Below are 72,089 nucleotides of genomic sequence, written 5' to 3'. Positions count from 1 at the left end.
CTAATCATGTCATCATCAAAATCATGGGAGTGGGCCAGACACGTCTCTAGAGGGTCAGAGGATAAGGTCAGAGGTGTCGTATCTTCCACGAAAGAGTCAAGCATGTTAATGTCATGGAAATCGTCACCATCATCTAAGTTCATGCCGTTATTGAAAAAGATGTTTGACTCCAATGTCATATTCCTAAAAGACATAGTCATGACACCATTCCTGCAATTGATAATTGTGTTTGAAGTGGCAAGGAATGGGCGACCAAGAATGATAGAAATTTGAGTGTTCATGTTATTAATGGGTTTGGTGTCCAGGATGATAAAATCTACGGGGTAGTAAAATCTATCAACTTGGACCAACACATCCTCAATTATCCCTCTTGGTACACGAACAAAGCGATCAGCAAGTTGTAGCATGGTTAGAGTGGGTTTTAATTCACCCAAACCTAACTGTTTGTATACCGAGTAGGGAATCAGATTGACGCTTGCTCCTAAGTCAAGAAGTGCGTGATTAATTCGATGGTCCCCGATTACACATGATATGGTTGGGCTACCGGGATCTTTGAATTTCTGTGGCACATCTTGCTTTAGGATGGCACTCACTTTCTCGGTCAAGAAGATCTTCTTTTGAATACTCTGCCGTCGTTTGGTCGTGCATAAGTCTTTCAGGAATTTGGCATATGAAGGTATCTGTTTTACGACATCAAGTAGAGAAATATTAACTTTCACTTGTTTCAACACCTCTAGGATATCCTGAGAGTTAGAGAGAGGTTTTGGTGTGACCAACCATTGGAGAAATGGAGCAACTGGCTTTTCTAGAAGTTACGGTTCTAATTTTTGTGGGGCGTCACTGGATCCATCATCGTTGTCCTCTTCTGGTTCTTGAGGCTTTTCGGGCCTAACCGGAGGGGTTTTATCAATGATCTTCCCACTCCTAAGAGTGGTGATGGATTTAGCGTGCTCCATTTGATTTGAAGAGCTGGGATTACTTATCTCGTATTGCTGTTTAGGATTAGGGAGCGATTGTGCAGGAAGCATCCCCTTTTCTATAACCGTCATACGTGAATTCATCTTTTGCATAAAATCTCGCATTGCCTGGGTCAGCTCTTGCATGGAATTTTGAACCGGTTCTTCTTAAGGTTTCCCCTGATTTGGATTTTGATTGAAGAAACTTTGAGGAGTAGCAGTTTGTCCATTTCTCCAACTAAAGTTTGGATGATTTTTCCAACCAGGATTGTACGTATTAGAGGTCGGTCCATTGAAAGGTCTTTGATAATTATTTACGGCATTGGATTGTTCATTCAACACTTCTCGAAAGGCGGGTATCGTAAGATAATTTTCAGTTGTATGAATGTTACAATCACAGATGCCGTAAACACTTTCCTTAGCCTTATCCTTCTTTCCTTCCATGGCCTCAACTTTTCTTATGAGCGTAATCACTTTATACTTGAGATCATCCTCTTCTTTCAAGAAATATAATCCACCTTTCTCCTTAGATTGAGTCGGCCTAGACATGGTATTCGATTTTGGGTAATAATCCCATGATTGTGTTTTTTCAGCAAGACTATCGAGGTAATCCTATACCTCGTCGACATTTTTATTAATGAATTCTCCATTACACATTATCTCGACCATTTAGCACATGGAAGATGTCAGTCTATCGTAGAAAAAATTTGTGATGCGCCACGTTTCAAAGCCGTGTTGTGGGCATGAACTGACCAAATCCTTGAACCTTTCCCAACATTGGTAAAATGTTTCATCCTCCTTTTGGGTGAAGTTCATGATTGCTTTTCTAAGGGTAATCGTTTTATGATGTGGAAAAAATTTCTTTATAAATTCCCTTTGCATATCATTCCATGTGCCAATGGATCTAGGACGCAGTGAATGTAACCACGTCTTAGCCTTCTCCTTTAAGGAAAAAGGAAAGAGTCTCAGCCTGAGTGTGTCCTCAGACACATTTTGAAAATATAAAGTGGCTATGATCTCATCAAACTCTTTCAAATGTAGATATGGTTCTTCAAATTCAAGCCCATGGAACTTAGGAAGGAGTTGGATAACCCCTGGCTTGATGTCCATATATCCTGTATTTTCAGGAAAAACCATGCATGAGGGTGTACTCACCCCCACTGGTGGTAAATAATCTCGTAAAGTACGAGGCGGGGGTGCTTGATGCACCTCATTCTCATCTTGAATGTCTTCCACCCTAGGTTGGGGTAGAAGAGGTTGGTTTTCAGCCATCACTTCAATTAACTTAGGAGATTTTGAGTGGTGTCTAGTCCTGCAATGAATAGTTAACCCCTCAACCAATCCTCCTTCAGTCAGGAGACGTCAAGTGTTGTCACGAGCCCACTTGGGCATGAAACACTCGTAGCCCTCAATCAAATTCGAAACCTAATCCTAAGAAAGGAAAAGAAAATCTAAAAAGAAAGAGAGGGTTGGAAAGAAGTTACCAAATTGGAGTCCCTAAGTTAAAAACCAAATGAGAAGCCCCTATGTGAAGATCCTGCAAAAGAAAACAAAAGAAATTAGTTTCTAAAATAGAAAGTCTAAAGTTAGAAGGTTCCTACAATTGAAATAGAAAGTTAGTTTCTAAAAAGAAGGCCTAGAATTAGAAAGTTTCTAAAATAGAAAATCTATACCTAAAATTAAAAAGTTTCTAAAAATAAACTAATTCTTAAAAAGGAAACTTTCTAAAAATAAAATAAAGGAAAGATGAGTTAGTTTCTAAAGTTAGAAAGAATTTCTACAAGGGAAATAACTAACCTAGTTTCTAAAAACAAAAGAGGAAAGTTTCTAAAAATAAACTATTTCCTAAAAATAGAAAAATACTAGAATTAGAAAATTTCTAAAACTCAAACCTAATTCTAAAATTAGAAAAAGTAGAGGAATTAAAAAGGGATTACCAATTTAGAAGTTTATGTCAGGATCCTACAAAACAGGAAAACAAGTTAGTTTCTAGAAATCAGAAAAATCTAAACCTAATTTTAAACTAATCCTAAAATTAGTTAATTTCAGAAAAACGTAACCGTCAATCCCCGGCAACGGCGCCAAAAACTTGTTCACTCCCCAAGTATAGGGTTGTGATGTAGTAATAAACTCGGTGAGACCGAGGTCGAATCCCAAGGGACTGAAACCTGTACGTAATCTGAAACTAAATAAAACTAGAATTAGACTAAGATGAAATCTAAATCGAATGAATTTGAGAGAATAATAGTGAAATATTAATCTTAAAACTTAAAGAATTCAGAGGTAGGAAACTACGGATTCAGAGGATCCACTTGTAGAGATCAGGGAGATCTACGGTCGATTCATGAACTCAACTGGACTTCGAGTCCCATCTTCATCCAGTTGGAAGATATAACCTGAAAATCAATTCTTAACTTTATTTAATTTAGTTTTCAAGAGATCATACGGGTGTAAATTAGAATGGATTCCATCACAAAACCATGCCCATGAGACAAAGCAAACAACAGAATTAAACCAATTCATGGCCAATCTGAGTAATATATGAATGTCAGGAAGAGTTCCGTCATTCCACCATGTCCAAGGGGCGATAGTGAACAACATGGCATCCTGACTTCATAATCACAAGAAAGGAAAAGGAAATACTCAAGCCATCGCAGATCTACTATAATGTAAGTCACAATAAACCATTAAAAACTAAAGCATTCTTTTATCTAACTAGAATTAAATATAGTTCATCACATGCATCCAAGCCGTAGGATCAACCCCATCACGCCACAAGCTTCACCTCTCAGCCCTGGCTAAGAGGTTTACCCTACCATGATTAGGCTATCCTCAAATTAAAAAGATAAAAAATAAAAACAGAAAATATAAACTAAGAAAAAGAAAACTCTCTCAATCCTGGGATTTTGCTTCACGTCCAGCCTCCTTCCTAGCCACTCTCCCTCTCACGTTCTCTCTCCCTCTGTTTTATAGCTGCCAAGGGCAGTAGAGAGGTTGGTCTGCAAGCTTCCTTTCCGCCGCTGGAGTCGGTGCGGAAATCTTACGTAGTTGCAACGTCCGCCGCATCTATCGCAGGAAAAACAACGCAACAGATCTCGTCTGAAGTGCATTTTCAGCTCCAAGTGCATGATCTAAGCCATCCGGGCTGCATGGCTCTGGTCAGTCCGACTTTGGGATGATTTTGGATGGTCCGGATCGTCGGACCGATCCTATCTGTGGATGCACAACGGCCCGCAGCGTCCGGGTCTCGGACGCGCTGTAAACAGGGCCTGCACGTTTCGTGCGCTGATGATAGGTGAAGCCCATAATCAGAATTTCCAGCGAAATCCACACCGTCCATCAGTTTCTCCTTGAAAATCTGGTAAAAAATGGTCGGTTTTGGAATTTCGTTGACGCGGCCCACCTGCTTGATCTTGCAACGAGGATTCTGCCATCTAGCACATTTGCAACCTCTTTTTAGCATTCTTCAGACCAAGAACTACCATATCTTGATCAGGACCTTCGTATGATTCGAATGGACGGCTCAAATTGAGCTAATGGGTCCATATGGTGGCCCACTGAGATCACCCACAACTCCCTGTTACGAACAGAGAAAATGGAGATTTTCATTTTTAGAAATAAGGTTGGTCAAAACCGACTTTGACCCCTTTGGTTGGTCCGGTGCACAGCGGGTGTACACTCGCTGTGTACACCCGCCACGTGAAGTGGGGTCTACCTTGATGTTTGTGGGAAATCTGATCCGCTCGTCCCTTTTCTCATCTCATTTAATGGATAGAGCCCAAGTTTGAAGCATATCTGAATATCAGGTGGGCCTTAGATCGGTAATTCATGGGCTGATCTGACCATTAGACCACTTCCATAGGGATCCAACTACTGAAATTTGACGTGTACGGTTTATTTAGGGTCTTCAGGCCATGTATGAAGTTTTGAGTCGATCAAATGGTGGGAACATTGTGATCTTGCATTCTGGACGTTTTTCAGGCCTGTTTGAAGTGAGTGGCTGGAATTTCTCTGATCTCTGGTGTGTAAATCGTAAATCTTGGTCCCATGGAGTCCCATCCAATGCCTCAGTGATGTCAGAGCGTCAAATCCATACCTTTAGCATCCTTTTCAATCCATGCTCATCAATTCTCCTTGCATCACAAACACGATTAAAATAGCCCATTAAAACAGTATCATGTTCATAATTCAGGTAATAACTGGGGTCTAATATGCCATATTTGACCCTCAACATGAGACCAGAGATTGGATCTCGGTTCACTGCATTGTTGACGTGCTGCGCAACAACTGGTATCAGAGCTATGTTGGTTTTGTTCTATTAGGAGCGATGATGAAAGAAGGGAAGACTAAAATTGAGAAGTTTGATGGTTCAAACTTTGCCTTCTGGAAGATGTAGATGGAGGATTATCTGTATCAGAAGGATCTCTATATTCCTCTAGGAGGAAGAGAGAAGAAATCAGAAAGGATGACAGATGATAAATGGTTTTTATTGGATTGGAAGGCTTTAGGAACGATCCAACTCTCTTTGTCTAAGAGCATCGCCTTCCATATATCTAAAATGAAAACTACAAAAGAATTAATAGAAACCCTAGCCACCATGTATGAAAAGCACTCAGCGTCCAACAAGGTTCATCTTATGAAACAGATATTCAACGTGAAGATGTCAAATGGTGGGAGCGTGGTTGAACATCTAAACGAGTTTAATACATTCATGAGCTAGTTGGAATCCATTGGCATTATTTTTGAGGATGAGGTTAGGGCATTATTGATCTTATCCAGTCTAACAGATAGTTAGGATGGTTTAGTGATTGCTGTGAGCAATTCTTCAGGGTCGACAAAACTGAAATTTGATGATGTGGCTGGTCTAATTCTCAGCGAAGAATCTAGAAGAAAGGCATCAAGAGTTTCAGGGGATTTAGGGAATGCTCTAAACGTTGAAGGAAGAGGAAGATCCTTAAACAAAGGAAGCAATAAACACGGACGTTCTAAGTCGAGGAAGAAGTCCAAGGGACCGAAAGACAAAGACGGATGTTGGCATTATGGGAAGAAGGGGCACATGAAATGCGATTGCAGGGCGCTCAAGAAACAAGAAAGAAGATCTTAAGGCGGAAAGGATTCGGTGAATCTATCTGAGGAGAGTGACATAGAGGCGTTGATCTTGTCTCTTTATGCGATGAATGAGTCTTGGGTTATAGACTCGGGTGCTTCGTTTCATGTCACTTCATGTAAGGAATTTCTACGTAATTATGTATCAGGTGACTTTGGGAGAGTCTACCTAGGTGATGATGAGTCGTGCAGTATTGTTGGAAAGGGAGACGTTCATATTAATCAGAAAGATGGAATGACTTTGAAATTGAAGGATGTCAGACATGTACCGAGTTTAAAACGGAACTTGATCTCAGTGGGGTAGTGGCCGATACCGGTTATGTGATGACATTCACCAGTGATTCCTGAAATATCACAAAAGGTGCCTTGGTGATATTTTGAGGTAAGAAGAAAGGTACTTTGTATGTGACTTCAGGATCGTATAGTTCACTCGCAGTCGCATCAACTAGAGTGAATGGGCAGTTATGGCATTAGAGGTTGGGATATGAGTGAGAAAGGGATGAAAGTACTATTGTCAAAAGGGAAGCTACCAGGGCTGAAGTCTATTGACTAAGAATTCTGCAAGGATTGCGTGTATGGCAACCAGAAGAGGGTAGGTTTCAAGTCAACAGGATACGCTCCAAATACGCATCTGTTAGAACTTGTACACACTGATGTGTGGGAACCGACACAGGTATTATGTCTTGATGGCTCGCATTATTTATTTTCTTTTATTGATGATGCTAGTAGAAAACTATGGGTCTATTTTCTAAAGCATAAATCTGATGTATTTGATGTATTTAAGAAGTGGAAAGTTATGGTAGAAAATGAGACAGGTAAAACAGTAAAATGTCTCAGATCAGATAATGGGGGAGAGTACTGTAATAAGAAATTTGAGGAGTATTATGCGGCAAATGAAATCAAACATCAGAAAATGATTCCAGGGACACCACAGTAGAATGGTGTGGCTAAGCGTATTAACATTACCATCCTTAAGCACGCTAGGAGCATGAGGGTACATGCAGCGTTGCCTAAGACCTTTTGGGCAGATGCTTTGAATACTGCCGCATATCTCATCAATAGAAGTCCCTCAGCACCATTGGATGGTGGGCTACCAGAAGAAACATGGACTGGAAAAGAAGTGAACCCTGCACATCTCAGAGTGTTCAGTTGCACTTCATATGTTCACATTGATGCAGAGCACAGAAACAAGCTGGATGCGAAGTCCTGGAGGTGCACGTTTATAGGCTACGGGCAGCATGATTTTAGCTACAGGTTTTGGGATGCAGAAAATAGAAAAATCATCAGAAGCAAGGACATAGTCTTTAATGAAAAAGTGATGCATAAGGACAGTGTGCAGGAAAATAAGGCCGAGGAGAAAGAATTCGTAGAGTTGGAAGAGTTACCGGACACGGGTATTACAGTGCCATAGGATGATCATGTACAGGAGCATTATAAGGCAGAGCCACAAACACCGGTTGTGAGGAAGTCCACTTGAGAGAGGAGACCCACGGTCCGATACTCACCCTCCTTACATTATCTACTGTTGACAGATAATGGTGAACCAGAGTGTTTTGAAGAGGCATTACAGCCGGATACACAGGTTAAGTAGGAGCAAGCCATAGATGATGAGATGGATTCTCTTGAGTCTAATCGTACATGGGAACTAGTCACTCTACATAAGGATAAGAAACCTCTCCATAACAAGTGGGTTTACAGACTGAAGGAGAAGCATGATGGTTCGAAATGGTACAAAACTAGACTAGTTGTGAAAGGGTTTTAACAAAAGGCTGGTATCAATTTCACTGAAATATTTTCACCAGTAGTGAAAATGTCTACGATTCGCATGGTCTTGAGTATAGTGGTTACAGAGGACTTACATTTAGAGCAGCTAGATGTTAAGACACCCTTTCTTCATGGGGGCCTTGAAGAAGAGATATATATGCATCAGCCGACAGGATAAGTGGCACCAGGAAAGGAGAACAAAGTCTGCAGACTGAAGAAAAGTCTATATGGCTTGAAGCAGGCCCCGAGGCAGTGGTACAAGAAGTTCAACAGTTTCATGTTGGGAAATGGTTTTAGGAGATGTCATGCAGACCACTATTGTTATTTGAAGAAGTTTGATACATTATACATCATCCTTCTTCTGTATGTTGATGATATGCTTGTGGCCGGTTCAAGCATAAAGGACATCTCAGATCTCAAAAGACAACTATATAGAGAATTTGTCATGAAGAATTTAGGAGCTACAAAATAAATCCTAAGCATGAGGATAAAGTGTGACAGGAAAAACAAGAAACCAGTTTTATCATAGGAATAGTACATAGCCAAGGTACTTGATCGATTTAATATTGGAGGTGCTGAGCCAGTTAACACACCATTAGCCAACCGCTTCAAGCTATCTAAGAAGCAAGGTGCAAAGACGCAGGAGGAATGGTGTCACGCCCCAAACCCAAAAATCGGATTCACAGGAATTTCGATCACTGAATCCGGTGCTGAAAGCCTCCGTAGTACTCCATTCTCGGCTCTCGGCGTCCATATGTTAGCACACCATTAGCCAACCACTTCAAGCTATCTAAGGAGCAAGGTGCAAAGACGTAGGAGGAACGGTGTCACGCCCCAAACCCGAAAATAGGATTCACAAGAATTTCGATCGCTGAATCCAGTACCGAAAGCCTCCGTAGTACCCCATTCTCGGCTCCCGATGTCCATATGCCAGATTTTGATCCTGGGATCCTACGAGGAGGATTTTTTTTTAACGTACATCTAACTTGTAATAAGGATAACCACAAGTTTACCCAAATCACAAGGCAACATCATCATCACATATCTACTAATATAATCATTTGAGTACAATGCTGAAAGGGAAATACATGAATCGAAAATCAAGTTCCAGAAGACTGCTGCACGCTCCAAGCTCAACACTGCTGCAACCTAACATCACCTGCACACATTTATCGTGCATAAGCTTATAGAAAGCTTAGAGGGTGGTATAAGTGTGTACAAGGTAAGTATCAAGTATTCAACATAATGACATCATCATACAATACTGAAAATACTAGTAATTCATAAATCATATAATATCGGAATAAGCAGAACTATCGATAAGATAATGAATTACCAGAGTAAGCAGAAATATTGACAAGATCATATGATAACAGGGTAAGCGAAAATATGGACAAGTCAATGAGTCAATCAATGTCAGAATACGCAATATAGAACAACTATACAAATGAGGAATCATAGATAGCCAAATATCAGATGCAGAGGATGCAATATAATATACATTCCTGATGAGTAATACAAATAGCGTCAGCCGTACCTAGGCCATATAAATGTAGAGATACAATAACCCAAAATGCCATATGCCGCGAATGTTATGCAATATGCGGTGTGAATGGAATGACTATACTGTAGTGTGAAGTCGGGATGATAGTACGTAGTATTACAGACTATGGGATCCATCATAAGGGACTTCTATCCAAACCAGTCCCATACCTACATTTGGATAGTCAAACTCAATGTGGTAAACTCCTGATCTCAGGTTAGTCGCGCGCTCCAACCGAAATCCTGGCCATTACGAAGGCACACGTAATAAATAGTTATGCACCACTAACCCGAGTGGATAGTGAATGAATGAATGCATGAATGAGTATGCAACTCCTGCTCACTAAATCCACATATTAGTACAGTTCATCTCTGGGATCATCACCAAGGTTTAGTACACTCCAAATGGCACTGCCGCTGTCTCAGCCCCACAGTCTAAGTGAGCGTAAGAAACCTCACTATCTGTCTAGCCAATAGTCTGCCAATACCTATCCGGCACGTCGATAGCGGACCCATTCATGAGCTGGTCAAACTCAGCCTAATTTGCCCCCTACTCTCGGGCGGGTAAGGCCACACCCCCTCCCAACCGACCATGACACAGTGGGAGACATGGCCTTCTGGTATTCAGCACTCGGGCGCTCATGTATCCACTCGATCTCGATGTTGGGGCGTCCTCTAGTACCAAGAGAGTGTAGAGATTTTCACTCAGGGACATCTATGGCGCCCGTATGCTAGAACCAACATTTTCGATGTCCCATCTGGCCATCCACGATATGCCTGTGGAGGCTACGACCCTGATGTCGCTAGGACACACAATGCAAGATGCATGAGTCATACAATCTAGTCATGCATCAATCCTGCACATACCGTGCGCTCATGTGAGATAACCTCCACCTATCAAGGAGTCTCATAACAACCTGTCCAATGGCATATGCAATGGTCAACCACATCTTATAACAAACATGCAAATGATGCATATGTGCATGATCATGATGCTATGCAGTCACATACTCATAATCAGTATCAATATCCGGCATCGACAATCAATCACAATAATGTGGATATTTAACCAACATTGTCCCCCAAGGAATGGTGGACCATGGCCTCACACAAGGGCTAAATATACAACACCATGGGTCCCACTCAATAACGTAATACACACCATGATGGGCCTTTCACATGGGCCTAACATACATCATAATGGGCTCCTTCGCCTAGCTCCCAAATACATCACAATGGGCCTCATCACCTAGGCCTCAATATACATCACATTGGCCTTAGACACGGGCTGAATAGTCATCATGTTGGGCCTTAAATATGGATCGCATATACATCACATTGGGCCCCGACAATCGGAATCGGCAATTGGCCATGACAAATCAGAATCGATAATCGGCCTCGATCGATAATCGGCAATCGGCTACGACAAATCAAAATTGGTAATCGGCCTTGATCGATAATCGACAATCGGCCACGACAAATAAGAATCGATAATCAGCCTCGATCGATATTCGGCAATCGGCCACGACGAATTAAAATCAATAAATGGCCTCGATCGATAATCGGCAGTTGGCCACAACAATCAGAATCGATATTCGGCAATCAGCAGATCAAGGCCTAAGGGAAGGTCACAGTGTGGACATCTAATCAATATTGCTCCCAACGAGTGGCCCACATAGGGCCAAATATATAGTAGGCCCATGACCTCACACAATGGTCTCATAAATCAAGTGGGTCGCATCACATGAGCCTAATGCACATCGCTATGGGCCGCATCATATGGGCCAGAAATACATCTCGATGGGCCTCATCATATGAGCAGGAATATTTCACAATAGCCTCACTAAATGGGTCGAAAACACATCTCAATGGGCCACGACATATGGGCTGAGTATACATCACAATGAGCGACGACCCATGGGCCGCAACCCGTGGGCCACATTAATGGGCCCCATATATACACCTCAGGTGGGCCCTGCTCATGGGCTTCAAATACATAACATGTGGGCCCTACCCATGGGTCTTATACGCATCAAATAGGCCACGCATCATGGGCCCAATACATGTCACAATAGGCCTTGCATCAATGGGCCGCACTAATGGGCCTCGTACACATCAAGTGGGTTGCATCAAATGGGCTGCACTAATGGGCCTCGTACACATCAAGTGGGTTGCACCAATTGGCCGCATAAATGCATAATAAGTAGGCCCTGTACATGCAGCAAATGGGCCCCACTAGATGGTTAGTGTGGATATAACATGCATACATCTAGTGGGTCACACGTCCCACGGACGGTGTGGATAAAACATACATCGAGGCTAGCCCTCTATGATTTGGACGGTTAAGATGGAACATATGAGGTGGGCTCTGCTCACGGGCTCCAAATACATTTCGATGGGCCTTAACCCATGGGCCTTGAATACATCTCAATGGGCCTCAACCCGTGGGCCCTGATATATATCATAATGGGCTGCATCTTATGAGCTGGGAATACATCACAATGGCCCCATATACATCAAGTGGACTGCGTCAATGGGTCACTCCAATGGGTCACACAAACATCACATTAGGCCCCACTAATGGGCCCATACACATCAAGTGGGCCTCTCAAGGTAATGAGGCATACGGCCCAAAAATAAATGGACAGTATGTGTATTACACATATATCATAGTGGGTCACACGGGTCAACCCCATGGTCCAAACAAAAATAGATGGACCATGTGCTTCCCAAACACACATCAAGGTGGGCCTGAAGCATCACAGAATGGGCCCCACCAGCTGGATATACAACGTATACATTACGATGGGTCACACTGGCCCACGAATGTTGTGAAAAAAATATACATCATGGTGTCCCCACATGCGCTCGTACCAGTCAAGCTTCTCCAGTAACCCGATTAGCGTAATGTATGATCACCACAGTATGGATAAAATACATAGATCATGTGTGGGCCCCACAGAATTTGCTGACATTGCTACATATGGCCCATAGTCCTAGAAACGAATGGACTGCCTAGATAAAACAGATACATCACGGTAGGCCCTGCGCATCACCGTCCAGTCCGGATGGACGGTGAGAATAGAGTATATACATCAAGGTTGGGATCCACCGTCCATGGGCTGGACGGTGGATTCAACACATCATCAAGGTGGTTCCCACCCTCACACGTGCAGGGTAGGTCCCACAAAACTTGCCGCCGACAATCACAACAGCTGCTATGAGAGGTACACGAGCCAGTCCGTCTAGCAGGTGGGTACCACATGGGACCCACCACTACAGACATGCACACACACACATATATATACACACACACCGTATATGTATATATAATACAATATAATATAATATTATTATATATATATACAGGGGTGCAGGGTGCACGGTCCAGCGTCCAATCTTCTGGACTTGTTGGATTAACGGTGTGGATATAAAATCAAGGTGGGTCACACTGTATTTTCGATCAAACTGATATTGTGTGGTCCCTAACTCAGGTTAGTGTGACCCTATCAATAGGTTGGAGGTAAATAAGCATCACATTGGGACCTCACATGCTACAACTGCGGTGGGCCCAACTGATTACAATGGTAGCCGTTCAATCTCTACTACTTCATGGTGTGGACCACCTGAGTCCTGTGTACGGCTGATTTTTGGGATATCCTCGTGCCTAATGGGGACCCATCAAATACATGGTGTTGATGGCCGACACACATCATGGTGCATGAGTAGCCCACTCAAAGGTTTGAAATCAAACTGACATTTTTATTTTTTTATTTTTTTTCTGCTATTGTCAGTACACACCACTGTCAGCTTCATGCTTCCTATGTAGCGACGTCCAGCGTCCCTGGACACTGGACGGACCCATACAACACATTTTAATGTGGGCCCCACCTATCAGATGGCTTGGGAAAAATGCATGCTTCCTGGTGGGGTCCATTCGGGTGGGACTTACAGCCACGTCATCACATAAAAACAAAGAAGAGGGGGAGAGAGAGAAGCACCCACCTCAAGATCTTCTTAGACTTCTTCCACCAACACGATCTAAAGCTCCAAGGAAACTATTCCGATGGTTGAGATGGACTTTGGATGGTGGAGATGGAAAGTAGGAAGGTGGGCCACACATGGCTTCTCATATGGAGGCTTGGACGTTGGAGTCTCATGGTTGCTTGAAAAATGAAGAAAATAAGAGAGAGAGAGAGAGAGGATGGGATGGGTGAGTGAGGTGATGGGTGTACTTGTGTAAGGGAGAGAGTTGACTTTAAGGGGAGTGGTTGTACTTAGGGATGGGTGTGAGTGATGGGAGTGATGTGTACTTGATTAATGTGATTGATGTGATATTTTTTAGGGATTGCAACACGCGGCGTTCATCCTCGAACTGAACGCGGGCCCACATCTCCTAGCTAGGGTACCGCATCGACATGCAAGACGCGGCATCGGAACCGCCGCGACGGCACGGTCGCACTGGTACAAGTCTCGGGTCGAGCCGACTTAGATATATGAGACACATCTTAGGGTCACGTGCAAAAGCCGATAACTGTTCACGGGTTACCGAAATTTGATCAGGATGACCGCGGAAGCTTACGGAACAGTACGGGCTAGGATACGGGTCTTACAAATGGGACTACATGGCTAAAGTCCTATACACGTCAACTATTGGAAGTCTCATGTATGTTATGGTAAGCACGAGGCCAGACATTGCTCAAGCAGTGGGAGTTGTTAGCAGGTTCATTAACAACCCCGGGAAGGAACATTGGAAAGCCGTGAAGTGGATCCTCATACACCTGGTAAGTACTAAGGATATAGGGCTGTGTTATGGAGGATCAAAAATCAAGCTACAATGCTACGTGGATTTAGATTTGGCAAGAGATATCAACAGCAGAAGAAGCACTATAGGTTATATTTTTTCTCTGAGTAGTGCTGCAGTCAGTTGGGTCTCTTAGTTATAGAAGATAGTATCAATCAGTACGACAGAAGCAGAATATATTGTGGCTACAGAAGCGTGCAATGAGATGGTGTGGATGCAAGATTTCATGGAACAGTTAGGTAAGAAGCAAGCAGATTGCAAGCTGTATAGTGACAGTCAGAGTGTAATACACTTGGCTAAGAATTCAGCCTTTCATTCAAGGACTAAGCATATTAACATCAGATATCACTTCATACGTTCGTTACTGGAAGATGGATCGATTGCTCTGGAGAAGATTCATAGAAGTGAGAATCCTACGGATATGCGGACCAAGGCGGTCACACGGGAGAAGTTGAAGTTTTGTTCAGCTTTGATTGGTCTTCAGGCTTGAAGACGGGGAGGTGGTGCACTCCGGTTGTAGAAGACAGAGGTTTATGGTGATGTGTCTTCAAGTGAGAGATTATTGAGAAGTGGAGCCACATCTGGACAGCCACTCGACCAGTCAAGTAGCCCGCTTGACCGGTCGTGAACTGGCTTGACTCGTTTTCCAGTAAGTTGGGATTTTGGATTTTCGAGGTGCTCAACCAGTCGTGGGATGTGCTCGACCGGTCGAGGGTGCTACTCGACCAGTCAAAGATTCTGCACGACCAGTCAAGCTTACGTAAATTTGAGTCCAGATTTGATTCGGACTGCGCAAATTTGAGTTGGTTTTCGCAAAGGTGCGAAAGGAAAGTTTTCTAAACTATAAGTAGGTGTCCCTAGGGCTTTTCTAGGGTATGGGAAATAATTCTAAGGTATGGGCAAAGGGTTTTCTCTGTACTTCCAAGGGAGAGGTTAGTATATTGCCTTGTAATCTTCATTTTTCTTCATAGTGGAAGTTTGCATCTGTGGTTTTTTACCCTTATTGGGATTTTTCCACGTATATCTTGTCTTGTGGTTTGTTTGGAATGCTTTGATTCTGTTTCTAGTGTATATTTCTTCTTGTTTATCATTTGTGGGTGAGACCAGAGATTGGATCTTAGTTCACTACATTGTTGGCATGCTACGCAACAGTGTAAGATTTATTTTCTATTCCAGTTATGATAGTATATATATTAGGTGTAATTAAGATTGGGGTAATAGAGGGGGCTTTCTAATTCATTCATAAGGGTTTCAAAGATTATAAAGTGGATTTGAGGCTTGTTCAATTCAGTAACACTTTCTCTTATAAATTCTGCTTTCATAGTGCATTACTCGTTGCTTTATACTGTGGTTTTTTCCCGCAAAGGTTTTTCCACATAAATTTTGGATGTTCTTGTTTGGACTTGTTTACAATGAATAAAGTAGGTATTCATGCTATAGAGCTTAGGCGGTGAACCTTCCAAAATCTGTAAATCACATAAGAAGACTTGATTATTTTAGGGCCATAAGAGAGCATTAAAGCATGCACACACTAAATGGATTGGATGTCTTTCACCCATCACAGTGGACCCCAAATGCAATCTAGAAGTTTTTAATGGTGGATGTTCCATCTTTCCCTCATGTGATCCATTTCATAATGGACGAGTTGTGTTTTTAGTATCACAGGAGAGCATCAAGAGAAGTACATGATGGATATATAGGATGTACCATACACATTACAGTGGGCCCCACATATAATGAGAGTATATAAACCATTGTGTTCTAACATGTTTAATTCCTTTTTATCCATAACTACCCCACCTGTAATATGAAACATGGCTTTTCACTAGGTTTCATATTACATCTAAAAGTTGTAATCTGATTACAGCATGTAAAGCCTTTATGAGCCGTAATTAGATTACCCATAATCCCATTATAACTTAAGGACTTTACAGGCATCCAAACGACCCCTAAGAATGGCAATGGGCTGGGTAGCCTGACCTACCGTCCGACTTAGACTTTTGGCTAGGTTTAAACACACTAGCATGACCGGTGGCCTAGGCTTAGGCCTCACCTTCATTGGCCAATTCATTTTTGGGTCAGGCTTGGCTTGTATGTATTATATTCTATAAATATGCCATTCTAATTCTTAGTTAATCAATTATCTTGAATGCAGACTATTTGGTTTCATTAATATAATATTGTTATTTCTTTCTATATGTGTGGTCCACTTGATAAACGAATGGATTAGGAAAATTTAAGAAGGAAATAGGGGTTTTTATCCATTTTTAGACTAGGTGAATCTAGTCTAAAAAATTCAGGTTGAGCTTTGGCCTATTATGCTAGGTCTATGTCAGGGCCTTAGATTTCAAGTATCATGTCTGACCTGAGCCTAGTGCCCATTGCCACTCTTTTATGATTAACCATCTGGACTGCCCATTTGTCGGCAACCTCCAGATGTTCTACTATGTGAAAAGTTGAATGTGGGAAGTGCTACTATATTTTAACCAGGTGCGTTCAAACGTGGCATTGGGCTGCTGTGGAGCCCACATCAATTGTGCATCTGATCCACCCATTGATAAGGTGCCTTTATGGTGTGTTTGGCCGGCGGACTTAGGAGGAAGTAGGAAGGATAGGATTGTAAAATCCCTGCTATCCATATAATAGTCTATTTGAGCGGCGAGGGATTGAAGTGGATTGCAGATTTCTGATGGATTCGGACGGGACTGAGAGGGATTACGAAATCTCGCCTTGAATACTTCATTGTCATCCGATCCCTCATCGAGCCCATCCCTCTTCTAGTGGGAGAGATGGCGAGGATCATGTTTTTGGCGCAAAATCACTGTTATTTAGGGCTACATGTTGGTCGTGGAGGTGATTTCATTGAAAGGGCGTTGCTATCGCGAGCTGACGGTGTTTGAGGGCTGAGGTAGGTCTTCTTCCTCACGTCCGGGCATGAAATGCCCTTATGTACATGATTTGAGGTCCTGCATGTTTCAGAAAATGTGGGTTTATTCTAGTATCTGAGAAGGGCACGATGAAATTTCAGGCCTGATCATCTACCCCTGTCATCACCGGCAAAACAGGACCTCTGAGATGCATTTGGCCTGTGTGATAGGCTGTCACGGCTTCGAGATTTCCATGGCATGCCCAAATACCTGCTGATTGATGGTGAATGGGGCATGCATTTGAAATACGTGTACAGTTTCATGTAGGTTCAATGTTAGTTGGTTTTTTGTTTTCTATAGATCTCTGATATGGTTACTCTCATCTAATTTTTGGGGTTTGGTATATCCTTTGGATTTCTGATAAATATATGCAGTTGGATTTCTTCTTTATACTTCAAATATACTATTTTTAGAATCCTAAGGCTCTAATCTTTCTTTCGATTTCTGATGGATTTCGTAGCATGGTTTCATTGTCTTGAAGTTCAATGATCTCATCTCTGAATTTGTTATAGATTTCACTGTGTGGGTTTTCTTCTATTTCGCTTAATTGTTTCTCAGAATTAGGGCAGTTGGATTCTGTTTTTTAGATTCTTTGCAAATTCATGATCTTGGATGTTTTGGGTTCTCTGAATATCTTTGTGGATTTTGTCATATGGGTTTTCTTCAATTTAAATAAATGTTATAGTTCTTATAATCTACTTATTGATATATATTTCTTATGGATTGCTCTTCATGAATTCTGTTTAATTCCTTGTATAAAAGTTTTGGTAGATCTCATATGTCTATTCATTGGACTTGAAATTCTGCTTTTTCTTCTTATTACCAATGATCTCAGATAGATTTATTAGTGTTGGTTTTCCTTGGATTCCAATTATGAAATTTTATTGAAACTACTTATATTAATCTTTAGTTCCCAGAGCTATCTTCATTTTCTGAAAGATTTCCATGTGTGGTTTCTATTAACTAAAATGAGATAAACTTATTTTTTAGGTGGAATGTCCCCCCCCCCCCCCCCCCCCTCGAAAACTTATGAATAATTCGAAGGTGTTTGAAATCCATCTAAGAATTTCATGACCACCATTCAGAAAAAGGGGGAAAAGAATAAGATAAAAGAAGAATCAGATTCATATTAGTGTTCTTCTGTCTTGGTGGTTCACCACCCTATGTCTATGTCATCCTTCAGTTAATGATCTCTCTCAGTAAGCATGGAATCCCCTAGAAAACATTAATAGCCCACTTGAGGAAGAAGTATATATATGAAACTATCACATGTTGCTCCAACCAATACACTGAGGGTTGCACTATATCTGGCATTGCAAGGAAAGATATGCCTTCATGTATTGCTGAAGGCCACTGATTCTAATCCAGAAAAATCATGCCTTAAGCAATATAAGCTGGCAATAACTCCATGTTAGTCAGTAGAAGATTAGAGGATCTCATGTTATAAGAGTAACCCACAATTTATTTGCATTCATATTAAGTCTCATAAGAAGGAGATTAACCAAGTCCACCAACTTTACTTGCAGCTACATATGCACATGCATGAAATCCAATCCACACATCAGGTGGGCCCTCTATGTAGATGTAGCTAAAAGGCAATTTATTTTCATTTAAATAGTCCATTCATTTCACATGTGGCCCACCTTATGAGTTGACAAGACTGATTGACCAAGTCATCTCCATGGTTGCCTACTTGATGCAAGGCTTAGATGTCCACCAAAGCAAAAGGTAGATGTAAGCAAATTCAAGTAGTTGAATTTGTAGCCTAGATGATGGTGGAATTTGTAGCCTGTCAACAGGTATGTACCATTTAAACTGTCAAGTGGTATGTTTGTGCAAAGATTCTTAAGTATCCTATTGTTCACATTCAATTTAGACTGGAACTGGTTTCTTGGTTTAGATAGAGAAAGAATTGTTTTCTTTTTGAACAGTTAGAGAAAGAAAATTGTTGTCTACTTTGTTAATGGAAGCATTGTAGTAGCCCATGGATGGAGATAATTCTATTTTTTCTATATAGAGTAGAAAAGATCAAGAGAGTGGTTGTCAAACTGATGGTAACAATGATGGACAAGTTTTTTTTCCTTTTATTTTCTTAAAGTCAGGGGCTTTTGGAATTTTGATAGGTTTCTCATATGCATGCAAAGTTTGAATTTTTATTGTTTCTTGAATTTGTTGATTTTTTGTTTTCTATAGATCTCTCATATTGTTACTCTCATTTGATTTTTGTGGTTTGGTGTATCCTTTGGATTTCTAATAGATATGTGCAGTTAGATTTCTTCTTTATACTTTAAATATACTGTTTTTAGAAACCTAAGGCTCCAAGCTTTCTTTAGAATTCTGATGGATTTCGCAGCTTGGTTTCAGTCTTAAAGTTCATTGATCTCATCTCTGAATTTGTTATAGATTTCATCGTATGGTTACTCTCATCTATTTCGCTTTATTGTTTCTTAGAATTAGGATATTTGGATTCTATTTTTTAGATTCTTTTCAATTTCATGATCTTAGGAGTTTTGGGTTCTCTGAATATCTTTGTGGATTTTGTCATATGGGTTTCTTCAATTTGAATAATGGTTATAAGTCTTATAATCTAGTTATTGATCTAAATTTTTTGTGGATTGTTCTTCATGTAATCTATTTAATTCCTCTTATGTTGGCAATATTTCTGAGGATGCATATGCACATAGCTCTGTTATTCTGTATCTGTTAGCCGCAAAGAAGATTATCCAGCTGAGTAGATTTTTGAGGCATGTCATAGTCCATCCACAGTGGACCATAGCAAACCAATGTTCTAGCCTATTAGATCATCAGATATGTCATGCTGCTCTCTTGTCCAAAAAAATCATTCTATTCTACTTCTCTTTAGGTCTCCACTGTTGATAAAATCTATGTCATTGGTCCAATGTCAAGTGCAGATTCATACACCTGAGAACAGGCAGTTTACTTTATGGGTCAAGGTGTTTTGAAATCATATTCAGTCCGTATTCAAACAGCACCTTCACTTATCTAATACTCTGGCTACATATGACGCTTGATATGCAGGGAATTTTGAAGAAAACATGTGACATACATTAACTGAAAATCAAATTACCATTTTTTTTAATGATTTTTTGTGATGTGGACCGTCCAAAATGTGGTATCTCTTATTTGATTGTCCATAAGTCACTTGTTTAAATGACCACAGTCATCAGTTTAGTAAAATAGGACATGGAATATTAATGTAGTGTAAACCAGTGATTTATGATATATATTTAAAAGACATCCATACCTACAAGTATAGGTTATCAGTTGGCGATAGAAAATGAAGATGAGAAAGAGATGGAGAGGCCTATTGTTGTTCAAGCGAAGACAGCTTGTGTAGCATCTATTAGGGAATACTGTCGCGTATATATGTTCAAACAGCCGGCTCATCATGGGGATGATGAGCGAGCAAGGTTCATTAACTCTATCATTCAGACTAGTGACCGAGATTGTGTTACACAACTCAGGATGAATCGAGAGACATTCTTTGAACTATGTACCAAGCTACGCGAGAAGACACAGCTGCGTAATACTCGTACTGTGAGTCTTGAAGAATAATTAGTTATTATCCTATACACGTTGGGGCACAATGTTCGGAATCGGGTCATATGTCATAGATTTATTCAATCGAGTAAAACCGTGAGTCACCACTTTCACCGTGTACTAGATGCATTTATATCAATGTACCCCAAGTTCGTTAAACAAGTTGTACCAGAGACGCACTCTGAGATCCAAACAAATGTAAATGGGGCCCTTACTTTCAGGTATTATTTCCATTTAGTCAGATTTCTATATATTATTTTTCACTTCCCTCCATTCACACCTTTTGCCTAAACAAAATTTGATTCAATGCATTTAGGATTGCGTCGGTGTAATTGATGATACACATATTCCAGCTCATGTGCTCGCAGTCAACCATGCAAGCTTTCATAATTGGAAAGGGATCCTCTCCCAAAACGTACTGGTGGCATGTTCATTTTATATAAATTTTATATATGTATTGGCCAGTTGGGAGGGTTCTACTTCAGATGCGAGGGTGCTATACAACGCATTGACCCGATCAAATGATCCCTTACTTAATTGTCTCACATGGTACTAGTTATCTGTTTAAAGATTGTCAATCTATTTCATAATTATGAATTCTTTGATTGTTTACTTAATGGAACATTCATTCAAATGTGTAGAAAAATATTATGTTGTTGACACTGGATATGCTCATTCACCTAGTTTTATGGCTCCATACCAGGGCGTTCAATACCACTTACAGGAGTATCGAACCAGGAGAACACTGCCAACATGAAGAAGTTGTTTAATTACCGACATGCACAATTGTGCAATGCAATCAAGCGTTGTTTTGGTGTTATGAAAGGCAGATTTTTCATCTTGAAGAGCTCTATATAGTATGAATTCCACACACAAGTTAAAATTGTGATAGCCTGCTGTGTCTTACACAATTTCATACGTACCGAACATGAGTCTCATCAGGACCGAGAAGACGCTGGTATATCTGTTGCCGATGGGGAGAGTAACACAACGCCCCACGAGGTATCAATGAATGATGAGAGGTAATGGTTGCTGAGAGTAACTCAACGAGAAAATAATGCTTGGATTCGAGTGCGCAATGATATTACACCTAGAATGTGGGCAGATGCGCAGTAGAATAGTAGGAGTAGATAGTCGATTCTTTATGTTTAATTTTCATTACTTAGTTAACAATATTTAGTGTCAAAAAATATTTAGTACTTAACAATGGAATTATGGTCTCCCAAAACTTGACTGGGTTAATTCCTCATAAGTAATGACTTATGAATTTCTGAATAATCCTTCTTCTCAAGATTTTGGTTGACATTTGCAAAACATCATATATACTTGGCATGTGTTGCATTCACAAGTGAAATGGCAAACTTCTGGTGCAATGATACATCGACACCAACACAATCACTAGTTAAAACACCAGTGGTGCCCACTGATGTTCTCCATACGGGAAGACGGTGAAATACCTAGCCGAGCCTCTGTCCTGAGTCCCGAAGATCAAATGGACTATTACTATGGATCAGGTTCTTTTCGACACATTGATCAAATAAGTTGCACTGAGACGTAAAGCTGATAATGGTTTCAAGCGAAAGGCATACCAAACAGCTGCTGAATAAGTAACGAAGCATACAGACATAGTCGTCAACTAATAGAACGCGCAGAACTAACTAAGGTATTACAAGAGAGAGTACAATGTAATGAAGGACATGCTGGCAGCCAGCGGGTTTGGATGGGACAATGAGCGGATAGTGGTCACTGCTCCTGATGAAGTCTGGGAGAAATATCTTAGGATAAAATTTACAGAAGTTGAGTTAAACACTTAACTAAATATCTACTATTTGCTGACTTACAATTGTCTTCTACGGCTGTAATCTCGACCGCGTGCTGAAAGACTCCGCGGGAAACGTATCGATTGAATGGATGACCTTGCAGTTATCGTCGGATCTAACCAAGTCACGGGACGTTATGTCAAGGCAGTATGAGTATAGTTGCATTATCATCTCGGATTCAACGAGATCTCAATGATGCATGGAGAGATCTCAATGATGATATCGACAATTGTTGAGGGTCAAATATTGCATATTAGACCCCATTTATTACCTGAATTAACGAACATGATACTGTTTAATGCCCTATTTTAATCGTGTTTGTGTTGCAAGGTGAATTTATTAGTGTGGACTGAAAATGATACTAAAAGCATGGATTTAACGCTCATAAATCACCAAAGCAAGGGACGGACTCCAGGGGACCAAGATCGAAGAATTTACACGCTTGGGATTCGAGAAAATCCAGTGTTTCACGCTAAAGAGGCCTGAAATTCATCCATAATGCAAGATCACAGGGTTCTCACCATTCGTTCGGTTTGAAAATTTATATCTAACCTGAGAACCACAAATTAACCGTACACATCAAAATTCAGCCCTTGGATCCCTCTGGAAGTGGCTCAACGGACAGATCAGCCCACATATCAGCAATTTGGGGCCCACCTGATCTCTGGATATGCTTCAACTTTGGTCTCAACCCCTTAAATTATCTAGAAGAATGGATGGATGGATTAGATTAGATTGCTCGAAACACCATGGTGGGACCTACTTACATGGAATGAGTGTGCATAGCACACGTGCACTGGAGGTGCACTGGACGCAAAGTCAAGTCAAACTGACTTTGACCCGACTTATTTCTAAAACGAGCAGAAAGTCTGCCCCTGTTGCGAACAGAGAGATCTGGACGATCTCAGTGGGCCATCAAGATGCATCTGGATGGCTAATCCACACTGTCCATTCGAAGAATAATGAGCCAACGACCAAGGACCTAATATAATCCCACCGAAAATCAAATAGGAAGCCTCCCCAAACCGTTCAAATGATTGGACGGCCAAAATAACAATCAAGTAGGCCACGTCAACAACAATCCAAAACCGACCATCTCAGAACGATTTTGTAAGAAGAAACTAATGGACGGAGTGGATTTCTCATACACCGAAGGGTGTGAACCCCACCAACAGCACAACGCAAGATGCGCAGGCCCTGTTTGCGCATGTGACCTGCGGTCGATCCAAGTGGGCCACCATTGTTGATCAGATGGCTGATTCAGGCCATCTATCATATAGATCATCCAAAAACGTCCCAGGGGACATTGTTTTTTTAAAGGAAAAGAAGGAAGATGAACCAGCAAACTTCGGTTCAGATGTGTACGTGGTTGTGCTGCGTAAAGAAAGTTTTCGCATTGACTTAGCTGTCTCTTGCGTAGGTTCTTCACCGCCTAGTGCTGCGAAGAGTCTCTCCCTTACGCACTCCCAGTCGACCGACTCTCGGCTACCTATAAGAAGGAGAGAGAAAGAAGAGAAGAGAGGATCGAAGGAGCTGGACGTGGAGCAGAGAGAGAGAAGTAGCGTGGAGCAGTTTTTTAGACAGTTTTTTTTCTCTCCATTGTTTTTTTATTTATGTTTTATTTAGGGATTAGTTAATCATGGTCATGATTTGCTAAACCTCTTAGCTAGGGCTAAGAGGTGAAGCTTATGGCGTGATGGGTAGTACTCTACAGCTTTAATTCATGTTATGAATTGATTTTGATTCTGGTTTTGATTATAAGGAATACTTCTAGTTTTTACTGATTTGTTGTGACTGAAATTACAATAGATCTGCGATAGCTTTGAGTATTTCTTTTTCATTATTTAATTGTGAAGTTAGGAAGCCCCGTTGTTCACCATTGCCCCTTGGACGTGGTTGGATGATGGAATCCTTCCTAACATTAATACATCTTTCAGATTGATCATGGATTAGTTTAATTCTATTGTTTACTTTACCTCATGGGCATGTTTTTGTGATGGAATCAACTCTAATTCTCATACCTTTCGTCTTTTTAAAAACTAGATTGAAAGAAGTTCAGATTGAGTTTTATTGTTATATCTTCCAACTGGATGAAGATGGGACTCGAAGTCCAGTTGAGTTCATGAATCAAGCATAGATCTCCTTAATCTCTACAAGTGGATCCTTGGAATCCCTAGTTTCCCACCTTTGAATTCTACAAGTTTTAGAGTAATATTTCACCATTATTCCCTTATATTCACTTGATTTAGATTTCATCTTCTTCTAGTTCTAGTTTTGGTTGCTTTCAGATTACGTACAAGGTTTAGTCCCTGCGGTCTTATCGAGATTATTACTACATCACAACCCTATACTTAGGGTGTGAACAGCGATACGATTGACCTCTCAGAGGATCATGTAGCAGACTCCACAGGGACCATCCCATTTTTGTCGAACAGTCCTTCGATGGAACATCGCGACTCCCGTGGCACTCCTACTCGCACTGCTGATTTTGATAGTAGCCGAGGTGAGACCACTTCAAAGAAACGTTTGCGCCTTCCTCGTCCCTATGAAGTACTTGGCACCTCTCTTACGATCGTTGCAGAGGCTATGCGTGATTTTAGCCTCGGCAAGGAGGTGAATTATACTATCAAAGTACTTGATGTTCTGAAAGAGGTGCAAGGCTTAACCAACTCAGAGTTTATCGAAGTTGGTCAGATCTTGAGTAGGGACAAGAAGTTGGCATCATTCTTTGTCAGTCTCCGACCTGATCGTCGCGTTAAGTGATTGAAGAAAACACTATATGATAACTTTGGTGATGCAGGTTTTGGGGCCGTCTGACAAGATGTAGTCCTTAGTTCTGTTTTTCTATTTCTTTCCGGCCATGTAATATCTTTTTTAGACAGGATGATGGTTTTTTTTTTAAGGGGGGATTGATATATGTGGTATACAGTGTATACCATTATGAATGAAGTGATTATGACAATTTTTTGTTATTTAACATCTTTCATATATGTAATCACATGCTTGCCTTATGTACACTAAGACAGATAGGACCACATATTTCGTTTGGAGAAAGGGTACGTACTTACAACTTAAAAAAAAAATAGTTAGTTTTTTTGTACTTCTTTTTTTCGGTAGGACAATAATGCATGTTTTCTATTTTGCGATCCTATTCCAAAACACGAATCTCATGCCAATAATGGACGTGTCAATGCAGATGGCAAAGGAGAAATACTATGTTGTCTTAGTGGGCCGTCGACCAGGTATATATCTGACATGGGACAATGCTAGATTGGATGTGAAGGGATTTAGCGGAGGGAGACACTGAGCCTTCAAGAACTACAATGAAGTTATTGCATGTTGGGACGGTTACTTCAATAAGGCCAGTGCACAATTGAGACCTCGCACAGAATCTCTTGTGGTTCAAGTTGCCACATATTCTGATGAGGTGGACATCCACCATTCTTCGACTTCATCTATCCAACACATGACCCAGACGACTCAGGCCATGGTTTCCAAGGCCAAGTCGACTGATAATCCTGCCCCATCAGTTGGAGAGAGATTCTTGCACTTCTGGTTGTCATTGTGGTTCCTTTTTTTTTAAACCTTGTTTGTTATCCTTAAATTCTAGATATTATTGGTACTGTAACTGAACGATTATTACTTGTTTATTTTAGTTATAGTATGGTGCAATGATTTCGGATACATCAGCCATATGAGCCTTATAAATCATTTACATTATCGACTGCTTCACGTTGTCATATTTTTGTCTCACACCACTGTCATATGGTGTGGTCCACTGGATACGTGGACATGACCAACGTGAGAGTGATTGTTATTGGGGGGCAGAGCTATTTGGTGTGGTCCACTGGATTTTTGGATGGTAACAAACGAAATAACGATGGCCCATGGAATGGTTTCAACGGTGGTTTCATTATCACCGCACCTTCCTTCGGTGTGGTCCACTGGAGATATGGACCTACTTGATTTTCCAGAATATGTATATACATCAGTTGCGTGGCACGATGAACTGCGTGGATGAAACAATTACATCACTGTGGGCCCCACAGAGACTTGCCCAGACGGGTTGTCTGGCCTGGGCAGTGAGATTCGGACGTTTTGAATCTCACCCCACCTAAACCCAATCTGCCCAGGCGTGCTTTTCAAAACCATGGAATTTCGTGCCATCGCATGCTCGGCCAAACGGGACCATTGTTTGTGATCCGTGGATAAGCCAGACGTCCCAAACATGACTCATTTTTGGACATGGGATATAGCAATACCATTGTATTTGCACCAATCCACTGACCAAGCCATCATTACTTAAAACAGATCCCATCCCTCCTGATCCCATTCAATTCGCCTGGCCAAACAGGCCCTTAGATGTTTAGCAAAGGGCCTAAATTTCTGCCCCCAAACAGAAGCTTGGGTGGGCAACACCACAAGGAACAGTTGGGAGGGAATGCCCAACCAATAAAACTTTCCTCAAAGTTAGTTGGGCCCACCGAGTTGTGTATGTGCCATCTAATCCATTCATTTGATGTGATCCACTAGAATGAAGGGACCCACCAAAATCCATTCGATTTGCCACACCTTCTAAAATGAGAGGTTTTTAGGCATAATTTTATATTGTTCCCTACATTGCGGCCCACATAAGCTTTGGACCTGATTTTTTGTTTCAATGGTGAGCAAAAGGGGGGGCTCTCAATAGACGGGGTAGATCAGATGCACAGTAGATATGGGCCCCACAGAATCCCAGTACCGGTTTTATATGACCCCACCTTATGATTGTCACTAAGACCTTAATTTGCAAGGTGGTCCGGTCCTACTCCGCATGGAAACAAAATCAGCGCTCCTTATTCTGCAATTGTGCATTCTATCAGTGGTCCCCACCACAGATAGGGTCATATCAATCAGGTCTTTCCATGATCTGGACTACTAGTGGTCACTATCATGGATTGGAAAGTATCTATTTAAATACACGGATCAAATTGATTCAATGGCCTAGAAAGAGTTGGTAGAGCATAAAAAAGTTAGCGGCTTAGCACTTACCAGTCAACACTAGGGTGAAAAGTGATGGCTAGGATTGTCCGGCGGATGTTATATTTGAAACATGACTCATGGACGGTAGGCCCTCTAGTTGGATGGAAGGCATTGCTTGGTCATGAAAATGTTATTTTCTTGGTATACCATATCACTGTCAAGGCAGGGCTGGGCTTTTGGGCGGGCTTGGGCTGGAAGCCTAGCCCGTTGCTTGGTTTGGGCCTGCTTATTGATCAGAATCGGATCGTGATGTTTATAAGACCCATCATCACCGACGAGCCCGTTTAGCTATATCATGCATGATGGCACTCCTAATAAACAGCTCAGATCTTGCACAAAAAACAAGTGGCTGGTCACAGGCTCAGCTCAGACTCGGGCCGGGCTTGGACAGACCTCAGCTTACATATCAGTTCCCTCTCATTGCATATTGACTCGACAGGGTAGTCAATTTGACAAAGGACCACACTTGTAGAAGTCCAAAATCAAGCCAGTCAACTTACATGTCAATGAGAAAAATGGACGATCAGGGTAAATCGCCAGCTGTCTCATAATAGACCTGTCTGGCTGTTGGACCAGTACATGTTCAACGTAAGCTCACAAGGCAACATGCATGTACCAGGGTGGTGACACTGATGGGAAAATCGTAGCCGATCATTAGCTGTTCCCATATCATACATAGGACCAGAATCATCTACGGCAACTGTTTTACTCAGCGCGTACAACAATAAAGTTCTGATCCCACCATATGTGGATCATCCACTTTGTCCATCAGGCGCATCCCTTGACGCTGGGACCTGCAGCCAAAATTCAGCTGGACTCATAACTCAGGTCGGCCACACCATATGGAGCAATGGGTATGGGCTGCAATCATATGTTTGTTTGGGGGTTACCATGGCATGTATATTTCAAAACTGTTCATTGGGTATGAGTTGCAAGGACGAAAGAAGAATACACCACATGAAGTTTGATGTTTTAGGTGCAATTTTACTTCGTCTCCAGTGGTGTGGCCCATCTGAATATCACACATGCAACACGGTGGGCTCCACAGAGCTTGGGTGTTGTATGCGCGGTGTAAATACATGTCATCCGTCATCAGGTCATTGGAAAGAAAATTTAAGAATGAGCCAAGTCTCTCTCATTTAAGCCATCCATTTATTTCACACGAAGTGGCCCACCAATCACCGAACCAGCCTGATTTTTGGGCTTAGTGCATTTAGAAAGTCCATGTAAAACCATGACACCTATGGTCATGTTCATGGGCTGCTTTTCACTTTTCAGAGGCGCCGGATTAGCCTAACCTTCTAATGGCAAGGTGAGAATGCGGGTCCAACTGCCCAATGGATCGGATGACCGGACCATTGAGCAATTCGTCCAACTAAGGCGATGTTGCTCTTCTGTTTTCGGCAATTGGAATGCAAGCATGTCATAATTAGATTTGTGGCTTAATTCAAACACGAACAACTAGACCCCAAGCACCAAAATAGATAGACACGTAGTGTATAAGCGAGATCTGATGAGATCGGCTACCTATTCGGCCACTCGCTCAATGTGTAAATAAGATCGTGTGACATACAAAAGGTAGGGTTTGTACTCTGTGATGGATTACACCTTTGCATTCAGTATGAAAATGACTTTTTAGTATGGATAGAGTGAGATGAAAAAGGAATTCTTACAGTCAACCATGAAAAACAGCAGTGGAAAACCTCTTGATGCAGAACTCAATCCAATGCACGAGTATAGACTCAAATTACAACAAAAATTACCAATTCCTTGATTAATGCTACGAATTACACTACGTAATGTAAATAAGCAAAAAGTAAATGATTACACTAAGAAATGTAATTTACTTGGCAGGAAAAGTAAAAGATTACACTATGCAATGTAAAATACCAGTAATTGAAAGATAATGTTTGGTTTTGATTGGGTTGGTATGAGACGAAATCTTCTTGCTGAATTCGTTTGTTATTTATAGCCTTAATCAAGACATTTGGATGCTTCCTACATTTTAACAGTTGTTATAACCGGTCAGCACTACTTGGCCTTCTGGACACTTTCTTGCTGCCTGTCCCATAATCGCTCCTTCACGATCAACCATCTCCAGTAACACTCAAAATATTTCAGTTATGTTATCAAGAAATCCTCTCTGTACATCTTTGTATGTATTCAAAAATACCATGTGAATATGTACAGATCACATGTAATTTGCTCTGATTGGTTCTCATAAGGAATGGTGACCATGGGGATGAACATTATCCCACATCGCTTCACCTTTGAAAAAAAAGGTGAAAGCAATGTGCGACCCATCATTAATGCAGCATTTATTATTCACATATGGTAGCAAACTAATAACCGCCCTTGGCCGATTCATCATAACACGTCATCGATAACCACCCCTTTTTCGAAACCTACGCTAAATCCCGCAACTACACGTGCCTTTTGCATCAGTTCCAACAAAATCAATGATGCCCTAGTTAATACTTCCTTGCCTCGGCCAATATATGTTGAGATGTAGAGCCACATCTGGGGGTCGCACAACTGGTCGTGGCTCCTACTCGACCAGTCGTGTAGCCCACGACCGATCGTGGACTAGCTCAACTCAAAGTCCAGCGAGCATCAATTTTGGGTTCCGAGGTGCTCGACCGGTCTTGCAATCTGCTCGACCAGTCAAGGTTACGCAGATTCGTTTCTGGATTTGATGTGGACTACGGAAATTTGAGTTGGCTTTCGCAAGGGTACGAAAGGGAGTTGCATAAACTATAAATAGGGGTCCCTAGGGCTTTTTTAGGTATGATGGGAAATAATTCTAAGGTGTTGGCAAAAGGTTTTCTCTGTATTTTCAAGTGAGAGGTTAATATATTGCCTTGTAATCTTCGTTGTTCTTCATAGTGAAAGTTTGCATCCGTGGTTTTTTACCCTAGTTTGGGATTTTTCCACGTATATCTTGTCTTGTGGTTTGTTTTGATTGCTTTGATCTGTTTCTAGTTTATATTTTTTCTTGTTTATCATTTGTGGGTGAGACCGAAGATTGAATCTCGGTTCACTGCGTTGTTGGCGTACTGCACAACAACTGGTATCAGAGCTATTGGTTTAATTCTATTTGGGAGCGATGACGGAAGAAGGGAAGACTAGAATTAAGAAGTTTGATGGTTCAAACTTTACCTTCTGGAAGATGCAGATGGAAGATTATCTATATCAAAATGACCTCTATATTCCTCTAAGAGGAAAAGAAAAGAAACAAGAAAAGATGACAGATGATGAATGATTTTTACTAGATAGGAAAGCTTTAGGAACGATCTGACTCTCTTTATTTAAGAGCGTCACCTTCAACATATCCAAGGTGAAAACTACAAAAGAATTAATGGAAGCCCTAGCCATCATGTATGAAAAACCCTCTGCGTCTAACAAGGTTCATCTTATGAAACAGCTATTCAACATGAGGATGTCAGATGGTAGGAGCGTGGCTGAACATCTAAACGAGTTCAATACAGTCACGAGTCAGTTGGAATCCGTTGGCATTGTTTTTGAAGATGAGGTCAGGGCGTTATTGATCTTGTCTAGTTTGTCAAACAATTGGGATGGTTTGGTGATTATTGTGAGTAATTCTTCAGGGTTGACACAGCTGAAATTTGATGATGTGGCCGGTCTAATTCTTAGTGAAGAATCTAGAAGAAATGCATCAGGAATTTCAGGGGATTCAGGGAATGTTCTAAACATTGAAGGAAGGGGAAGATCGCTGAACAAATCAGGCAATAAACACGGACGTTCTAAGTTGAGGAAAAAGTCCAAGGGACCGAAAGACAAAGACGGGTGTTGGCATTACGGGAAGAAGGGACATATGAAACGTGATTGCAAGGTGCTCAAGAAACAAAAAGAAAACTCTCAAGGCGGGAAGGATTCAGTGAATCTATCTGAGGAGAGTGACACAGAGGCGTTGATCTTGTCTCTTGATGCGAGGAATGAGTCTTAGGTTATATACTCGGGTGCTTCATTTCATGCCACTTCATGTAAAGAAGTTCTGCGTAATCATGTATCAGGTGACTTCGGGAGAGTCTACCTGGGTGATGATGAGCCATGTAGTATTGTTAGAAAGGGAGACATGTAAATTAGAAAGACTGAACGGCTCTGAAATTGAAGGATGTCAGACATGTACGGAGTTTGAAACGTAACTTGATCTCAGTGGGGCAGTTGGCCGGTACCGGTTATGTGACGACATTCACCAATGATTCCTGAAAGATCACAAAAGGTGCCTTAGTGATATCTCGAGGCAAGAAAGAAGGTACTTTGTACGTGACTTCAGTATCGTATAGTTCACTCGAAGTCGCATCAACTGGAGTGAATGGGCAGTTATGACATCAGAGGTTAGGACATATGAGTGAGAAAGGGATGAAAGTGTTATTGTCAAAAGGGTAGCTACCAGAGCTAAAGTCTATTGACTTGAAATTCTGCAAGGACTACATGTATGGCAAGTAGAAGAGGGTAAGCTTCAAGAAGACAGGACGCGCTCCAAAGACGCATCTACTGGAGCTTGTACACACTGATATGTGGGGACTGACACAGGTATTATCTCTTGGTGGCTCACGTTATTTTGTTTCCTTTATTGATGATACTAGTAGAAAACTGTGGGTCTATTTTTTAAAACATAAATCTAATGTAATTGATGTATTTAAGAAGTGAAAAGTTATGGTAGAAAACGAGACAGGTAAAACAGTAAAATGTCTCAGATCTGATAATGGAGGAGAGTATTATGATAAGAGATTTGAGGAGTATTGTGTAGCAAATGGAATCAAACATCAGAAAATGATTCCAAGGACACCGCAGCAGAATAGTGTGGCTGAGCATATTAACAGGACCATCCTTGAGAGTGCTAGGAGCATGAGGTTACATGCAGGGTTGCCCATGACCTTTTGGGCAGATGCTGTAAATATTGCCGCATATCTCATCAATAAAAGTCCCTCAACACCATTTGATGGTGGGCTACCAGAAGAAACGTGGACTGGAAAAGAAGTGAACCTTGCACATCTCAGAGTGTTCAGTTGTACTTCATATGTTTACATTGATGCAGAGCATAGAAACAAGCTAGATGCTAAGTCCATGAGGTGCACGTTTATAGGCTACGTGCAACATGATTTCAGCTACGGGTTTTGGGATGCAGAAAACAGAAAAATCATCAGAAGCAAGGACATAGTATTCAATGAAAAAGTGATGCATAAGGACAGTGTGCAGGAAAATAAGGCCGAGAAAAAGAAATTTGTAGAGATAAAAGAGTTACCGGACACAGGTATTACAGCGCCACAGGATGATCATGCACAGGAGCATTATAAGGTAGAGTCGCATACACTGGTTGTGAGGAGGTCTACTCGGCAGAGGAGACCCATGGTCCAATACTTACCCTCCTTACATTATCTACTGCTGACAGATAATGGTGAACCAGAGTATTTTAAAAAGGCATTACAATTGGATACACAGGTTAAGTGGGAGCAGGCCATGGATGATGAGATGGACTCTCTTGAGTCTAATCTTACATAGGAGGTAGTCACTCTATCCAAGGGTAAGAAAGCTCTTTATAACAAGTGAGTTTACAGACTGAAGGAGGAGCACGATGGTTCAAAACGGTACAAAGTTAGATTGGTTGTGAAAGGGTTTCAACAAAAGGCAGGTATCGATTTCACTAAAAATTTTCACCTGTGGTGAAAATGTCTACGATTCGTATGGTCTTAAGCATAGTGGCTACAGAGGACTTACATCTAGAACAGCTAAATGTTAAGACAGCCTTTCTTCTTGGGGACCTTGAAGAAGAGATATATATGTATCAGCCGACAGGATACGTGGCACCAGGAAAGGAGAATAAGGTATGTAGACTGAAAAAGAGTCTATATGGCCTGAAGCAAGCCCCGAGGCAGTGGTACAAGAAGTTCAACAGTTTCATGTCGGGAAATAGTTTTAGGAGATGTCATGCTGACCACTATTGTTACTTGAAGAAGTTTAATACGCCATACATCATCTTTCTTCTGTACATTGATAATATGCTTGTGGTTGGTTCAAGCATGAAGGACATCTCAGATCTCAAAAGACAACTGTTTAGAGAATTTGTCATGAAGGATTTAAGAGCTGCAAAATAAATCCTAGGCATAAGAATAAAGCGTGACAGAGAAAACAAGAAACTGGTTTTATCATAGGCAAAGTACATAGCCAAAGTACTTGATCAATTCAATATGGGAGGTACTAAGCCGGTTAGCACTCCATTAGCCAACCACTTCAAGCTATCTAAGGAGCAATGTGTAAAGACCTAGAGGAACAGGACTACATGGCTAAAGTCTCATACGCGTTAGCTATTGGGAGTCTCATGTATGCTATGGTGAGCACGAGGCCAGACATTATTCAGGCAGCGGGAGTTGTTAGCAGGTTCATGAACAACCCCGGGAAGGAACATTGGGAAGCTATGAAGTGGATTCTTAGATACTTGGTAGGTACTAAGGATGTAGGGCTATACTATGGCGGATCGAAAATCAAGCTACAAGGCTACGTAGATTCAAATTTGACAGGAGATATCGACAGCAGAAGAAGCATTACAGGTTATGTCTTTACTCTGAGTAGTGTTGCAGTTAGTTGGGTCTCTCAGTTACAGAAGATAGTATCTATCAGTACGATGGAAGAAGAATATGTTGCGGCTACATAAGTGTGCTGCACATGTGAGGGGTGTGGCCCACCTTGTCTGCATATATGTTATGTCCAGACCATCCAGATGTCTGGGTGTGGTCTTGGACCACCTTGATGTATTTATTTTATATTATCCACACCATCCAGATTGTGCTGGATGGTGCTAGATAATGTTTAGGTGGTGCTGATCATCATTAGGGTGCCATGTGCCCCATAGAATGATGTGTACAATGATACACATGTTACACCTGCAATTATTGAAATGATTTTAGATGTAATCCAAGTTCCCACCGTCCATCAAGACTTAGGACCCACCGTGATATATATATGTTATATATTCACACCATCCATTCACGTGGCCCCCACGTGATGTACGTGTTTTATCCAAATTGTCCATTAATGGGCCCATTTGGAATGAGTAGGGCCTAACCCATTGAGATGTATTTGGGGCCCATGGGTTGTGGCCCATTGCGATGTATTCGAGGCCTATGGGGCGTGGCCCAATATGATGTATGAGAGGCCAATATGTGCGACCCAATATGATATATTTTTGACCCATGGGCGAGGCCTAATACGATGTATATGTGGCCCATTTAGTGAGGCCCATGTGTAGGGTCTACCTATTATGTGTTTAAGGCCCATGAGTTGAGGCCCATAGTGATGTATATGCGGCATAGATATGAGGCCCATTATGATGTATTTGTGGCCCATTTGACAAGACCCACATTGATGTATATATGGCCCACGTGAGAAGGCCCACTGTGATATGTTTGTGACCTTCGGCGAGGCCCGACGTGATGTATATGAGAGACCCATGTGATATATTTGAGGCCCAGGTGCAGGGCCCACCTGTTGTGTATTCAAGGCCCGATGTGATGTGTGATTTTGCCATAATGTATGTAATGATGTTTATGTGGGCCACTCCTTGGAAGCAAATGTTGGTTAAATGGCCACTTTGTTGGGTAATGATGGTTTAATGTCTACATTGTGACCTTCTCTTAGGCCTTGTTCGGCCGATTCCAATTGTCGAGGGTGATTATCGAGGTTGATTCCGAATGACGAGGCCAATTCCGATTGTCGAGGCCGATTCCTATTATTGAGGCCGCTTGTCGAGGCTGATTGTTGAGGCCGATTCCTATTGTCAAGGCTGAGTCTAATTAACAAGGCCGATTCCGATTGTCGAGGTCAATTATCAAAACCGATTCCGATTGTTGAGGCCGCTTGTCGAGGCCAATTCCGATTGTCGAGGCTGAGTCCGATTGATGAGGCCGATTCCGATTGTCGAGGATCAATTCTCATGTTACAGATTAGGTCTATTGTCCTTCTATGGACCTCGCCATTTTTGGTCGATTATTGGCTACGACTGAGTTAGTATGTGCACTGCGTATGAGCTAGCGTAGCGTTGTGATGTATATGCGGCCCGTGTTTGAGGCCCAATGTGATGTATATGCGGCCCGTATTTGAGGCCCATTGGGATGTGTTTTAGCCCGTGTTTAAGGCCTAATATGATAAATATGAGGTCTATGTGATGAGGCTCATTATGATGCATTTGAGGGCCAGGCGATGAAGCCCATTGTGATGTATATTAGGCCCATGTGAGAGGCCCATCATGATTTGTATTAAGCTCTTAAGTAAGGCCCATGGTGTTGTATATTAAGCCCTTATGCGAGGCCATGGGTCCATTATATGTTAGGCTCTATGTGGGCCACTCTTTAGGAGCAATGTTCGTTAAATGTTCACATTATCGAGGCTAATTATTGATGCCGGTTATTAATACCGATTATGAGTATGTGACAGCATAGCATCATGATACATGCCCATACGCATCATCTGCATGTTTGTTATGAGATGTGGTTGACCATTACATATGTCATTGGGCAGGTTGTTATGAGACTCCCTAATAGGCGGGGGTTATCTCATATGAGCACACGGTATGCGCATGATTGATGCATGACTGGATTATATGACCCATGCATCTTGCATTGTGTGTTGTGACTACTATACACCCTAGCGATATCAGGGTCATAGCCTCTACAGGCATATCGTGGATGGCCAGATGGGACACCAAAAATGTTTGGTTCTAGCATACGGGCATCATAGATGTCCCTAGGTGAAAATTCTTAAACTTCCTTGGCCAGGAGATGCCCCAACGTCAAGACTGAGTGGATATATATGAGCGCATGAGGGCCGAATACTAGGAGGTCGCGTCTCCCACTGTGTCATAGTCGTATGGGAGGGGGTGTGGCCTTACCTGCTCGAGGGTAGGGGGCATTGCTAGGCTGAGTTTGACCAGCTCGTGAATGGGTCCGCTATCGATGTGCCGAGTAGATATTGGCTGACTACTGGTCAGGCGGATGGTGAGATCTCTTCCACTTGCATGGTCGTGCGTCAGTGGCAGCGATTTACATGTAGAGTGTACTAGGCCCTGGTGATGATCTCAGAGAGAAACCGTACTGATATGTGGACTTATCAAGTAGGAGTTGCATATTCATTCATTCATTCATTCACTATCCACTCGAGTTGGTGGTGCGCAACTAATTATTGTGTACCTTCGTAATGGAAAAGATTTCGGTTGAGTGCGCGACTAACCTGAGATCAGGAGTCTACTACATTGAGTCTGGCTATCCAAATTTAGGTATGAGACTAGTTTGGATAGAAGTCCCTTGTGATGGACCCCATAGGTGCGATACTACGTACTATCATCCCGACTTCACTCCAGCTTAGTCATTTCATTTGCACCACATATTGCACTGCATCATCAGCATCTGATATCTAGCTTACTGTCCCCGCATTGCATAGCTGATCTACTTTCCTTCATCAGTGTATGATATTGTTTTTATTATATTTTTGCATCGCATAGCCTGGATAAGGCTGATGGTATTTATGGGCCTATTAGCATGTTTTCACATTACTCTAATATCATATGATTTATGATCTTACTAGTATTTCTGATATCGTATGATTTATGGACTTATCAGTATTTCCGCTTACTTTGACTACTCTGATATTACTTACTTGGCACTTACCTTGTGCACACACTTTCACCACCCACTAAGCTTTCTATAAACTTATGCATAATAGATGCGTGCAGGTGGCATTAGGTTGTAGCAGCGTTGAGCTTGGATCATACAATGGACCTCTGGAGCTTTGATTTTGTCATATGTATTTCCCTTTCAGTACTGTATTCAAATGTTTATATTAGTGGATATGTGATAATGATGTTGCTTTTGTGAATTGGATAAACTTGTGGTTATGCTTATTATGAGTTAAATATACATTGAAAAATCCTCCTTGTAGGATCCCAGGATCGGAATCTGGCGTATGGACACTGGGAACCAAGAACGGGATACAACGGAGGCTGTCAGTACCGGATTCGGCGATCGGAAATTTTGTGAGCCCGGTTTTTGAGTTTGGGGCGTGACACTAATAATAATTTTGATGAAAATAAATAGTATGTTCTAGCGTCAATGTTAATATTTTAAGAACGGCAAAATAAAATACTAATATTTTAATAATGATAATTTCTATATGTATGAACCAATATTCGTATGGATAATTTACTAAGGGTTAATTATATCTAAATTTAATAATCCTTAAAAATAATAATAATAACAATGATAATTGCAATGATTTCAATCTGGACAGAAAATGTGGGCTCACCTAATCGACTCAGTTTGAGTCAAGTTAGCTTGGCTCAACACAACCACCCCCTTCTTTCTCTCTCCTCTTCTTCTCCCTTTCTTCTTCTTTTCTTCTCTGTTGGGATGTCCAGCAATGAGTCTGGACAGACCCATCCCAACTTGACTAGGCTGGACTCGGTTCCATCCGAGTCAACTCAGCAACCAACAAGTCCAACTCAAACTTCCTTCTTTCTCTTTTCCTTCTCCCTCTCTTTTCTTTCTCACTCTCTTCCCTGCCATTGCTCTCACTTTCTGGCCAGCAGCAGCAGGACCGAACCCGGCCTGCCCCGAACCTGAACCAAGTCAGCAACTTGATCCCCCGACTGTGATGTGGTGCAACTCCAACATCCAACTCTCTCTCTATCCTCTTTCTCTGTTTCTTTTCCTGCATCAATCTACCGACCTTGCAGTCCAGCCCAAACCGAACTCGGTCATCCCTGACTCACCATACCTGTCCCGACTCACCGCCTGGACTTGCCAGGGAGTCAGGTAGTGACGTAGTGCAGCACCACGCTACAACTCTTCTTCCTCTCTCATTCGTTTCTCTTACTAGCTTCTTAGGAAGCCTGGATGCAAGCCAGACTCGTCCAACTCGGACTGACCATGGCCACAACTCGACGGCAGGTGCAGCACAGCCCCCAACCGCACGTCTGAAGGCCCGGTTGCACACTGCCTTTGATTTGAACTTTACCACAGCTACTTGGAATAGATCCGGGATGATCATCTATGATCGAGCGGTGTTCGGGAAGCGCACTTAATGGATTCCGTGGCCACACAGCTCGAACGATGCCGGTTTCCTGATGAGGAAGCAGGTCGGCCTCGAATGGTGGATCGAAATGCGGCCCACATTTCTTCGAAATGAGGCTGTTGAAGGGTCCAGTCCTTCCATATGGTGCTTTTAGAAACCAGAAAATGAAGCTCCAGGTGCGTTTGGGTGGTGGGTTCAAAGGTATGAAGAAACAGCTGTTTTCATTTGCTGGTTTTCTATGAAAACCAAAATCCGTGTGAAGGGTCGTTGATTGGTTGAGATTATTCCACATGGATGGCCGAGATTGGAGGAGAACAAAGCTCACGCGGATTGCCAGCGTGGCAGTTTCCATTTTAGGAAACATGGTTGTATACAGCCCACTTGCGCCCGTGAATGTTCATCTGTACGCACACTACCCAGTGTGAAACTCCCTTGGTTTTGGTGAGAGCCACGCTCTGAATCTAATGGACAGCTCGGATCGCGCGTGTGACCATATATGGTGCGCCCATTGATCGAAACAGTGGCGTGATCCGTCGGAAGGAAGAAAAACGAAAGAGGGAGAGATTCCCTCCGTTTACAGGAGTCACGGGTCAAACTCGTTTGACTGTGCTGGGTCGTCCAGTGCACCGCAGGTGCTCTAGCACTGGTGTACATGCACACCAATGTGGGGGGCCATGGTGATGTTTGCGATAAATCCAGGCCGTCCATTCACCCTGGGATCCTCTTCTAGGGGTCCTGGTCCAGTATGGGGCAGATGTGAGGCCCAGGTGGGCCATACGAATCTATGCTCGCCCTTTAAGGGTCGACTACTTTGATTCAACGGTTGGATCCACTTCAATCCGAGCATCAACGGTCTCCTAGTGGATCATTCGTAAGGCTCTAACCATATGCTTTTATTAATATTAATTTTATTACTATTACTACTTATTACTATTGTATATTACTTATAATTATAATGACTAAAATCTCATACACATATATAGACGTAATTTTATTATTAATGTACTACTACATACATGCTACTGATCACATATTTATTAATAATATGATTCATAATATATAACATTATTTTATAAATGAACACACATATAAATGAACGAAAATTGTATAGTATCCTATTTAATTAAAAATCATATTTGTATTCAATAATATTGTTAAATGATATACAATTTTATTAAAATATCTAATAATCTTTTGTATACATATTTATAATAGATATTTAATACTACATTAATATTTATAGTTCAATTGTACATTGAAAAATTATCACCCGTTATGTCTATTTAATATAACATTATTTTCATAATATTTTATATATGTTAGTTATATACATATCATTCTACTACAATACATTTTCATACATTATTTATATGATAAATAAATTATCAAATAAGTTCACAATTCTTTTGATCTATGTTTGTGTAAAACTTATAATATAACATATATATATATATACACACACACACACACTTATGAATTATTTCTGGATGATTTGATTCTTCTATTGAAGTAATTGGGATCCTAAAATAGACGTCTCTAGACTATTTTGAAAATCAATCGAATGGATGGCTTGATGTACGAATGAATGTCATACAAAACAGTTGAGATGAATAGATCAAGGATTTCTGGGGTCGGTGTGCATGGCTGACCACGTGTGTTTCTACACACATGAAAACAGATTTAAACTTCCCTGGTGACACCTATTTACTGAAAAGTACGGGGCGTTACACTTCCACTCTGGGACGGTGTTCTAAAACACTAACCAGAACCCGATAAAGATGCAGATACTCTGGAGCAGTACGCATTTGACGATGTCGATGCCGACAACGACGAGGAGCGGGCATACTATCAGAAGTTTGGCGCAGCATATTAGCGAGATGAATGTTGGAGGGACTGAGCCAGAGCCGAGGTCATTTTGGGGATTGATAAGTATTTGAGATTAAATCCATGGATAAGTATTAAACTAAATTTATTAAGTTGATACGGTGGATGTGAACTTTTTATGAAATTTTAGTTAGTTAGTGGCACTTGTCTCTTAATTACTTGATTAGAAATTGAATATGCTTAGATTAATTCATCATTGCTTGCTAATACCTGATTAACTATATGCATTTGTGACTCATCATTGCACACGTGGCACTCGAGAATTCGGGAGCCGAGTAGCTACTCGGTCCTCGAATTTCGGGGCGCTACAACACTAATAAAGGTTGTCATGTATTAAGGGTCTAAGTTATGGTTGTCATGTGTTAAGGGTTTAGGTTGTAGTGTGTTAAGGGTTTGAGTCATGGTTATCATGTGTTAAAGGTCGTGGTTGTCATATGTTAAGGATTGTGGGGGTCACCATTGGATATGTGTTGAATTTACTCCATCCATTGAATTCAAATTTTAATTTAATGCTATGGGCTAAAGAATGAGTTACATTCACAAATAAGGTGGACCCCACCGCAAGAAAATAGTTGGGAATTAACAACCACCATTATTGGTTGTTATGCGTCTCGTGATGTATATAATCTATCCATGCTGTCTATCCATCTTAATGGAACAATTTAGAGCATGAGCCCCAAAAGAAGGCGAATCGAAGGCTCAAGTGGACCGCACCACAGGAAATAATGGGGATTGAACTCATACCATAAAAAACTTCCTAAGGCCCACCATGATGTCTATTTGCCATCTAACCTGTTCTTAAGGTCATGTAGACCAATATGAAGGGAAAACATAAATATCAGCTTGATCCAAAAATTTTGTGGCCCCTAAGAAGTTTTCAGTGGAATGTTTTCAATCTCATTGTTTTTTGTGTAGTCCACTTGAGCATTTGACATGCTTAGCTCATATCCTAAAATGATCTTTCAAAATAGATGGATAGTGTGGATAAAATACATACATCATAGTGGGCTCCACAGGATCATCCATCTCTAACTAGGTCCTACTACCCAATCTGCGTCACATCCCATGACACGGATGCCGATTTCCACTTAAAAAGCCTTTTACAGGAAGTTCCAGTCATCGGAAACTATGTTGGGCCCATCGTGATATTTTTGGGAAATCGAATATGCCCATCTGTTTTGAAAAATCATGTTAAGACATGAGACCAAAAAATAGGCAAATCTGAAACTCAAGTGGGCCACACACTGAAAATAGTGGAAAGGGGTTGCTTGCCATTCAAACCTTTTCGGGTTCCACTGTGATGTTCATATGCAATCCAAACCGTTCATAAAGTAGCCCAAATGCCCATAAGGTCTTTACCACTTAGATGAACTAAAAGAATAAAAATATTAAAATGATCCAAAGCTTTTGCACCCCATGAATGTTTCAACCATGGGTGTACGATCTCGACTCTTTTCTACTGTATGGCCCACTTGAGTTTTGGATCTACTTCATTTTTGGGCTCGTGTCATAAAATGATTTGACAAAACATATAAATGGTGTGGATTTCTCACAAACACCATAGTGGGCCCCACAGTGTTTTATCACGTATGCTTAGACAATATCCCCATAGCATCGTGCCCCAATGGGCGCTAGGCTCAATGTAAGGGGGCATTTTTGTCCCTAAAATTTTCCAATTACTATTAGAGGATTTAAAATAGTAAGACTTTATAAGAGAGGCTATTTGCTACGTTTGGCCCTACCATGAGATATTTTGGTTAAAATTCCTTTCTAAAATTTCAATGGGCCGGGAGGGGTTTGGCTTAGAGGATATCCATGTGGCACAGCGTTTCCCAAGCTTTGTGGGTCCCACTGTGATGTATATGTTTTATCCATGCTGTCCATCCATTTTTCCAGCTTATTTTAAGACATGGGGCCAAAATCAATGCAAATCTAAAACTCAAGTGGCCACACAACAGAAATCAGTGGGATTGAATGGCCACCGCTGAAAACTTCTTAAGCCACGTTAAGTTTCGGTTCAAGTTTTTTTTTTTTTTTGTTTGTGCGTTTTTTTACGCACGCACACACACCCCCATACACTCACGTTTTTTTACTCACACACACACCACGCCACATGCACACACAGGCCGTGGGATTTTACCACCGTGGGTACCCGAACCCTTGACCCGGTGTTGAAACTCAAGGGAGTCTACCACCCGGGTGGGAGGAAGGACCCTTTGCACTTTTCGGTTCAAGTTTATATTTGTTTTTTCCTTTCATCTAGTTCCGTGTAACCCTCTGGACAAGTTTGGGTGGCAAGTAAAACATCACGATCGGCCATAGTAAGTTTTCAGCATGGCGTTCAACCCTTACAATTTTTCTGATTTTAACGTTTACCTTTAATCCCTGCATTTTTTCTGTTTTAAAAGTGGGCGTCCCTACAGTTTTCCATGGCCGGTCCACTCAAGCTTTAGATTTGCATAATTACTGGGCCCACAGTAAAATGAGCTAGCAAAACGGATAAATGGCATGGATAAAACACATTCATCACGGTAAGCCTCACAGAACTTGGGCAATGTTGTGCCACATGGATATCCCTGTGGGACCCGCCACAGGCAATTCCCCTCCAACGAGACCAACCTGATTGTAGAGACACTTAAAATACCACGTGGGTGTTGCAAAAATATTGATTTTAATAATAAAATATAATATAATATAAAAAGTTGTTTTTGAAAAAAACACTTTTTTACAGGTTTTTTTGGGAATAGTCCCACATGGAAAAGAGGAGAAAAACCTGTGGTTTATATGAAGGATGTGGAGTATTATAATATTTACCTACCTAGTCCGTGGACTATGGACTGGAACACCCGCGCTCGGGCTCGGGCTCGGGCTCGGGCACGGGCACGGGCTCGGACTCGGACTCGGACTCGGTCTCGGTCACGAGCTCGGTGCGAGGGCGTGGGCATGTGAGGCAGTGTGGTTGTAGAGGCGCTAGTGGCGCACTTTGCACTTTGCACGTCCGCATCGTGTTGCAAAGGGTCGCTCCTTCGCAACCTTGAGCAAACCGGAGCGAGACGTGTGCGACTAAGTGGCTATGGCGGGTGGCTGGTTAGTAGAGAGACTAAAGGACTGAGAGAGAGATCTCTCAGTATAAATAGAGGGACTAAAAAGAGCTGTTACAGCAGAAACTGTAACAGCTAAGCCATTAGTGTAGGGTCCAGCTATAACTGCTGCATGGCTAGCCCAACAGCTAGAAAACGGCTAGCTGTTGTCTCACAACAGTCAGCATGCAGCAGCTTGATGGTCCATGCACAACAGTCAGAAAACGGCCATAAAACAGCTAGTTTTCCAATAGCCAGAAATGGCATAATGGAATTTAAGTCTCTGGACCATAACCCCCTAGCCACCATAGCCTATAAAAGGAGGACCTGGATGGGTTTCCAAACAATCTCAACTCACTTCAGCAAACTCATACGAACTGAGACAGCCAGCCCCTCTCCACTCATATATTCTAGTGTTTCCAGCAACATAGCAAGGCTTAAACCTTAGCTTGAAGAACTGACCAGCGGTGTGGTCTAGAACGGTTCAACTGAACCAGTATCTGAAGATTTGAACTGACCTGTGCAGAAGTTTTTTCTCTTCTTTTCTTCTTATTTTGGGATTTTTTTCCTTTATACTGTAATACTGCCAGAAAGTGTGTAATTGAGTTCCATTTAGTGGGCCTTCGTGTTTGCTGAACGCAGACCCACACCAGGCTCGTTGTATCCTAGAAGCTATTTGCCTGTAACCTACCAGCATACTTAATTCACTTGAGTAGGGGCAAATAACGCTTTAAGGACGGCGTTTCAGACGTGCTTCAGCCTATCCTGATTTCTGATTATTTTACACTTTTCAGTTTCTACATTATATAGAAATACATTAATCTGTATAATATCCAACAATCTAAAAGCGTTAGTTTTCTGATGGAAGCCGACAGTGTTTCATCCATCAAGTTGATGAATCAGGACTTGATACGTCTTGATCGGTTCGATGGAACCAATTTTACAAGATGGAAAGACAAGCTGAAATTTCTCCTGACGGCACTAAAGATCTATTACATATTAGATCCAAATTTGCAAGCACTACCTGAAGCATTTGACAATGACACACCTGAACAAGTAGCTGCCCACATCAAAAGAGCCAAAGATGAACTCTTGTGTCAAGGACACATTTTGAACGCTATCTCCGATCGCCTGTATGATTTGTACCAACAGACGTCATCAGCAAAGGAGATCTGGGCCGTTCTGGAATTCAAATACAAGGCTAGAGAAGAATGTACCAACAAGTTTCTCATCGCCAGGTATTTTGACTTCAGCATGGTAGATAATAAACCGCTGCTGCCCCAAATCCAAGAACTGCAGCTAATAGTAAACAAAATCAAAGTGATAAAAATCGATCTTCCTAAATCCTTCCAAGTCAGGGCTATAATCGCCAAATTGCCACCGATGTGGAAAGACTATAGAAAGAAGTTGCGCATAAAACTGAGGACTACACACTGGAACATATCTAGAAACACCTCAAAATTGAAGAAGAATCTCGTAACTGTGACAGAAAGAATGATAACGAGAATACCTCGTCTAAGGTACATGCTGTAGAAAACACTAATAACAAACATCCCGAGAAGGACGATTCCCTGAAACCTAATAAAGGGAAATTCAAGAAGAACACCCAAAAGAAGAACGGAAAGTTCAAGGGCCCATGCCATATCTGTGGAAAAACTGGGCACTATGCTCGAGTATGCCGCTATCGCAAATCTAAGAAAGAGGCAAGTGCAGTAGAAGAAGGTGATATCGTGGTTATGATCACTGAGGTGAATACCATCCAAGGCAAAGTTTCAGGTTGGTGGTATGATACTGCCGGTACTGTACACGTGTGCTACGACAAATCAGCCTTCAAAACCTATGAGGAATTGACCGATGGTCAAGAAGTCCAAATGGGTAATGAAGTCCGATCGAAGGTCGTCGGCAAAGGAACTGTCGAACTGATATTCACCTCTGGAAAGAAAGTAATTCTAACTAATGTACTACACGTCCCAGACATGAGGCGAAACTTAGTTTCTGGGGATCTTCTGGAAAAACCAAGAGCTATTAAATGCGCCTTCGTAGGGTATGCACAAAATAGTAAAGTTTATAGACTTCTAGACATAAAGTCTAATACAATAATAGAATCAAGAGATGTTGAGTTCTTTGAAAACTTAATATCCTTAGAGTCAAAGGATAATGAAATCCAAACTCCTAATAGAGAACCAGATAGCACAGCTCCACAGATGGTGGAAGCTCCTATTGAGCCTCGTAGAAGTCAAAGGACAAGAATAGAGAAGAGTCTACGAGATGACTATATAGACTCACAACGTGTCATTTTCCATCTTGTAGAAAGAGATAGAAAAAATGTTATAAGAAAAATACCTATAGTAATGACTATAGAAGATGATCCTAAAACATATAAAGAGGCCATATCCTTTAGAGACTCAACTTTCTGGAAAGAAGCTATAAATGATTAAATGGAATCCATACTATCAAATCAAACATGGGAACTAGTTAACTTACCTCCAGGTTCTAGACCCATAGGTTGTAAGTGGGTATTTAGAAAGAAATATCACACTGATGGGACTATCCAAACCTTTAAAGCTCGACTAGTAGCTAAGGGTTTTAGACAAAAAGAAGGGATAAATTACTTTGACACATGCTCTCCTATAGCTATGATAACATCCATTAGGATATTATTTGCGCTAGCTTCAATACATCATCTTCACATCCACTAAATGGATGTAAAGACTGCATTCCTGAATAGTGACCTCAACGAGGAGGTATACATGGAACAACCTGAAGGATTCGTTCTACAAGGAAATGAAAACAAAGTATGTAGATTAGTCAAATCATTGTATGGATTAAAACAAGCACTAAAATAATGGCATGAGAAGTTTGATTCCAAAATACTTTCTTATGGTTTCATGCATAATGTAGCTGACAAATGCATATATTCTAAAGTAGATGGTAGTTACATCGTTATTATTTGTCTGTATGTTGATGATATGTTAATAATAAGTAATAAAATGGAAGGTGTAACTGAAACAAAAAGATTTCTATCTTCCGTATTTAAAATGAAGGATCTTGGACAAGTTGATACCATTCTTGGTATCAAAGTTAAAAAACATTGTGGGGGTTATGCTTTGTGTCAATCTCATTATATTGAGAAGATACTAAACAAATTTAACTATCTAAATATAAAAGAAGCAAAGACCCCATTTGATCCAAGTATCAAATTAAAAGAAAATACTGGAAGAATAGTTGCACAATTAAAATATGCGAGTGCTATAGGGAGTCTTATGTATGCTATGCAATGCACTAGACTTGATATCGCATATGCTGTGAGTAAACTTAGTAGGTTTACTAGTAACCTCAGTACTGAACACTGGAATGCAATAAGTAGAGTCCTTGGTTACTTAAAAGCAACCAAAGACTTAGGACTATTCTATTCAGAGTTTCCTGCCGTATTGGACGGATATACCGATGCGAGCTGGGGGACAACAAGTCTACTACAGGGTGAGTATTCACCCTAGGAGGTGTAGCTGTATCTTGGGAATCCAAGAAACAGACTTACATAACGCATTCGACTATGGAGTCTGAATTTATAGCCCTAGTGTTGAGGGTCAAATATTGCATATCAGACCCCAATTATTGCCAGGATTTACAAACATAGTATTGTTTAACGGCCTGATTTAATCATGTTTGGGATGCAGGGCGTATTCACGAGCTTGGACTGAAAAAGGGTACTAAAAGCATGGATTTAATGGTCTGAAAGCACCAGAGCATAAGACGGACCCTAGGAGACCAAGATCGACAGATTTGCACGCCAGGGATCCAAGAAAATCGAGGAATTGAAGCTCAAGTGACCTGAAAAGTGTCCAGAATGCAAGATCATAGGGTTCCCACCATCTGATCAGTTCAAAACTCCATACGTGGCCTGAAGACCATAAATGAACCGTACACGTAAAATTTCAGCTCCTGGATCACTGTGGAAGTGGCCCAGCGGTCAGATCAGCCCATAAACAGTTGATTCTGGGCCCACTTGAGATCTGGATATGCTCCAAGTTTTTCTCAACCCATTATAGGAGGTGAAAAAGCTGATGGACGGAACGGATTTCTCATTAACATCTCTGTGGGGCCCCGCCGGTGATGAATGTGCATAACAATCACGTGCACCAACCGTGCACCCGTGCACTCAAAGTCGGTCAGCAGGCGCTAACCGACTCAAACTCAAAATTTTTAAATTACGCAACAGCGTAACGCTGCCCGACCGTCGGTTCTGCTTGTGAGCCCCACACATCATGCATAGCATCAATCGGGACCGTCCATTGTGTGTGTAGGTGGGGTATTTACCTCACCAAGGCGGCCTTTTGAGACCATGTAAAATATTGCAGAATCCTAACCGTTAAAGGCATGATGGACGGCGGAGTAGAAGGTACTGTGGGCCACATAGAATTTGGTCCAAAAATAGTTTTCCCACCGGTTTTTCGAGTAGAACGCAGTGGACGGCTTGATTTTCCAAAAAGACAATGAAGTGGGGCCCACCATCGCACAGCCAATGACGCTACTCATTTCGCAACCTAAGCCGTCCGGTTTTGGGCGGATTGTGCACTCGTGGGAGCGATCGGACGACGATCTCGAACCTGCTTCATCATGTAGATCGCACGAAAACTCCTGCAGGACGTTGTCCTTTTGAAAAAAACAAAGAAGAAGAAGCGCGGAGACGTGGTATTTGATCGCGTGAGGTACCTCAAGAGAAAATCAGAAAAAAGGGGAGTGCAGCTGTGAGGAGAGGAACGTGGAAGGTGGGTTGCTGCTGCACGTCAGGGAGAGAGTACAGAGAGGTTGTTTTGCTGCTAGGATTGACAGGGCTGTCGGCTAGACGTGGAGCAGGGATTGAGGAAGGAGACTTGGAGTCTCGTTTTGGAAGGAGCAGGAGGAAGCAAAAGCAGTTGTTTTTCTTCTGCTGTAACGTGGCACATGAGCTGAGAGAGAGACCCGGTTCTCCTTCTATCCTTTCTCTTTTTATTTCTAAGTTCAGCCACATCATGCCTATGTGTGGCTAAACCCCTTAGCTAAGGCTAAGAGGTGAAGCCTGTAGCGAGATGGGAGATTCTACTTTGTGCCTTTAATTCATAAACTGAAATTGATTTAGTTAATTATTAAAGGAATATTTTTTTAGCCTTTTATGGTCTGTTGTGACTGAAATTACAATGGGTTTGCAATGGCTTTGAATACTTTCTTCCCCTTTTTATGTTTATGAAGTCAGGAAGCCCTGTTGTTCATCATTGCTCCATGGGCATGGTAGGATGACAGTACCCTTCCTGATCCTCATACATTGTTGATTGGTTGGTAATTAGTTTAATCATGTTGCTTGCTTTGTCTCCTAGGCATGGTTAGATGATGGAATCCATTCTAATTCATATACCTTTCATCTCTTGAAAACCAGATCAAGTAAGTTCAGTTTGATTTCCATGAATCTTAATGCAGGCATAAGATCTCCCTGATCCCTACAAGTGGATCCTCTGAATCCCTAGTTTCCTTCCTCTGAATTCCTTAAAGTTTTAGATAATTATTCCTTAAACTCTATTTGGTTTAGATCACATCTTAGTCTAGTTCTAGTTCTGCTTGGTTACAGATAACGTATAGGTATCAGTCCCTGTGGATTCGACCTCGGTCTTACCGAGTTTATTACTACATCACAACCCTATACTTGGGGAGTGAACAAGTTTTTGGCGCCGTTGCCGGGGACTGACGGTTACGATTCTCTGAAATTAATTGGTTTTAGGATTAGTTTAAAATTAGGATTTTACTAACCTTAGTTTTTTTTATTTATTTTTATTTAAGTTCAAAACTAACTTGTTTCCTGTTTTATAGGATCTTGACATAAGTTTCTCAATTGGTAATTCCTTCCTAATCTCTCTACTTTTTCCTATTTTTAGAATTAGGGTTTAAATTTTATAAATTTTCTAATTCTAGTATCCTCCCTTCTGTAGGAAATAGTTTATTTTTAGAAATTAGGTTATTTCTTTCCCTTTTTAGAAATTAACTTTCTATTTTAGTAACTTTCTAATTCTAACTCTCTTAGAATCTAATTTGTTTCCTAATTTATTTTTAGAATTTTTGTTTAGAAACTAACCTTCCTATTTTGTAGGCCTTTAAGATAGAAATTTCTAATTCGGTAAGCTCCTTCCCTAGTTTCTATTTTTCAATTCTCTTTTAATAATTTACTTTCTAGTTTAAGTCTTTCCTAATTTATTTTAGAAATTTCCACTTTCTTTTAGGAATTCCTTCTTTTAGAAATTAATTTACTACTATTTTTCTTTTAAAGGATCGTTCTTCTCTTTTTAAAATCTAACTTATTTTGTTTTATTTTGCAGGTTTTAACTTAGGACTCCAATTTGCTAATTTCTTTCCAACTCTCTCTTTCTTTCTAGATTTTCTTTTCCTTTCTTAGGATTAGGTTTTTAATTGAGGGCTGCGAGTGTTTTCATGCCCAAGTGGGCCCGTAACAACACTCGACGTCTCTTGACTGAAGGAGGATTGGTTGAGGGGTTGACTATCCATCACAGGACTAGACACCGCTCAAAATTCCCTGAGTTAACTGAAGTTATGGCTGAAGACCAACCTCCTCTACTTCCACCCAGGGTGGAGGATACCCAAGATGAGAATGAGGTGCAACAGGCACCCCCGCCTCGTACTTTACGAGATTATCTACAACCGGCGGGAGTGAGTATGCCCTCATGTATGATTTTTCCTGAAAACACAGGACAAATGGATATCAAGCCGGGAGTTATCCAACTCCTTCCCAAATTCCATGGACTTGAATTAGAGAGTCCATATTTGCATTTGAAAGAGTTCGATGAGATTATGGCTACTTTATGTTTTCCTAATGTATCTGAGGATACAATTAGGCTGAAACTCTTTCCTTTTTCCTTAAAAGAGAAAGCTAAGACGTGGTTACATTCACTGCGTCCTAGATCCATTGGCACATGGAACGACATGCAGAGGGAATTCATAAAAAAATTCTTCCCACATCATAAAACGATTACCCTCAGAAAAGCAATCATGAACTTTGCTCAAAAGGAAGATGAAACATTCTTCCAATGTTGGGAAAGGTTCAAAGATTTGGTCAGTTCACGCCCACAACACGGATTTGAAACATGGCGCATTACAAATTTTTTCTATGATGGACTGACATCTTCCATGCTCTAAATGGTTGAGATAATGTGTAATGGAGAGTTCGTCAACAAAGATGTTGACGAGGTATGGGATTACCTCGATAGTCTCGCTGAAAAAACACAATCATGGGACTATTACCCAATGGCGAACACCACGTCTAGGCCGACTCAATTAAAGGAGAAAGGTGGATTATATCTCTTGAAAGAAGAGGATGATCTCAAGTGTGAAGTGACTACGCTCATAAGGAAAGTTGAGGCCATGGAAGGAAAGAAGGATAAGGTCAATGAAATTGTTTGTGGCATCTGTGATTGCAACATTCACACAACTGAAAACTGTCCTACAATACCTGCCTTTCGAGGAGTGTTGAATGAACAAGCCAATGCCGTAAATAACTATCAAAGACCTTTTACTGGACCTAACTCCAATACATACAATCCTGCCTGGAAAAATCATCCAAACTTTAGTTGGAGGAATGGACAGACGGCTACTCCTCCAGGTTTCTTCAATAAAAATCCAAATCAGCTGGCTCAGGCAATGCGGGGAATTACAGATTTTATGCAAAAGATAGATTCTCGTATGACGGTTATAGAAAAGGGGATGCTTCCTGCACAACCTCTCCCCAATCCTAAACCGCAGTACGAGAATAATGATCCCAGCTCTTCAAATCAGATGGGGCATGCTAAATCCATCACTACTCTTAGGAGTGGGAAGATCATTGATAAAACTCTTCCGATTGGGCCCGAAAAGCCTCAAGAACTAGAAGAGGACAACAATGATGGATCCAGTGATGCCCCACATAAAGTAGAACCGGAACTTCTAGAGAAGCCAGTCGCTCCATTCCCCCAACGGTTGGTTTCACCAAAACCTCTCTCTAACTCTCAGGATATTCTAGAGGTATTGAAACAGGTGAAAATCAACATTCCTCTACTTGATGTCGTTAAACAGATACCTTCATATGCCAAATTCCTGAAAGACTTATGCACGACTAAAAGACGGAAAATTATTCAAAAGAAAATCTTCTTGACTGAGAAAGTGAGTGCCATCCTGAAGCAAGACGTGCCACAGAAATTCAAGGATCCCGGTAGCCCAACCATATCATGTGTAATCGGGAACCATTGAATTGATCACGCACTTCTTGACTTAGGAGCGAGCGTCAATCTGATTCCCTACTCGGTATACAAACAATTAGGTTTGGGTGAATTAAAACTCACCCTAACCACACTACAACTTGCTGATCGTTCTGTTCGTGTACCAAGAGGGATAATTGAGGATGTGTTAGTTCAGGTCGATAGATTTTACTACCCTGTAGACTTTATCATCCTGGACACCGAACTCATCAATAAGATGAGCACTCAGATTCCCGTCATTCTTGGTCGCCCATTCCTTGCCACGTCAAATGCAATTATCAATTGCAGGAATGGTGTCATGACTATGTCTTTTGGAAATTTGACCTTGGAGTCAAATATTTTTTTCAATAACGGCAGCAACTCAGAGGATGATGACGATTTCCAGGACATTAACATGATTGACTCTTTCGTGGAAGATACGACACCGCTGACCTTATCCTCCGACCATCTGGATACGTGCCTGGCCCACTCCCATGATTTTGATGATGACATGATTAGGGAGACGTGTGCCTTGCTTGATACTGCACCGGTACTTGAAGTTAACCGGTGGAGGCCACAATTTGAAGAATTGTCACAAACCGATGTAGTGCCTCTATCGTCTAACCTCAAGCCGCCGAAGCTTGACCTAAAACCTTTGCCCTCTGATTTGAAATATGCTTATTTAGGTCAAGATGAGACATACCCGGTGGTGATCTCTGCCCACCTAGAGAAAGAACATGAGATTATGCTCATAGCTACTCTCATTGAGCATAAAGGAGCCCTGGGATGGACGATAGCGGACCTCAAGGGAATCGATCCCTCGATTTGTACTCACCGCATATACCTTGAGGATAATGCAAAAACCACTCGGCAACCACAACGTAGACTAAATCCAAACATGAAGGAAGTGGTTAAGGCCGAGGTTCTTAAACTATTGGACGTGGGTATTATATACCCTATATCTGATAGTCAATGGGTGAGTCCAACTCAAGTGGTCCCTAAGAAGTCCGGAATCACCATCGTAGCCAATGCTAATAATGAACTCGTGTCAACTAGAGTCACTACTGGTTGGAGAATGTGCATTGACTACAGGAAGTTGAATACCGTCACGAGGAAAGACCACTTTCCTTTACCATTCATTGATCAGATCCTTGAAAGGTTAGCTGGTCATTCCTATTACAGTTTCCTTGACGGGTATTCAGGCTACAACCAGATAGAGATGGCCCTTGAAGACCAGGAAAAGACCACATTTACATGTCCCTACGGCACCTTTGCCTATCGAATGATGTCATTCGGACTATGTAATGCCCCTGCCACCTTTCAGCGATGTATGCTTAGTATCTTTTCTGATATGGTAGGGCAATATCTAGAGGTCTTCATGGATGATTTCTCTGTTTACGGTCCATCTTTCAGCAAGTGCTTGGAAAGTCTTAAATGTGTGCTGAAAAGATGTGAAGAAAAGAACTTGGTACTTAATTGGGAGAAGTGTCATTTCATGGTTCAGAAGGAAATTGTCCTTGGGCATATCATCTCGTTCAAAGGAATCGAGGTAGATAAGGCAAAAATTGATCTTATCTCTAACCTACCTCCACCCAAGAACATCAGAGACGTGCGATCCTTCTTAGGACACGCAGGATTTTACAGGCGATTCATAAAGGACTTTAGTCTCCTCTCTCATCCTTTATGTAATCTTCTTCAAACGGATGCTCCGTACGAGTGGACTGAGCAATGCCAGGAAGCTTTCACCAAGCTTAAGGGCACGTTAACCACTGCACCTATCATGCAGCCACCCGACTGGAGCCTTCCTTTTGAGCTTATGTGCAACGCTTCTGATTATGCTCTTGGGGCGGTCCTAGGCCAGAGAAAAGATAAGAGGCCCTACGTCATTCATTACGCAAGTAGAACTTTAAATTCTGCCCAGGTAAACTACTCGACTACGGAAAAGGAACTCTTAGCTGTAGTGTTCACCTTGGACAAATTTAGGTCCTACTTAATCGGATCCAAGATCATTATCTACACAGATCATGCGGCACTTAAGTATCTTCTTTCTAAGAATGATTCTAAGCCCCGTTTGATACGATGGATCCTTCTACTCCAAGAATTTGATTTGGAAATTAAAGATAAAAAGGGAGTAGAGAACGTAGTGGCTGATCACTTTTCTCGCCTTAATACCTCTGAGTCCCTTGAGACGACTCATATCAACGACATGTTCCCTGATGAACAACTGTTCCGAGTCTCCCATTTACCTTGGTTCGCTGATATTGCTAATTATCTTGCTACAGGTGACATACCGACACAGTGGACTGCGCAAGATAAGAAGAAATTCTTCACCGAGGTGGGCAACTTTTTCTGGGATGATCCTTATTTATTTAAATATTGCCCAGACCAAATCCTGAGGAGATGTGTACCAGACGATGAGCATCAGAGCGTCATCTCCTTCTGTCATTCAGAGGCCTATGGTGGTCACTTTTCTGCTAAAAAGACCACGGCCAAGATTCTGCAGTGTGGCTTTTACTAGCCCATGATGTTTAGGGACACTCATGAGTTTTGCAAAGCTTGTGAGCATTGTCAGAAATTGGGAGCATTGTCCTGTCGAAATATGATGCCTTTGAATCCCATCCTTATCATTGAAGCATTTGATTGCTGGGGCATCGATTTCATGGGACCATTCCCCCAATCATTTGGAAATCTGTATATTTTGCTCGCCGTGGATTATGTTACTAAATGGGTCGAAGCGATTCCATGTCAAACTAATGACCATCGCATGGTCATTAAATTCCTAAAAGAAAACATCCTTTCTCGATTCGGAACGCCTCGAGCCATCATTAGTGATGGGGGCTCACACTTTTGTAATAAACCATTTGAGAGCTTAATGAAGAAATACGATATCTCTCATAAGGTGAGCACCCCATACCATCCACAGACAAGTGGACAAGCTGAGATTTCTAATAGGAAAATTAAACACATTTTGGAGAAAACGGTTAACCCTGACCGTAAGGATTGGTCAATCCGATTGACCGATGCCTTATGGGCATACCGTACTGCCTTTAAAACCCCTATTGGAATGTCTCCCTTTAGACTTGTCTATGGGAAAGCTTGTCACTTGCCTGTGGAGCTGGAACATAAAGCGTACTGGGCGATCAAAAATCTTAATTTCAATCTGGACAACGCTGGCTCGCTACGCAAACTTCAATTGAATGAACTTGAAGAAATCCGGAATGATGCTTACGATAATTCGAGAATTTACAAGGACAAGATGAAAGCATTTCATGACCAACACATTTTGCGAAAATCATTCACGCCTGGTCAGAAGGTCCTTTTGTATAATTCTTGATTACATCTCTTTCCGGGTAAGCTTCGATCTCGTTGGACCGGCCCTTACATTATTGTCACTGTTTTTCCGCATGGGACCGTTGAGATAAGAGATCCCGACAATGGCAAAGAGTTTAAAGTCAATGGACATCAATTGAAACCATTTGTCGAGAAATTTCATTCAGAGGACATGTCCATGCCTCTGACTGATCTTGTTTACCAGGATTGATCTCCTAGTCTGATGGAGGTATAGGTAGGTTTCCTGTTTTCTTAGGACTAGGGTAGTTGTTTTTTTTGTCTGACTGAAGACGGTAAACTTAGCGCTCCTGGGAGGCAACCCAGTTCTTCATTTCATTTTATTTTTATCATTAGTTAGTTCAATGTTTGTGGGTAACATTACTGCAAACCCTCACGAGACTACAACTCGTCCACTAGGGGTAACCTGGGGGTTTAAAGGCTTGTTACATACGCTAAATGTAATCGAGAGCACCTACGAAAGTGGTATAGGTAGGATTTTATTTTTGTTATTTTTTTTTCTTCTGTTGGTTTCTCTCTCGTGCTGACCGACGCCCATACTGCGATCTCTTGGAAAGTGTTTCTCGATTCATCATCCAGGTACTATCTTCCCATCACTTCATATTCACTTATCGTTGTCCCATGTACATTGCATGCTTATTTCTTTTACATTGAGGACAATGTAGATTTTAGGTTGGGGGTGGGAGATTAGGTCACCTAATCAGCATTTTCTTGGTCTTGAACAAAAGTAGTGAAAATCTTTAAAAAATTTCTGACATTTTGTTGAATTTGAAGTGATTTTGACAACCATCTTGGATTTAAAATTACAAGATAAGTGAAGTTGGTAATTTATGACTCTTAGATTCAGTTATCTATTATATTAGATTTCACAGTTAAGTTTGAAGTGTTAATCTATAATTAGAAGTTTTAAACATTGATTGAGTTATGATTTCACATGTCACATCTCGCTTTTACATTAAGATTTCAGGGTTAACTTGGTAATCACTAAGCATGTAAGGAACCAGCTTGGAAAATTTGCCCGTCATGATCAATTAAAAAAAAAGAGAGAGATACCTTTGGAAAAGGTTAGGCGAATAATCTTCACCATAGGTTTGCTCCCTATAGGTGCGGATTCAATTCTCCTCTCCCTCGATTAAAAAAAAAAAAAAGAACTGTAAGGCAAATTCTGGTTTAAGTTTTAAATGTCCTAAATACTGTTTTGATTATCAATGTTATCATAGAAATTATCCATTGGATTTCTTAATGATGATAAGCCGAGATTTTATTATACACTCATGATACTCATTGTTTAGAATTGTTCTAATTAATGCATAAATACTTTAAAGTTGATTATGAAATTTATTGTGCACTTGATTCCAGGAGGAAGTAATATCCAACATTCATGCATCTTAGAATTTTCGAATCTAGACTTCTTTTTAAAAAAATAAAAAATCGCTTGAGTTCATAAAAAGTGTCCTGTATTTCTCAACTTATTTTTCGCATACCTTGCTCGGGACTAGCAAGATGCTGGTTGGGGGTTGTGTTGAGGGTCAAATATTGCATATCAAACCTCAGTTATTGCCAGGATTTACAAACATAGTATTGTTTAACGGCCTGATTTAATCATGTTTGGGATGCAGGGCGTATTCACGAGCTTGGACTGGAAAAGGGTACTAAAAGCATGGATTTAATGGTCTGAAAGCACCAGAGCATAGGACGGACCCTAGGAGACCAAGATCGACAGATTTGCACGCCAGGGATCCAAGAAAATCGAGGAATTGAAGCTCAAGTGACCTGAAAAGTGTCCAGAATGCAAGATCATAGGGTTCCCACCATCTGATCAGTTCAAAACTCCATACGTGGCCTGAAGACCATAAATGAACCGTACACGTAAAATTTCAGCTCCTGGATCACTGTGGAAGTGGCCCAGCGGTCAGATCAGCCCATAAACAGTTGATTCTGGGCCCACTTGAGATCTGGATATGCTCCAAGTTTTTCTCAACCCATTATAGGAGGTGAAAAAGCTGATGGACGGAACGGATTTCTCATTAACATCTCTGTGGGGCCCCGCCGGTGATGAATGTGCATAACAATCACGTGCACCAACCGTGCACCCGTGCACTCAAAGTCGGTCAGCAGGCGCTAACCGACTCAAACTCAAAATTTTTAAATTACGCAACAGCGTAACGCTGCCCGACCGTCGGTTCTGCTTGTGGGCCCCACACATCATGCATAGCATCAATCGGGACCGTCCATTGTGTGCGTAGGTGGGGTATTTACCTCACCAAGGCGGCCTTTTGAGACCATGTAAAATATTGCAGAATCCTAACCGTTAAAGGCATGATGGACGGCGGAGTAGAAGGTACTGTGGGCCACATAGAATTTGGTCCAAAAATAGTGATTCCCACCTGGTTTTTCGAGTAGAACGCAGTGGACGGCTTGGATTTTCCAAAAAGACAGTGAAGTGGGGCCCACCATCGTCACAGCGTCAATGACGCTACTCTGTTTCGCAACCGGAAGCCGTCCGGTTTTTGCGGCGGATTGTGCACTCGTGGGAGCGATCGGACGGACGATCTGAACCGTTCATCATGTAGGACTGCACGAAAACTCCCAGAGGACGTTGTCCTTTTGAAAAAAAACAAAGAAGAAGAAGCGCGGAGACGCGGTATTCCGGACTGCGTGAGGTGCCTCACAGCAGAAGGCTGGACATGAAAAGGAGAGTGCAGCCGTGAGGAGAGGAACGTGGAAGGTGGGTTGCTGCTGCACGTCAGGGAGAGAGAAAGAGAAACGGAGGTTTGTTTTGCTGCTAGGATTGACAGGGCTGTCGGCTAGACGTGGAGCAGGGATTGAGGAAGGAGACTTGGAGTCTCGTTTTGGAAGGAGCAGGAGGAAGCAAAAGCAGTTGTTTTTCTTCTGCTGTAACGTGGCACATGAGCTGAGAGAGAGACCTGGTTCTCCTTCTATCCTTTCTCTTTTTATTTCTAAGTTCAGCCACATCATGCCTATGTGTGGCTAAACCCCTTAGCTAGGGCTAAGAGGTGAAGCCTGTAGCGAGATGGGAGATTCTACTTTGTGCCTTTAATTCATAAACTGAAATTGATTTAGTTAATTATTAAAGGAATATTTTTTTAGCCTTTTATGGTCTGTTGTGACTGAAATTACAATGGGTTTGCAATGGCTTTGAATATTTTCTTCCCCTTTTTATGTTTATGAAGTCAGGAAGCCCTGTTGTTCATCATTGCTCCATGGGCATGGTAGGATGACAGTACCCTTCCTGATCCTCATACATTGTTGATTGGTTGGTAATTAGTTTAATCATGTTGCTTGCTTTGTCTCCTAGGCATGGTTAGATGATGGAATCCATTCTAATTCATATACCTTTCATCTCTTGAAAACCAGATCAAGTAAGTCCAGTTTGATTTCCATGAATCTTAATGCAGGCATAAGATCTCCCTGATCCCTACAAGTAGATCCTCTGAATCCCTAGTTTCCTTCCTCTGAATTCCTTAAAGTTTTAGATAATTATTCTTTAAACTCTATTTGGTTTAGATCACATCTTAGTCTAGTTCTAGTTCTGCTTGGTTACAGATAACGTATAGGTATCAGTCCCTGTGGATTCGACCTCGGTCTTACCGAGTTTATTACTACATCACAACCCTATACTTGGGGAGTGAACACCTGGCTGCAACAGGCAAAGAGGTTGAGTGGCTAAGGAATCTTTTATTAGAAATTTCTTTCTGTGTAAAGCCTATATCAGTTGTGTCACTACATTGTGATAGTAAAGCCACATTAGCTAGAGCCTATAGCGGGACTTATAATGGTAAGTCTAGACATATTAGTCTTCGACATGATTATGTCAGACAATTGATTCGAGATGGAATCATTGCTACTTCTTATGTGAAATCAAGCAATAACCTGGCAGATCCTTTCACTAAACCTCTACCGAGAGAGGTAGTAAAAGCTATATCTAGAGGGATGGGGTTGAAACTCTTCAACCAAAGTTTCACCAGTGATCGTAACCCAACCTAAAGTTAGAAAATCTCTAATTTTGGGTTTAATGGTTAAGAACAAGTCACTGATATGTGGAAAGTTTTTCAGCACTAAAATTATAAAACCTCATCCATAATGGATAAGTGCTGAGCGTTATGATAGAGGGTTGAGTCTTAGAACTCTTAATAAAATCCAGTCTATAAGGATAAGTATCTTATAGTAATGGAGATACTAGAAGGATTTCACCTATATGAACGTAAAGATGGTGCCGTCTCTCATGAGAGTTAGGAATTTTTCTCTCGGGATCGTTCATGAATTAGGATAAGCACATGGCCATTAATTGTGTTGAGCAAGATTGTGGGAACTCTAACAAACACATAACGAATATGTGTGTGGTATTTTCAATTCTGTTATCTAGGAATAACTGGTTCAAAGCTGCGGCTACCAGTCATTTCGACAGAGTTTTGAAATACTTACACTAAGGAAAGATTAAAATCGAAAGATATTTTTCTTTATGCATATAAGAAAATTATTCTGGCAGTATTGTTTAACCGAGAAAATATTTTTATAAAAATCAAGTGGGGGATTGTTGTAAAAATATTGATTTTAATAATAAAATATAATATAATATAAAAAGTTGTTTTTGAAAAAAACACTTTTTTACGAGTTTTTTGGGAATAGTCCCACATGGAAAAGAGAAGAGAAAAACCTGTGGTTTATATGAAGGATGTGGAGTATTATAATATTTACCTACCTAGTCCGTGGACTATGGATGCACTGGAACACCCGCGCGTGCGCTCGCGCTGGGGATCGGGCTCAGGCACGGGCACGGGTTCGGTCTCGGTCTCGGACTCAAACTCAGACTCAGACTCGGACTCGGACTCGATCTCGGTCTCGGTCTCGGTCACGGGCTCGGTGCGAGGGCGTGGGCATGTGAGGCAGTGTGGCTGTAGAGGCGCTAGTGGCGCACTTTGCACTTCGCACGTCCGCATCGTGTCGCAGAGGGTCGCTCCTTCGCGACCTTGAGCGAACCGGAGCGAGACGTGTGGCTGGTTAGTAGAGAGACTAAAGGACTGAGAGAGAGATCTCTCAGTATAAATAGAGGGATATTGCATCTCACATCTCCACCAAACCTTACTCCATCCGGTCAGACTTTGTTGCATGAGATTCCATCCGGTCAGACTTTGTTGCATGAGATTGAGAGCGTTCTTGCACAACAGTCAGAAAACGGCCATAAAACGGCTAGTTTTCCAATAGCCAGAAATGGCTAAATGGAATTTAAGTCTCTGAACCATAACCCCCTAGCCACCATAGCCTATAAAAGGAGAACCTGGATGGGTTTCCAAACAATCTCAACTCACTCCAGCAAACCCATACGAACTGAGACAGCCAGCCCTTTTCCACTCATATATTCTAGTGTTTCCAGCAATATAGGAAGGCTTAAACCTAAGCTTGAAGAACTGACCAGCGGTGTGGTTTAGAACGGTTCAACTGAACCAGTAGCTGAAGATTTGAACTGACCTGTGCAGAAGTTTTTTCTCTTCTTTTCTTCTTATTTTGAGATTTTTTCCTTTATACTGTAATACTGTCAAAAAGTGTGTAATTGAGTTTCATTTAGTGGGCCTTCATGTTTGCTGAACGCAAACCCACACCAGGCTCGTCGTATCCTAGAAGCTATTTGCCTGTAACCTACCAGCATACTCAATTCACTTGAGTAGGGGCAAATAACGCTTTAAGGACAGTGTTTCAGACGTACTTCAGCTTGTCCTGATTTCTGATTATTTTGCACTTTTCGGTTTCCACATTATACAGAAATACATTAATCTCTATAATATCCAACAGTGGGTCCCACTCATTAGAAAAACGGAGAGCACTTACCAACGGTCTATAATCAACATACACGTTCATGTCACTCACACACGTGAGTCCGGTCCCCTCCGTGTTATTTTCTTCCATGGTGGGCCCACTTCCCCGACGCACACATTCCCCCTGTCTCTGTGCTTCCAGAGAGAAGACACAGAAAATACATTCCAGCCTTTTCAATGACCCTGTCAACGCTGAATCAAAAACCCCGTGGGTTACAAGCAGGCGTGTTTGAAAATCCAATCCGCTCATAAAGCCTGGCCCACTTTGAAATCTGAAGCCGGGTCCAAATTCACGGTACGCGTGCAGCATGCTTCTCAACTAAGCCGTCTCTTAATCAAATCCACTTAATGAGCGGCATGGATGTTAAACACATGTGCCAAGTTGCCACGTACGGTAGTCTACGCCGCGGGTGACCAAACCCACTAGCATTCTAATTGCGCGAGTCGTAACAATCACACACACGAAACAACGAAACATAGGAAATACACAACCTATTTCTATTCTATTTCGTTCCACCTTCCCAATTCTCATCCTTCCTGTATATATACCATTCCATCCCAACCTTCTATCCAAACACGAAATTCAAACCCAAATGGATAAATCTCAACCACAATTCCAATCACACTCTCGTTTTCTTGAGATCACTGTCATCTCCGCAGAGTCCCTCCGCATTTCCAATCATCTGATCAAGAAGAACGCTTTCGTGACTGTCCAAACGGACCCATGCAACTGCGTCTCCACGCCTGTAGATAGAGATGGTGGGGGCTATCCAACTTGGAATGAGAAGCTCCATCTGGCATTGCCGGGCAGTGCTCGATCGATTGCCGTCAAGGTGCTATGTAAGACGGCTTCTGGGTCGTCGAAGACTGTTGGGATGGTAAACATCCCCATGTCGGACTTTGTGGGTGGATATGTGCCGGCGCACCATCTGCACTTCCTAAGCTACCGTCTGAGACAGCAGGACGGAGAACGGAACGGGATTATCAATCTGTCTATCAAGATGGTGGGTCCAGAAAATGATAGTAGGCCATTGCTCCCGTTGGAGAAGATTAACGGTGGGATTGCAGTTGGCATTCCTGTGCCTTATGGGTGTAGAGTGTAGCTAGAATGGGCACGTAAAAAGCCATGTTCCAGGAGAAATGAGAGGAACTTTGATACTCTGGTAGTGTGATGGATGATACGCAGAGATTCTTAGAAATTACACACGTGGCATACAAGTGAGTCAAATTAAATTGTCCAAAATATTGTTCCCAGGTTAGATTTATCATCATTATCTAATTATCAGATTGGTGGATATTTATTGGATGGTTAAATATGAAATTATTCCATGGTCCTACTTCAATAAACAACTGTCCACAAATTATAGGCTATGATTGTTCAACCAATCTGATTTGGGGACCGTGATAGCCGGTTTAATTTGAGCCAACGTATGCCAGGTTTATGCTTTTTAGGAGTGCTTGTGTATAAAGCATGACATGGTGCCAGAGTAGCAAATAAGTCCTTAGAAATATGATCTCATTAATTAAATTTTATTGATTATTTGTTTATATAAATAAAGGAACTTACATTATTTAGCTGGTTTGATTTAAGTGTATGGTGTTTTCATGGTTCATGCATGGGAAATTTACTAAAGGCCCTGAATGAGAAATAGCCTGCCCAAAAGTACTGTATCGGCTTGTTTGTTTCACCAATGATCCTTGTAATGCAAAGGAAAAGTGTCATTATTGTTGCTGCCAATTCCATCAAACAACATTGCATACGTGTAGATGAGGGTTTGTACTCGGTGTTTGTGCATGGGTATGATGTGCAGGTGTGATCGAGTCTACTCAGCTCAAAGTTTGACTAATTGTTGGTGTTCTCCCATGTTGAGACGGATAGATTGGATACCAAACACAAGATATAGTTATCTTCTCAACCATCAATTGCAGTTGGCGTTCGGGCAATTTGTGAAAGGGTGGGGGTTAACCCTTCCGAATGAATTCTTTTTTCCTTTTGACAATAAATGTGAGTCTAAAGACTTAAGGACTTTTTTTCACTAGTACTTTCAGCTCTATATTTCTCAAATAAACAAGAATGTATAGATAAATAAAAGAAAGCTAGACAATGCTGATTTTATTAAGATTTAAAGGTATAGATCACTACAATCGACAAAGGATTAATCAACCAAATGAAATTTAAAAAATAAAAAATAAAAATAAATAAATAAATACTTGAGTCGTCTGTCAAAATAGACGATCGAGGTGGGTGATTAGCAGGATGTGAGAATGGGTATATGATCAGTTAAATCGAAACTTCATTAATCATGATCCTACAACCTAAGGTTGAGGATATTTGAATCTACTCCTAAGATACTGTAGTGGAAGCCACTAGGCAATAACAATCTAAGCTAGAACTAGGATAGGCTAGGTTAAGGTAAATGTAAAGTAGATAGATATGTTTGACGTATGGCATCAAGTTCTTCTTCGATTGCTCCTTTTATAGCTCGTCGAGGCAAAAAAATTCTCGTTGGGTTTCCTTGTTGATACTGGATCCTCCGCACTTTCTGGATATGAGAATCTCATAGATAGATTCAAAATTATTCGTTTTTCGGATCTTTATCTAATAGTTGATCTCTTCGATGGGAGATGTCCGTGGCCTACTAATCGGATTTGGTCAGCGGGCCTGGGAATGTCAAGATTCCTTTGATGAAGATAGCTAGGCCAAGATCAGGATCGCTCATCCTGTGGCCCACCTATTCCACTTCGTGGTGATGGATGGTCTAGATCAAACCACCTTCTGTATTTTCACCATTCACGACAAGATGGTTGAAGTGCTAGAGGATCTGACACTAGAATGGATCTAGCTGGATCTTCCATCTAGTTCTCTCATTCTCTTCATTCTGATTAAACCATGAGTTAGGACCAGATCATCTAACCGATGTGTCTGTCTCTTCAAACTTGGGCCCAAACTGAAATCGAATTTGCCTAAATATCGGTTCAATTTCCTGATATTCAAAACCTTTTCGTACGCTACAGAGTTCCTAACGTCTCTAGAAAGATCTCCCCATTTTGGAAGGACCATGGGAAAGGCTTCGCTGAGGGTGTCATTGCCAAATACGTGATAAGATTCATTCACTCACCGGGTCTCTTATAGTCATGTTGGGCACGCTCATTAATCGGCACGATAAACGTGGCCATCTGGCATCCACTGATTTGTTCTCTTAATGGCATGTGTAAGGGTCCGTGTCTTCGCATAATAATAGAATGTGTAACGGCGAAGGAAGATCAAACGAAGATACTCTTGGACGGGAGTAGAATTTTTGCCAGTACAAACCCCATAGTATCAACATACGACAAGCCTTTTATTAGTCCACGTCAGAGCACTGAAAATGAGTGTAAACAATTATCATATTTTATGCCATTATTATGAAAATCTCGAATCCAAATAATGACATCAATGTACGTTTGTGATTATTTAATATTAAAGTAATGTAAAAATACAATGGTAGTGATTTTACTCACGATAAACCAAACATGAGTCAAAGAAAAATGTTGTGAAAAGACATGTAAAGAAATTTATAATCATTCCATTTTTTTAATTATTATTATTTTTTTTAACATTACTATGGTAATTAGTGAAACAAACAAGCCCTAGGAAGGAATGGCTTGGAGAAGCTAATTAGGCAATCTTATCCGCACTCAATCATGAATTGTTGACTCTCAAGTTTGGGTGAGTTACAACTCAACTTAGAGGTGAATGACTTTGGATGAGTCATCAAGACAAAAGACCATTGTAGTGATGGAAGCCGTAATACTTAGATTTAGGTGCATGTATGAACTTCACTATGGGTGGCCCTTTTTGTGTTTAACAATGATTAGTTGGGAGATTACGATGGCACGTATAAAACGAATTACCAAAAGCAAAATACACAGTAAAAACACAAATTTTTATGGGTTTTTTATGGTGGTGACTGTCCATGAGAGAAGAACAAGTTCTGTAGAACAATCAGGAGCCATTTTACGAGTAGATAACATGAACAATTCACAAGCATGTGCATGTGCAATATTCAAGTGACTCACCAGGTTTTATATATATATATATATATATATTGTTAAATGCAGGAAGCATTTTGCATGCAAAATAAAACATTGCACTTTTATAGGATATGGGTCATTTATGTGTGGAACACACTCTTATAATAATTTGACTAGGAAAATAAGTATGTTATCTCATTTAGTGGTTGTTGATCTCTAACATGTGTGACTTTGGCATGTTGTTGATTTCTTAAATTTGTCAAAAACAGGGTCTGTCGATGTCAACGACAGACCACTCGATGCCATTGAGTAGATGTCGATGCCATTGACATATGCTCAATTCTATCAAGAAAATTCAGAAAATCCAATGTTGGTTGCTGGAATGTTTTAGTGTGACTACTTAATATCCTCAAAGTATATTCGATGACATTGAGGGTCGTCCATGGTATCAAAGGTTCCATCGAAGATGTGCGCAGAATTGCGTAAGTGTAGGATTTGTTTTCTATTTCAGTTGTGATAGTATATATATCGGGTGTAATTGAGATTAGGGTAATAGAGAGAGAGCTTTCTAATTTGTTCATATGGGTTTCAAAGATTGTAAAGTGGATTCGAGGCTTATTCAAATCAGTAACACTCTCTCTTATAATTTCTACTTTCATGGTGCATTTCTGATCGCTTTGTACCGTGATTTTTTCCCACAAAGGTTTTTCCACAAAATTCGGATTGTTTTTGTTTGAGTTTACAATGAATAAAGTAGGTATTCATACCATAGAGCTTGGGTGGTGAACCTTTCAAAATCTATAAATCACATAAGAAAGACTTGATTATTTTAGGGTCATAAGAGAGCATTAAAGTATGCACACACTAAACAGATTGGATGTCTTTCACTCATCGCAGTGAACCCCAAATAAAATCTAGAAGTTTTTTATGGTGGATGTTCTATCTTTCCCTCATGTGGCCCATTTAATAATGGACGAGTTGTGTTTTTATGATCACAAGAGAGCATCAAGAGAAGTACACGATAGATATATTGGATGTACCATACACATTATGGTGGGCCCCACATATCATAAGTGTATATTAACCATTGTGTTATAACATATTTAACGCCTTTTTAGCCGTAACGACTTTACCTGTAATATGAAACATGGCTTTTCGCCAAGTTTCATATTACATCTAAAAGTTGTAATCTGCTTACAGCCTATGAAGCCTTTATAGGCCGTAATAAGATTACCCATAACCCCTTTATAACTTAAGGACTTTCCATGCATCCAAACGACCCCTAAGAATGGCAATGGGCCGGGTAGCCTGACCTACCGTCCGTCTTAGACTTTTGGCTGGGTTTGGACACACTAGCATGACCGGTCGCCTGGGCTTGGGCCTCGCCTTCATTGCCCAATTCATTTTTGGGTCAGGCTTGGCTTGTATGTATTATATTCTATAAATATGCCATTCTAATTCTTAGTTAATCAATTATCTTGAATGCGGACGGTTTGGTTTCATTAATATAATATTGTTATTTCTTTCTATATGTGTGGTTCACTCGATAGACGAATAGATTAAGAAAATTCAAGAAGGAAATAGGGATTTTTATCCATTTTTAGACTGGGTGAATCTGGTCTAAAAAATTCAGGTTGGGCTTGGGCCTATTATGCTAGGTCTATGTCGGGGCCTTGGATCTCAAGTATCATGTCCGACCTGAGCCTAGCGCCCATTGCCACTCTTTTATGATTAACCATCTGGACCGTCCATCTGTCGGCAACCTCCAGATGTTCTACCATGTGAAAACTCGAATGTGGGAAGTGCTACAATATTTTAACCAGGTGCGTTCAAACGTGGCATTGGACTGCTGTGGAGCCCACGTCAACTGTGCATCCGATCCACCCGTTAGTTAGGTGCCGTTAGATGTTTGGCAACGGGCCCAAATTTCTGCCCCCAAACAGAAGCTTGGGTGGGCAACACCACAAGGAACAGTTGGGAGGGGATGCCCACCCAATAAAACCTTCCTCACAGTTAGTTGGGCCCACCGAGTTGTATATGTGCCATCTAATCCATTCATTTGATGTGATCCACTAGAATGAAGGGACCCACCAAAATCCATTCGATTTGCCACACCTTCTAAAATTAGAGGTTTTTAGGGATGGTTTTATATTGTTCCATACATTGTGGCCCACATAAGCTTTGGACCTGATTTTTTGTTTCAACGGTGAACGAAAGGGGTGGGGGGGCTCTCAATGGACGGGGTGGATCAGATGCACGGTTGACGTGGGCCCCACAGTAGTCCAGTCCCTGTTTTATATGACCCCACCTTATGATTGTCACTAAGACCTTAATTTGCAAGGTGGTCTGGTCCCACTCCGTATGGAAACAAAATCAGTGCTCCTTATTCTGCAATTGTGAATTCTATCAGTGGTCCCCACCACAGATAGGGTCATATCAATCAGGCCTTTCCATGGTCTGGACTACTAGTAGTCACTATCATAGATGGAAAGTAGTTATTTAAATACACGGATCGAATTGAATGAGTGGCTTAGGAAGAGTTGGTAGAGCATAAAAAGGTTAGGATTGTCCGGCGGATGTTATATTTGAAACAGACTCATGGAGGGTAGGCCCACTAGTTGGAAGGAAGGCATTGCTTGGTCATGAAAATGTTATTTTCTTGGTCTACCATATCACTGTCAAGGCTGGGCTGGGCTTTTGGGCAGGCTTAGGCTGGAAGGCTAGCCCGTTGGCTGGTTTGGGCCTGCTTACACATCAGTTCCCTCTCATTGCATATTGACTCTACAAGGTAGTCAATTTGACAAAGGATCACACTTGTAGAAGTCCAAAATCAAGCCAGTCAACTTACAAGGTGGGCCACATGTGAATGAGAAAAATGGACGGTCAGGGTAAATCGCCAGCTGTCTCATAATAGACCTGTCTGGCTTTTGGACCAGTACATGTTCAACGTAAGCTCACAAGGCAAAACGCATGTACCGGGGTGGTGACACTGATGGGAAAATCGTAGCCGGTCATCAGCTGTTCCCATATCATACATAGGACCAGAATCATCTACGGCACTTGTTTTACTCAGCGCATACAACAATAAAATTCTGATCCCACCATATGTGGATCATCCACTTTGTCCATCAGGCGCATCCCTTCACGATGGGACCTGCAGCAAAAATGCAGCTGGACTCATAACTCAGGTGGGCCACACCACATGGAGCAATGGGTATGGGCTGCCAATCATATGTTTGTGTGGGGGGTTACCATGGCATGTATATTTCTTCGAAACTGTTCATTGGGTATGAGTTGCAAGGACGAAAGAAGAATACACCACATGAAGTTAGATGTTTTAGGTGCAATTTTACTTCGTCTCCAGTGGTGTGGCCCATCTGAATATCACACATGCAACATGGTGGGCTCCACAGAGCTTGGGTGTTGTATACGCGGTGTAAATACATGCCATCGGTCATCAGGTCATTGGAAAGAAAATTTAAGAATGAGCCAGGTCTCTCTCATTTAAGCCATCCATTTATTTCACACAAAGTGGCCACCAATCAGCAAAACAGCCTGATTTTTGGGCTAGTGCATTTAGAAGTCCATGTAAAACCATGACACCTGTGGTCATGTTCATGGGCTGCTTTTCACTTTTCAGAGGCGCTGGATTAGCCTAACCTTTGTATGGCAATGTGAGAATGCCGGGCCAACTTCCCAACGGATCGGATGACCGGACCAATGAACAATTCGTCCAACTAAGGTGATGTTGCTACTTTGTTTTCGGCAGTTGGAATACAAGCGCGTCATAATTAGATTTGTCGCTTAATTTAAATTGAACAACTATGACCCCAAGCACCAAAATAGACAGACACATAGTGTATGAGAGAGATATGATGAGATCAGCCACCTATTCGGCCACTTGCTTAATGTGTAAATAAGATCATGTGATATTCAAAAGGTAGGGTTCGTACTTTAATGATGGATTACACCTTTGCCTTCGGTACAAAAATGACTTTTCAGTACGGATAAAGTGAGATGAAAAAGGGATTCTTAAAGTCAACCATGAAGAACAGCGGTAGAAAACCTCTTGATGCAAAACTCAATCCAACACACGAGTATAGACTCAAATTACAACAAAAATTACCAACTACTTGATTAGTGCTATGAATTACACTACATAATATAAATAAGCAAAAAGTAAATGATTACACTAAGAAATGTAATTTACTTGGAAGGAAAAGTAAAAGATTACACTATGCAATGTAAAATATCAGTAATTGAAAGATAATGTTTGATTTTGATTGGGTTGGTATGAGACGAAATCTTCTTGCTAAATTCATTTATTATTTATAGCCTTAATCAAGACATTTGGATGCTTCCTACATTTTAACGGTTGTTATAACCATTCAGCACTACTTGGCTTTCTGGAGACTTTCTTGCCGCCTGTCCCATAATCGCTCCTTCACGATCAACCATCTCCAGCAACACTCGATGTATTTCAGTTATGTTATCAAGAAATCCTCTCTGCACATCTTTGTAGGTATTCAAAAATACCATGTGAATCCGTACAGATCACACGTAATTTGCTCTGATTGGTTCTCATAAGGAATGGTGACCATGGGGATGAATATTACCCACATCGCTTCACCTTCGAAAAAAAAGGTGAAAGCAATGTGCGACCCATCATTAATGCAGCATTTATTATTCACATGTGGTAGCAAACTAATAACTGCCCTCGGCCGATTCATCATAACACGTCATCGATAACCACCCCTTTTTCGAAACCTACACTAAATCCCGCAACAACACATGCCTTTTGCATCATTTCCAACAAAATCAATGATGCCCTAGTTAATACTTCCTTGGCTCGGCCAATATAAGTGTCGTTTCGATACTTTTAATTCTTACAATCTCATTTTCCTTTCCCAAAGTAACTTCGAACTTCAACCCTTGCCTTAATCATTGGTTGCCTCCTCATCTTCTCTTCCATCATTCCAGTAAAAAGATCTCGTCATAGTGATAGATGCTCTCTCTAAAAAATACATCTACAAAACAGTCTTCAAAACACCTATCAGAGATTATTACTGTATGGGTCCAGCATTCTGTCCAACAACAAGCATTGATGAAGTTAGTGTGATGGATGTCCTGTTTCTCATCTGTCCTGGTGAAACTTTGTTGATCCAGTCAGAAGACATACATGATCCTTCAAATGCTCTAAGGAACCATCGATCATGGTCAAGACCTCTTCTAGAATGGGACGTTTGGTTTGCTCGTGTCTCTTCTCAATATGAGGAAACATAGAGAGAATCGGGCATCCATAAATGCATCAACCTTTCCATCCACCACTATCCTTCATATCCCGCTATTCTTGTTGCAACTTCAATCTTATGGAGTTCTTCTACCAACATATTCTTTTTCAACTACAGCCCTATGACCCCGACCATCTTCGACATCACGGCTTTAACTCAACTTTTCCTTTTGGCAAAGCTATTTACCCAAGTTTCACATAGAAAGAAACCAAACGTCTCTCGAATAAAGCCAGTAAAACCTATTCTCACTTCATTTCAACATTCGCTTCTTTCTTTCTTTCTTTGTTCTTTTTTTTTATATATATAAATTTTATTAATACTATCTATGGCATTCTTTTTTCTATACCATGTAACAAGTAGACATCATGCTTGATTGGGCATGCACACCAACATGACTAATTGGATAGTATCTGATTGCATCTTTTCCTTGATTTCAGCTATTACTTAATACGGTTTTAATATATCTTAATATTTTATTTCAAGTTGTCTAAACATGTCGGCATATTGGCTTTGAGCTCTGTGTTTGACACATTGTGTCCTTGTTTGATGCATACACACATCTATTTCTAAGATACATAGGTCATTGTGCATTACTTCACTGCACCAATTAATTAATGGAGGCAAGGAGAAATGTTGTTTGTAAGGAGAAATCAAGGCATGGAATCTTTGCATATAGTGATTGTGGTCCAATGAAAGAGTTATTAATGGTGTCAAGGAGAAGTGTCAGGAGAATCAATGTAGATGGTGGCATGGAATCTTCGTAGATATTGTGGTTATGGTTGAGTGAAAGAGATCGCTCTAGCAAAGGTTTTGTGGGCTGTGTAATGGAGTAAACTGCAAAATACAGATTTGAAATGGATAAAGTCCCATTAAAAGCATTTGGGGCTGCATGTAGAGGACTATGACACTCATTGAATAGTGGAGAAGTGCCTTCATTGCAATGGCTTGGATAACCAGAGAATGGGCTCCATCAATATGGGTTAGTTGCATCAGGACCTTGTTTGGAGAATATGGAGTTTACTCTTATAGATGCCCTCTAATTATAGTACATACACATATATCTCTCTTAATTATAGATAAATACTTCTCTTTTCAAATTGTTCTTTTTCATACACTTGGTCAATAAGTCAAACTAACATCTCACGTTAGGGACCAAAATGTTATTTCCTCTACTCTCTCCTTAATGCAGGTTCACGTCAACCCAACTGCCTTTCCTAGATAGTAGCCAACTCTATCACAATATTAACATTATCATACATGATATCTCTAATCAACCGATATAGACCACCTATGAACTTTCCCTTTGCAGTCATCATCGCTCATTGATAATATTCAATTGATAATTTTTAGTAGAAAACATGTTCGCTTGTTTTTATAGTTTAATAAACCTATATTATCTTTGGACTTATAATCATGTCCAATCTTTTCTATGTACACTCGAGTATAGTCGTGTTCTGCAACATACTTCAAAATCAAGGAGACGGTAGATGCTAAGTTGATAGTTGTTGATATTTAAATTTCATGTAATTTTTAGTTGGCTTTCTTTAATACGAATATTATCTTACAGTTCAGCTCTAGAGCTAGTTGGTCTGCTATCAAAGTTGAATGATGCTCTCAACGAACTTGAAAATGAAGTGAACCCGCTTCTAATTAAGCAAGGTTATTCTCTCTTATATGTTGATAAATATATTTTACAGATTTTAGCCTTGAAGGATTCATTCTCTCTTTCAAGTGAAACATTCTTTTCTAGCATTGATTAAATAATGTCCGGTATGTATTGTATCTTCCAGTGAGTAATC

At 41.1% G+C, this 72,089-nt stretch overlaps 1 protein-coding gene and 2 non-coding genes across 3 annotated transcripts; 2 read left to right on the top strand and 1 right to left on the bottom strand.

Annotated features, from left to right (window-relative positions):
- The first annotated feature begins 1,683 nt into the window (after nt 1-1,683).
- LOC131250292 (small nucleolar RNA R71) lies at nt 1,684-1,790 on the top strand. Its single transcript, XR_009173219.1, has one exon. It is a non-coding gene; the product is annotated as a small nucleolar RNA R71 (small nucleolar RNA).
- A 48,775-nt stretch (nt 1,791-50,565) lies between these two features.
- LOC131250254 (small nucleolar RNA R71) lies at nt 50,566-50,672 on the bottom strand. The gene has a single exon (XR_009173180.1). It is a non-coding gene; the product is annotated as a small nucleolar RNA R71 (small nucleolar RNA).
- Nucleotides 50,673-61,571: 10,899 nt separating this feature from the next.
- On the top strand, nt 61,572-62,280 carry LOC131249915 (BON1-associated protein 2-like). The gene has a single exon (XM_058250652.1). The coding sequence runs from the start codon at nt 61,579-61,581 to the stop codon at nt 62,086-62,088; it is 510 nt and encodes a 169-aa protein (XP_058106635.1). The 5' UTR covers nt 61,572-61,578; the 3' UTR covers nt 62,089-62,280.
- The last annotated feature ends 9,809 nt before the right edge of the window (nt 62,281-72,089 follow it).

This window comes from Magnolia sinica, chromosome 6 (assembly GCF_029962835.1).
Source record: "Magnolia sinica isolate HGM2019 chromosome 6, MsV1, whole genome shotgun sequence".
NCBI lineage: Eukaryota > Viridiplantae > Streptophyta > Magnoliopsida > Magnoliales > Magnoliaceae > Magnolia > Magnolia sinica.
The sequence above is the reverse complement of the archived record's forward strand: the minus strand, read 5'-3'. Positions and strand labels throughout refer to the sequence as shown.

What these genes read in the sequence shown, in the direction of transcription:
- LOC131249915 (XM_058250652.1), top strand. Translation starts at nt 61,579, where the DNA reads ATGGATAAATCTCAACCACAATTCCAATCACACTCTCGTTTTCTTGAG.